The 55,856-nt window shown below is 43.7% G+C and overlaps 3 protein-coding genes across 3 annotated transcripts; 1 reads left to right on the forward strand and 2 right to left on the reverse strand.

Annotated features, from left to right (window-relative positions):
• The first annotated feature begins 6,972 nt into the window (after positions 1–6,972).
• On the forward strand, positions 6,973–31,327 carry LOC123447573 (protein ILITYHIA). The gene is made up of 60 exons (XM_045124183.1): positions 6,973–7,117; positions 8,438–8,811; positions 8,900–9,031; positions 9,204–9,585; positions 9,745–9,888; positions 9,968–10,152; positions 10,310–10,436; positions 10,517–10,590; positions 11,216–11,292; positions 11,381–11,417; positions 11,578–11,744; positions 11,849–12,032; positions 12,101–12,178; positions 12,791–12,910; positions 12,997–13,056; positions 13,599–13,721; positions 14,037–14,112; positions 14,188–14,366; positions 14,893–15,198; positions 15,305–15,421; positions 15,503–15,604; positions 15,675–15,815; positions 15,947–16,111; positions 16,229–16,405; positions 16,498–16,620; positions 16,865–16,945; positions 17,028–17,144; positions 17,232–17,404; positions 20,114–20,191; positions 20,264–20,411; positions 20,932–21,054; positions 21,142–21,198; positions 21,280–21,390; positions 21,512–21,703; positions 21,833–22,006; positions 22,426–22,536; positions 22,628–22,697; positions 22,771–22,849; positions 22,936–23,038; positions 23,122–23,292; positions 23,421–23,543; positions 23,623–23,736; positions 24,101–24,207; positions 24,278–24,329; positions 24,413–24,519; positions 24,608–24,667; positions 24,758–24,872; positions 25,061–25,171; positions 25,265–25,402; positions 25,478–25,600; positions 25,757–25,828; positions 26,022–26,134; positions 28,662–28,820; positions 28,894–28,990; positions 29,067–29,249; positions 29,727–29,921; positions 30,006–30,173; positions 30,259–30,391; positions 30,802–30,889; positions 31,033–31,327. The coding sequence occupies exons 1-60, from the start codon at positions 6,988–6,990 to the stop codon at positions 31,070–31,072; spliced, it is 7,866 nt and encodes a 2,621-aa protein (XP_044980118.1). The 5' UTR covers positions 6,973–6,987; the 3' UTR covers positions 31,073–31,327.
• Positions 31,328–32,949: 1,622 nt separating this feature from the next.
• Positions 32,950–35,313, reverse strand: LOC123447575. Its single transcript, XM_045124185.1, has 2 exons — positions 34,845–35,313; positions 32,950–34,731 (listed from the first exon to the last, which is right to left on the reverse strand). Exons 1-2 carry the CDS (start codon positions 34,939–34,941, stop codon positions 33,071–33,073), a joined length of 1,758 nt encoding a protein of 585 aa, XP_044980120.1. The 5' UTR covers positions 34,942–35,313; the 3' UTR covers positions 32,950–33,070.
• A 359-nt stretch (positions 35,314–35,672) lies between these two features.
• On the reverse strand, positions 35,673–40,302 carry LOC123447576 (calcium load-activated calcium channel-like). The gene is made up of 2 exons (XM_045124186.1): positions 39,567–40,302; positions 35,673–35,954 (listed from the first exon to the last, which is right to left on the reverse strand). Exon 1 carries the CDS (start codon positions 40,162–40,164, stop codon positions 39,568–39,570), a length of 597 nt encoding a protein of 198 aa, XP_044980121.1. The 5' UTR covers positions 40,165–40,302; the 3' UTR covers positions 35,673–35,954; position 39,567.
• Positions 40,303–55,856: the final 15,554 nt, after the last annotated feature.

Below are 55,856 nucleotides of genomic sequence, written 5' to 3' on the forward strand. Positions count from 1 at the left end.
GGTAAAAGAGGTTGTAACAAAGAAGACACGATCCTTGTATTTTGGGTATAATGGTATTGTTCTTCCATCCACCCAAAATAATGCTTCCACTACATTATTCTCCTTATTCACTTGTGTTTCATAGGATAATTGTGGGCTTTCAGCCTGTCGTCTCTTAAAATATTCAACTGTCATGGCCATGTCCTGAAATGACATGGTTTACTGCATCTGGATCGTGCATTCAAAATATCTCTCTTCACATAACCAAGGCGCCTCCAATCACCTCCATGACAATCTCCAGGAATAACCATGCAATGTGAGGTTGACAAGTTGCATTCATGCAAAAATCATTATCATTTGGTGGCCTTCTCGTGGAATCTTCGAGTGAGACCGGTAAAACCTAACTTTTTCTTCCTGCTGCACTAGAGGATGGGTATGCTCTTTTGTAAAACAAGTGCCAGTCCATCCGTTTTCTCGGAGCACAACAATCATGTGTGCCTTGCAATCATGATGTTGCAACATGTTCCTTTTTTGTGTGTCACTCATGTTTATCCAAAGTCCAGGGCATCTATTACCGTTGCTGGACTCTGTTGCAATACTATCTGTAGTGCTATTAGATTCAGTCCGGTCACCACCCTTTCGTGCATGGACACATGTGAAAGTCCTACCAATTAACTTTGGCGGTACTCTTGCCTGTTCGTTCTTCGAACCAAATGTTCTGATTCCAAACTCGTGGGTGAAAGCATATGTGTTGTAGTAAGTTCTTGCATTGTCAACTGTATCAAATGTCATGCCCACATATGGAACAAGCGGATGCGATGATATTGCATCATCATCTCCATCATCCTTATCCTGTTATACATCATAAGCATTAATCATCCCTTCCATAATCACTGCATTTCCACCAGAAATGTGGTCCCTGATGTAGCTTTCATCATCATCAACTCCAGCCCTAGCAACCTACATTTTGATTCGTTATTTTTGCAGGAAAAAATATGAGATTATCAGCAAATAAGGTAGAATGTAGTACTAGTGCTTCTAACATAAAATGTGTATAACTTTAGTAGCTTATCTTTTTCCCCACCTCATGATACTAAATAAAATGCTTCTACACTTGCTACCACAACTATGACAGTAGTTGATCATGTTTTTATAGTACAAATTAGCTTTTCCTAGTAAATGTAATATTTACTAGGAAATGACCATCATTTACCAATGTCTGTAACATGGCCGTTAGGACCAATTCAGGACATTGGAACATCCACTTCTGCCTAACTTTTCTAGTGCAGAAATAGACTAAGTGCACACACATAGTAACATGCCCAAAATTTTAATGATGCAATTCATACTACATTTTCATACAGTGATCAAAGGGACAGAAAATCATGATCATTTTTGGTGATTCTATTTCTAATCTTTCCTAGATGTTTGCAACATTTTGTTTGTTCAACTTTTTTAATACACATAAGTGTCCAAGATGGTGAGATGTCATTACCATGCAACATGTTCAACACATATACAACATAACCACATAGTCAATGGTTTTACATCATCACCACATACACAACATGACCAACATGCTCATTATTTTGAGGAATAGTTCTTAAACATTCTTAAATTGTATCCATTTATCCAACACTTCATATGTAGCTTCAGTAACACAGGTTCAGTGAAACAGAGGGCAAATGGCGATGAATTGCTCAATATGCTACATATATGATTAAACACTAAATGCAGGACACTAAATCATGAAGCATGCACTGACAAATTTGGTTGCATGATTGTGTGAACCTAGGGTTTTGATTGCAACTTACCCGAGCATGAGAGGAGCTAGCCCCGGAGCCATCAACAGAGAAAACAGGAGGATTGTGGAGCTGTATCCGCTCGCTGACAAGTATTGGGGCCGATTTGGCCTGTGTGTTGTTGCATGGAGCCCCGAAGCTTTGATTCATAGCGACTGATAACATAGAGCGCACAATATGGTGGCTTGCCATTGCGCGGGGAGGGGGTCAGCTTGCTGTAGACGGTGATGGAGTTGCTCCCGCACGGCGACGATGGTTGAGGAGGTTGATGCGGAGGAGTTGCCGCCGGGGAACCGCTCAGGAGGTGGAGGCAAAGGAGCTAGCGCCCGGGTGCTGCAGAGTAGGCGAATGGGAGGTCCTGCACAGGAGGTCCTACCACCGGGGAGGTGCTCCAGAGGAGGAGCTGCCGCCGGGATACCTCCTCGCCTCGTCGTGGGAGCTGTCGTGAGGGGACGTAGCGCGTGCGGGGGGAATTTGCTTCCAACACATTTTTCCCGACTGGAGGCAAAAACGGTTATAGCATCACGTTTTGCGGTGGCTGTTCGCGGGACACGTGTCGCATATCTATCAACCTTCCTTACCTCGCAAGTGACAGCTATTTTGGTGGATGCTAAATCGTGATTAGCAACCGCCTGCCGCCTAGCAGCAGTCAATGAGAAACTAGCTAAGATTACCTCTGTCTTCATTAACTCATTGCCACATAGGCGAATTTGCTAAGTTGGACCTACTGTTACTCTTTAAGTTACTCCCACCGCGGTCAGTCTTAGAGTGAGGGTGTATACCTTGCCGGGTAGTTTTACTGGGTCAGCTGGCACCATGATGTGCTCTTCTCCTTTTCAAGTTAACCCTTCGTTAAAACTTAAAAGACACTTATCACAAGTACACCTCTGACCAATTGGCCCTAGTCCATATGGGCCACCCTCGGGGCCATTTCTTTTCACACGGGATTCTACATAATCAAGATTCTGAAAAATTCTCCCAGAATCTGCTTCTCTCAGAAATTGTCATCGAGTTCTTTTCGGAGATTATAGTTTGGGATTCTAGAAAGTGGTGTGTGTTGAAATGTCTATACTACCCACGATGGGAAAGGTGTGCCTCACCATGGGCGTGGTCATCGTCGAGGGAGTTGGCACCCTCATCGGGTGCGAACAAAAACTGGTCCGGCGGCGACGACGTGAGGGCTTGGCCGACAGCTGCGGGAGGGCCTGGCCTGCGACAGGAGGGAGCTAAGGTCGACGACGAGAGGGCCTGGCGACGGCGGGAGGGAGAGTGGTCGGTCTAGCAGCTATAGTCGTCGGTGGCCTTTCGGGTGAAATTACTTCATATGATAGGGATATGCTTCTATTTTGAAACATTTTCTTCTAAGGGACTCTCCATAATCTCGAGAATTTGGAAAAAATCAGGTATTTTGGAGGTTTTGGATTGCACTAGGATTCTCAAGAATCCTGTCAATTTTGGAAGACTAGTTGAGTTCTTTTGGGTCAAGACTCTCGAGACTGAAATTCTCCATAACCTGGTAAAAAAACAGGGCCTGAGTCACCTAGCATGGCATGGTTGTTCCCACCTAAGACATGTTCAGTGTAAACATGCTGACTAGAAGCATTTGTTGTTGTTTCGTAGTAATGTATGTGCTGAAACATGCTGAGGTGAGACTTTGTTTGGTAGACTGCACCTGAACATACATGTTGGACTGAGACTGTGTTTGATAGCCTGTATGGCTGTATTTGAGGTATGATGCCAAATGTAGTTTTTATGGCATTACAATAACCGGACAACAATTCAACACTTCATCGATAATGCGAGTAATAAAACATCACCGTTCCAACACAATCTGAGCAATGATAAATTATTTCGATGATATATATTTATGAAAAAATTAACAATTAACACATAATGGAGCAATAATAAATCAACTTTGGGACATGGCTGGATAGTATAATAAGACATAAAACCATACTTTGTAGCAATTAGATTCATATTACATAGCCTCATTCAAAATTCAAGTTATAACATGCATTACAAAAGGGATAGTCCCAACAAGTAACATCTAACATCAACTCCTCAAAGAAGATCATGATTGGTTTTCAAGATACGATTGAATGTTGTTTGACGGGCCTCATCATTCATCTTCAAAAAGTTAAGGCCTTTTGCCTTATGTTCTGTGAGATAACCTAAAATAGCCAAGCGCTCATTCTGGTCAAACACAATAAGGTCCATGACAACCTTATACAAGTCAGGATGTGTTTCAGCATGATAGGTGTTGTTGATGGCACTTGCAATCTCACGCATAACATCAATCATGTTGCTACACTGGATTCGCCCACATCATTCAGCAAATTGATCTCTCTTATTAGCCCAAGAATTATTGTCGTGGACAACATCATTTGGATCTTCAGCGTTGGGCTTCGGATCCCATGTTTCCTCGGGTGGGAAATATTCATCTTCTCCATATTGAAGCACCCAATTATGAAGAATTGCACAAGCTAGCACAACTTTTACTTGGGTATTGTATGGATGGAATGGCTTACTGTAGACAAACTTACAATATATTTTGTACGCGGCAAAAGCCCTTTCAACCGTTGTCCTCGACGAAGAGTGTCTTAAGTTGAACAACTCTTTAGCATTTTGAAGATGGTCCCCTCGACCATACTCTTTCAAGTGGTATATTGTGACACGGTATGGTGGAAGAAACCCCGACCTCACATCATACCCTACATCAATAAGGAAGAATTTTCCTATGAAATAAGAACTACTACTAGCTACAGGTAGACATATTTATATATGTAGGTAGTAGGCTCTTATTTATTACCTGTAGGAACTTTCAACCCATCATCCCTCTCCAATGCATTTGCAAGCATAAGGGCATCATGGGCTGACCCTCCCACCCCACAAGTACATAGGTGAACTTTAAATCAAAGTCTACCGCGGCCATGACATTTTGGGTAGTCCCCACTTTTCTACCTCTAAAGGCAGTTGAGATCCTTTCTGGGACTCTAGCAAGCACATGAGTCCCATCAATTGCTCCAACACAATCCTAATTAATAAAGACAAATAGTTGTTATTCACAAGTCCCATTGATTGTTTGTCTATTTGAAAAAAATACCTTGAAATATGAATTGAAACAGCTGCTTTCTTGTATTTTAAGATGGCATTGGTTGGAGGGAGGCCGAATCATCTCATCTCTCAACTCCCCAACAACATAAAACATTGCCTTGAAATACCTACTAATGACTTCGATAGATCTTCTAAATATGGGTTGTAATGTCCTATACCTTTGGTTATGGCCCGCTAGTAGAAGAAACATGTCTACTTGTTCCTTAATAGAAGTGTGGATGATATCCAGCAACAATTCTCTCTCTCTAAACAAAGCACATAAACGGAAGAAAGGAGCTTTTCTCATTCTTAGCTGATTTGAGGAATTTATGTCGCTAGAGTGATATATATCTCAAGTTTGATTCTCTAGATATGACACGATCGGCCATGCCACCCACAGTTATCCCGGGTATTTGTTCCCTAGCTCTAAACATAAACATCATGTAAGCATACAATCCAGCTACTAGACTGGCTCATCTCACAATTAATTGCCTTCGCTTTCTTGCCAATTCATCCATCTATAACAATACAAACAAACCCTTACTCAGCATAACACGCAAAAAACAACATCCTCTAGCACCAAAGTAATGCAAAAAACAGGAAACTCAATACTAATTTTACAAAATCTAGCAAGAGAAGGATTGTGGGAGGAGAAACATGGCATAGATATCTATTGGTTGGTGAGTGAACGGAGGAGATGAGAGGGAGGGAGGCCGGAGGAAAGAGGAGGACCGTGGGAGGAGAAATATGCAGGAGCGAGGATGGCGGTGGAGCTACCTCGGGCTCGGTCGGGGCCGAGCAGGAATCGCGACGCGACCTGGGGCGAGCAGGGAGGCAGCACGACCAGGGTCGAGCATGGGAGGCGGCGGCCGGGGGCGAGCAGGGCGGCGACGCGTCGCGGGAGCATGAGGAGGGACGAGAGGTTGGGGTTAGGTCAGTTTTTTCGAGGGATTTGATAGGTCGAGAAGGAAGCATGTGGGATGAGCCTGAGGAGCCACGCTGAGCAGCGAACGACTAATCATTCGTTCGCTCGGAAACCATGCTACGGTCTCTTTTGGCACGAGATGAGCCATGCTGAATAAAGCTCATATAATCTACTCCCTCCGTCCGGTAATAAATGTACTTTTTCCTTTTCTGTCAGTCAAACTAGTTGAACTTTGACTAACTTTATTGAAAAAAGTGCTAGCATTTATGACATCAAATTAGTATCAATAGATTTGTCTTTACATGAAGTTTCCAAATATATCATTTTCATGTCATATATGTTGCTACTATTTTCTATAAAATTGGTCAAATTTTTAAATTTTTTGACTAAGTACAAATCTATATGGGAAAACCTTTTCCTCAGCCGGCTGATCCGTGCTAGACATCGGTCGGACGCGCTGTCGTTCGATCGAGTCGGTCGAATGGCTGCCTGGGCTATCTCTTTGTCCCACGTCATCCCTATGTTACACAAAGACGAAGGAAAAAAATTCTGCAACAAGCAATTTGTTTCTGAAACTCGACCGTTGTTTCAGGAATTAACGAGTGCAAAATTTATTTCTCGTAACAAAGCGAAAGTTTCTGCAACTCGGCCGTCGTTTCAGGAATGAAAGTTTCTGCAACTCGGCCGTTGTTTCAGGAATTATAGGATGCCTGGCTGGAGCGGATCGGACGGTTGCGCGCGCAGATCGGGACAACTGCGCGCACATCGGACGGACCTTCAGGTGACGGATGTTTACTAAACATCCGCCGGTAGATGGGTAGCAGCCCCCAATCTATATGCACACTTATTTATGGACGGAGGGAGTACGAAATAGAGAAAAATAGTTCGATGATAAGGGAACTGCTCACTTCCGGAGGCTACCAAACACACCCCTGCATACCGGCCCCACAGAACAAACCGAAAAGAAAGCCAATCACGCCCTGACGAGTGGGCTCCACACAGCAGCCAGTCCAAAACCCCTAACAACTGCGCCGTAGTCCTCCCCAAGTCCCAACCCTGCGCAGCGTTCCCCCATCCTCCCTCACCTCCCTCGGCCGCCGCAGGCCGCACCACACCACGCCACTCCGCTCCATCTCGGCCTCCCTCTCCGCCCCGCCGCCGCCACGCGAGCGCGCCGGCCCGCGCGAAATGGTCGCCCAGGACGCGGCGCCGGAGGAGGCACTGCGCGCCGCCGCGGCCGAGGTCTCCACCCCGTCCGCGACGCGCCGCCTCCGCCTCTTCCGCGACACCCTCCCGCCTCTCCTCGCGAAGGCCACAGGTACCGGCGCGCGCCGTCTCCCCCTCCCCTCCCCGCGCCTCTCCCTAGGGATCGCGCGCCCCTTCCCGCCCGTCCGCAGATTAGCCTCCCGTGCGCCTTCGCTCGCTCCCGTGCTCCCTCCCTGCTTTTGGCAGCGAGGCGGGCTCCGCGGTCGGAAATGTTCCGTACTGTTGACGGGAGGGTTCGCCCTGGATTCGTGAGAACCGGATCTCCCCTTCTCACGCGATGCGCTGCGCGTTCGTGTGTTTGCTAAATTCCGTTCAACTCGGGGCGGATTGTAGCTTGGTTGCTTCGTTCGTGTATGCAGATGTGCTCGTTACGCCATGACGAACTCCAGGTCGAGATTAGAGTGGATGCCTTTGCTGGTCGTGTTATCATCCGTGAGCAGACCCACTGAATAGGGGTCAGCTCCGCACCGCTACGGGCTTGGTTCTCGAAATCGGTAGTGATTTGTATTGTGTTGACTGAATTTTGTTGGGTTCACATGGACCCAAAGTTTGTATGGCGGTTCCGCCCCTGCCTGGGAGTTGCAATGTGACGTTAGCTGTTGAGATCACAAGTAGGCTGTAGGTAGGTAAATCGGCAGTCATGCGTAGCTTCTAGAATTGCTTGCTTGATATTGCATCGTTTACTCTTCTCCCTTGAAAGATTTTTTAACCAAGGGGACAGAGCTTGTAGGAACACGTGACTCTACATCTGCTTGATTTCAAATGGTTGCCCTAAAGCAACAATCTCCAGTTGGGCTTCAGATCCCCGTTGCTTTATATCTCGTTTTTTGCTTCATTTGCAACTGTAACCGAGTGCACCAGTGCTAACAATGATCCCATTGTTTTTCTTGTATTTGAGCTAGCTTTTACCAGAATATAATGTGTTCCTCCCCTAACATATACCTGGTTCTTTTGTGACTAAAGTACTATTCAGTTCATAGATGCATTACTTGTCAACAAGAACAGAGCACCCTGCTGAATGTATTATGTGAGATTATCAGATTAGAAGAGATTATTTGTCATAATGTATAATGCCTTTGTGACTCACTCACCAGATCTTTCATTCCAGTTATATGTTTCTTGTATTGCTAAGATATTTTTACTAGTAACATACCCGATGCATTGTGTCTGCACCTTTTTTCTGGTGGCTAGCCCATTAATTAGGTGGAACCGGTCTTTCTTACCTTTTAATCTTGTTTGTTTGGCTCTGCCAGGTCATTCTTATTGTGCATTTAAACTGATATGTCTGCCATTCATTGCATAATGTTGGTTGACTTCTTTACACAAAAAAACATAAATCCATTTCTAACAGGTTTTTCTGTTTCCCCTGCAGAGTCGCCGTCAGATACCACATTGTTAGTTGATCTCATTTTCCAGACATTGCCTTTATATGATGACCGTGCCTCAAGGAAAGCGGTAGATGATATGGTTATTCGGGCTCTCAGTGAATCCACTTTTATGAAGACGTTTGCTGCTACACTTGTTCAGTCTATGGAAAAGAATCTGAAGGTCACGAGCCCTCTTGCTTGCTTCAAGCTTCTGAGATGGTCATGCTATCTTCTGAAATGGACCCAGTTTGCCACACTCTCTAAAGGTGGTTTCTCTAGATTGGCCAATGCACAGGCAGTGTTATCTCAGGTCCTTATGAATGGTTCTTTTCGTCAGCGTCGGACATGCAAGCAACTATTCATCCGTCTTTTCTCTGAGGTATTTTTCAGAAATAACTGAATAATTGCAGCATATAGGCTTAGTGGAATTAGCTTCTGGCAGTTTCTTATTTGGTTCCATTTTCCAGTCTGTTGGAATATATAAGATGTACATTGAGGAGGTCAAAGATTCGAGGATTGCAACAAAGGATTCTCCTGCATTCATAAATCTAATACTGGATTTCACCGTTACTTCATCGTCATTGTTCTCTGAATATAAGGTAAACTTCCATCCTTGTTTGCCTACCAATTTATACTATCATTTATAATTTGTCAATTTATCTAACCATTCCAAAATTATGGTACCCTTTAACCTACTTCCCCACCCCCCCTCCCCTCTGAACCCCCTTCTAAGTTTACTTCCATTTTTGACAATTTGCTATCTCTTTTCAGCCAGTATTCCTTGATTTGTATGTCAAAACCATCTTGAGTTCAAAAGACCGTCCATCAGAAGCAGCCAGTGAAGCTTTTAAGCCTCTTTTCGTGGATATTGGGCATGAGGATTTTAAAAATGTTATTCTCCCATCATGCATAAAGATGCTGAAAAGAAATCCCGAGATCGTGCTAAAGTCTATTGGACATCTTCTATTGGCAGTTCATTTGGACCTAAGCAATTATGCCATGGAGTTCATGCCAGTTGTTCTGCATCAGGCACGTCATTCAGATGAAGAGAGGAGAAATAATGCTTTGAATATTGTAGGAACATTATGTGATAAGTCCAGCGATCCAGACACTCTACCTTCCATGTTCAATGCTATCAAAGCAATTTTAGGAGGTAGGGCATATATAAATTTCTGTTTTCTTAAACTGGTTAGCTTCTCATATTATCTTTCCCCTAGTTAATGTTCTAAAATTTGCAACCTTAGCTCGCCCTTAACACTGAAATTTGGTAGTATGTAATTCATATAGATCTTAACAAGCTTGATCTGGGCAGGCTCAGAGGGGAAACTATCACTACCATACCAGAGAATTGGAATGTTGAATGCTTTAGAGCAGTTGTCAAGATTTCCTCCTAAGCAAATAAGCAGACTCGCTCCCTCGGTATCCAGCTTTCTTCTAACGTGTTACAAGGGTGATGGTAAAGTTCAAATGTTCCATTTTGTGCTTCATACTCTCATCCGACTGCATAAATTCATGGTTTTGCTATCTTGTGACAGGCATCGAGGAAGTGAAATTGGCAACTCTCTTGACTCTGGGGTCATGGGCTTCAGTATCATCTGAAGCTGTACAACCAGATGTTGTTTCATTTATAGCTGCAGGATTGAAAGAGAAGGACACTTTAAGAAAGGGGCATCTAAAATTAATACGGGTCATATGCAGAAAGTCTGATTCCCTGACCAAGGTAACATAGTTACTTTGAGGTGTCTATAAAAAGAACCATCTTCCTGTTGAGTTATCATTTTTGTTCCAAAAGAGAGTGGTTTAAACATGAGACTCCGATGGAATGTGTGTACTATTATTTATCCATATTGATTATTATTAAAATTGTGGCTGCACAGGTTACATCTTTGCTGGATCATCTGATTCAGTTGTCAAAAACTGGATTCAGCAAGGCAACACAGAGGTTGGATGGAATCTATGCACTCTATGCAATATCGAGGCTTGCTGCTATTGATACCAAAGCAGGTATTCATATTATACCGATGATCATTTATTTATACTTTTAATTATCTTTTCTTATAAATATTATTTAAATGGATATGCAGATGGTTCTATTGTGAAGGAGAAGCTCTGGACATTGATTGCTCAAAGTGAACCCTCGCTGATCTCTGTTCAGTTGGTAACTCCGACGTCCTTTAAGTTTCCAACGAAAATAGTATATTATCTTGACTCCGTATTTATCACCCTTGCATGACTGGTTCATGACGTAAATCTTGAAGTAGTTTGCTCTATTTAAGAGCCTCTTTGGTTCAAAGGGACTAGATCCTTAGAAATTCTTCATATTGCGCTAGATTGGTTTGTAAGATTGAATTTTTTTCATATTTTTCACTTTGCATGCAATTCTGAAGGAAAATTTTCTGTCGAGTCCAACCTCATGGAAATTTTCCTTTGTTTCAACTCAACTAGGGCATACACCAAATCCTTCAGAAAAGTTCCTTTGTTTTTCCTGTGGTGCAATCAAACAACATCTATTACAGATTCCGGTGTTTTCATTTCATGTAGGATTCAACATGCCATGCCATTCAATTTATATGTTTCTCTTATTCCTACGTTTTTGAAATCCTGCAAGCCAAAGAGGCCCTAAGTATTTATTTACCAACTTCGCAAATTTTAGGGATGTGAACGGTTTGTGGTAATCATTGGCACATTCTTATAACAGTTTTAAGTTTTCAGATCTTTCGACACTACCTTGAAAATGAAGCTGTTGCAATTGATTCTTTTAACATTCCATCTCTTGTTTGCAGCTTTCCAAACTTGCGGACGAAGATTGCTTAACATGCGTGGATCTTCTACAATCACTGCTTGTGGATCATCTTTTTCGGTCTTGCTCTCGTGCTCTTAAATTGGATTTTATGTGTTAGGCCAGCACCCGTTTGCTTCCCTTGACTTATATTTTTTTTGAACTGCAGGATCCAGGAACATTTTTCAATCCAGTCATTGCTACAGGTATGTTAAACGGACGAAATGCTCCAAACTGTTTTGACTTTGCTTATGTAAAGTATTTTTTTTTAACTCCTGATATGCGCACCAGCTTTTGTAGATTTACCATGTGAATACCAGTTATGTGGCTGTAGGCTGTACTAATCTTTTTTTCTTCTTTCTGCAGGTGCTAATATATCTAGTTTGCCATCCAAGTTGGGTAGTTAGAAAGATAGCTTATGATGCTACTAAGAACGTCCTTTCAAGCTCCGGTGCCCTGGCTGAAGATCTTCTATTCTTGTTCACCAGTTGGTTATCATTAGTTGGAGAGAGAGTGTTGATACTGAAACAAAGGTAGTGCACTACTGCATTCTGCAAGACATCTTTTTAACTGCCGATATTTCTTCTTCATCTTGTCCCTCTAAATTTGCATCCCTGACACTATCTTTTTCAACCAGTGATATGGATAGCTCTGGAGATTCACAACTACCATTTATTCCATCTACTGAGGTCCTTGTGAAGTGCTTGTTCTTAATTGCACCTTATGCAGTTGACCATAGTCGGAGATCATATGCTCGACTTATATTGTGTTCCCACCACCCTTGTATTTCAAGCTCTGGTTCTCCTGCTGGTGTATGGAAGGTTTGATCCCGCTAGCTATCTTTTCCCCACATTTTGATCTGTCTAACTGTTGGTTTGTCTAATTTCAGAGGTTGCAGAGAAGGCTGAAACAACAAAATATCTCCTTTACTGACTTAATTTTCCCCAACGTTACAGTTATCTGCAAGGTAATTCCGAAATTTAAATTTTAGTTGAAACATGCTAGACAGGCTTGCCTTTATTTTCTGACAGCTACCATCTTAAACTTTCTATTAACATGCACTAGTTTTCTGGTACTGCAAAGGCAGATACTAAGCCTTGATTTGATGCCTTCTGAAATTAATATCATATGTATAGAAGTGCAACAGGCTAATAAGAACAGTTGATTTTCTTCATATGTATAGAAGTGCAACATGCTACTTTCTACGGTTTGTGGTTTTAAGCATCAGTGAGTAACCTAGTTGCATTTGTTAATTCGCGAGTAACAAAATAGGTTCAGTTGCTCTGGTTTCCTTTACTTAATTTTCATGTGAATTATTAAGTTTGTTTAGAATTTGCTTGAGAAACATATTAAACCGAACAACGTTAAAAAATGGGAATGTCCTTGGCTGGTTCATGTGGAAAATTCACCATTTTTGGGTGGTCCCTAGCGGCCTATCAAACACATAGCTTTCTTGCAAGGTACTTAGGTTGCCATATTCATTTATTTGAAGGCCAGCTATAGTATCTTTTATTACCCACGATTTTCCTCTGCACCATCAGCTTGTTTTGGGTCGATGACCAGTACAGTTTCTTTTCAGGAATTGCTTTCACAGGATGGTCTATTTAGTTCCAACAAGCAAGAACAGTGCGCAGCACTACGTTCATTAGCAACACTGATGTCAATATCACCCAATGATACATTTGTAGAGTTTGAGAAGGTCTATTATTTTTCTACTAGTCAATGTTTGAAATGAAACTTGTAATATCTTCTTCTAACAGTGTCTTCTTACTGTTGATTTTCCAGCACTTCATAGAGCTTCCAGACCGCACTTTGCACAATGGCTTCTCTGAAAATGATATCAAGGTGAACTTTGTGAGCTTAATTATAATTATATTTGAATAGAGAAGATATCAGAAGTCTTATGGTGATGACTTGGCCCATGTACTAGATCATGATAGTTCCATATTTCTAATGCCACACCTACTTATTGTATGCCATTTTGAATATGGATGAAACTATCATCTTTTTTCTGTTTTCATCTTCTCATATAATTACCTGTCTTGATTTATTGGTTCTGCAAGCCATAGTCAGCTTATGTATTACCACGCAAAACAATGGACGAGGTTAAAAATGGGTTTATGTAATTTTGTAATGCTAACCCTGACCTGTCTTGATGACTTAAATGCTGGTTTCTGTATAATTACTTGTCATGACACACAGCTCTACTCTTTTGATATATTTCATGCTTGAAAGGTTCTGTTGAGCCTTATTTATGCAATGCGAGGTCACTGTACTTGTTATGTTCGTGCCTTCATCAACTCTTATTATTCCGAACGGGCTCTTCTTTCAGGGTGGATAACCCTACTGTAAGAATGTGCTGAAAGGTTACTCTTACTCCATTGTAGATATTCTTTACTCCGGAGGGACAGCTGTCAACTGAGCAAGGAGTTTATGTTGCTGAGGCCGTTACTTCCAAAAATACAAAGCTTGCAAAGGGACGTTTTCGTGCATATGATGGTCAAGATGCGGTAATTCTTGTTCTTTACTTCCTGAAGATAAAAAATATCCTGTAGGGCAAGATTAATTAAGTTTGTATTTCAGTACATCCTGTTGTTTTTCTCTGTTAGTTGTTTTGACATGATTTTTTGTATCATTTTATTTTGAATATTTAACCATGGTGAAGCTGTGGAAAAATCATACGTATAACGGATAAAATATAGCTTAACCATATCAAGTTGGCACCTTATTACGTCTTTAAAAATGCTGTGGAGCTAGAACCATCTGGCTCATAATATAGTGATATTGTAAAGTAATCTTGATTTTAGCTTTGCAATACTTTATAGGACCCTGCAAAAAGTGATAAGAGAGAATCCTCTAGCATTGGAAAGAGAGAAACCGGGAAATCTACAAAAAGGACAGGTATTTCATGCTCTTGTTTCTTGAACAGGTTGTTTAGTTCTCTGTTTGGTAAAACTCATGTTTACAATCTTCCAGCTCCTGTTGACAAATCCAAGACAGCAAAAGAGGAGGCCAGGGAGTTGCAATTGAAGGAGGAAGCATCTGTACGTGAGAAGGTTGGACATGTGCAGGAAAATCTTGCGCTAATGTTGGATGCCCTTGGTGAATTGGCTATTGCTAATCCTGTATTCACTCACGGTCAACTTCCTCATCTGGTTAGCAATCCTATCTGCATTGTCCAGTTTTTTTTTCTTTCTGTTACCGTTCATACACCATGTTTTTATTGTGTTTCATCACGGTATCAAATGTGGCTGATAAAATCTCCCAAACAGTACCTTCTGTAGTGCCTATGTGTCTAAGCCCAAAAGCTGCCAAAAAATGTTGAGTAGCTTGTATATAAGTTATCAATGTAGGTGAATTGGACAAAAATTCTTCCCTTTATTTCTAATGACACGAGGGATATTAAAAATGTTCAATTTGAAAGGGTTTAGCCTTGATTGACGTCTGCCCTAGGCCTAGGGTTGTGTCTTGTTATAACAGTGGTACACATTTTGGACATCCAGACAGAGGTGAACATGGGATAACTGGCTAATGAACTGGCTGTTAGATATGCAACTAAAAATTACATTAATATCTATTTGGTCACTCATTGTCTAATAAAGCATATATTTAATAGTATTGTTTTGGTTTTTATTTGATAATTTTCAAGATATGACCCTGTTGTGATGGTTTTCCTTGCAGGTTAATTATATTGAACCATTGCTAAGTTCTCCAATAGTAAGTGATGCTGCATTTTGTGCCATGTTGAGGCTAGCTCGCTGCACAGCTCCTCCACTTTGCAATTGGGCGACTGAGATTGCTGCTGCTATCCATGTAATGTCTGTTGAAGATTTTGAAACAGTTTTGGACCTTATGCCTGTGATTATTATGGAAGAAGATAGCAAAAAGAGGCCGCCATCTGGCCTCTTTGAAAAAATTGTAACTGGGCTGACAGCTGCATGCAGAATGGGACCTCTTCCAGCAGATTCATTTACTTTTATCTTTCCGGTATTTCTTCAATTTCATCAGTAGTTCTATGATAAGTTAACTTCTGTTCCTCTTGGCTTTTCGCTTGCCCCATTTTCTTGTCATTAATTTACTCATTTCTGGTCAGATAATGGAGAGGATCCTTCTTTCTTCGAAAAAGACATCTCTACATGATGATGTGCTTCAGATACTATCTATGCATATGGATCCAATATTACCTCTACCTCGACCTAGAATGTTATCAGTTAAACATTCTTAACTCTTCTTTGAAATATCTGTTTGCATTTTTTTCTGTTATTTCACTAACACTTTTGGGTGGTACTAGGTTCTTTATCATGTGTTAAGTACTGTTCCTGCTTATCATCCTTCAGTTGGACCTATGCTGAATGAGTTGTGCCTGGGTCTTAAACGTGATGATTTAGCACAGGTTATTTCTTAATTCATTTAACGGCTTAGTACTTTGTTTCTCAATTCTTACACTGTTCTTCTTTATTCAGGCTCTTATTGGGGTATATGCAAAAGAAATGCATGTTAGGCTTGCCTGCTTAACTGCTATAAAGTGTGTTCCTAGCCACTCTGTACAACGGGATTTGCAGGTTTCAACTAGCCTCTGGATTGCTGTTCATGATCCGGAGAAGGTTGGTAACACCTTCCTACTAAATGCCATGGAACTTGACCAGTAGACCTTCTCACATAATTGATTTTTTTTAACTTACAATTTTTTCGCAAAATCCTTACTTTTTTGCACTCTATGACACGCTTTTTCTAGGCGGTAGCTGAATTAGCAGAGGAGTTATGGGACCGCTTTGGTTTTGATGTTTGTGCTGATTATTCTGGCATTTTTGATGCACTTTCCCATAAAAATTACAATGTCAGAGCTGCAGCAGCTGAGGCTCTGACGGCCGCATTGGATGAAAATCCAGACAAAATACAAGTAAGTCTCAAGTATTGCAAATTTTGCTGCATTATCTGTGTACTAGGATCATTGCAGAGACACCAGAATAACTATCGGCACTGGCTAAATATTTTTTTGTTAATATGGTCATGGCAGGATACACTCTCTACTCTTTTTTCGTTGTACATTCGGGATCTTGGTCCTGGAGTTGAATTTGGAGATACAAACTGGCTTGGAAGACAGGGTATTGCATTAGCCCTCCACTCGGTTGCAGATGTTTTAGGCTCTAAAGATCTTCCTGTTGTCATGACATTCCTCATATCACGTGCCTTGGTAAGTTTCCCCCCACTTGTACATGTACATCTTATAATTTATATGCCTATAAGTACATTGGATGTTTGGTGCCTCTTACATTTAATTTACAGGCTGATCCTAATCTGGATGTTCGCGGTAGAATGATTAATGCCGGCATCCTTATTATTGACAAACATGGAAAGGAAAATGTTCCTCTGCTGTTTCCTATTTTTGAGAGCTACTTGAATAAAAGGGTAAGTTTCTGTGGTACAACATTGCAATTTAGTTGATACTCTCTCCGTCCCAAATTAGTTGTCTTAGATTTGTCATACAGATGTATCTAGACACAATTTAAGTGTTAGATACATCTGTAGATACATCTGTATCTGGACAAATCCAAGACAACTAATTTCGGACGGAGGTAATACTATATATCATGTATTTTTAGTGTGCAATATCCATAATCTACCATTCTCTATTTTTTCTCATATTTTACAGGCATCAAATGAGGAAACATATGATCTTGTCAGGGAAGGTGTTGTTATATTTACTGGTGCTCTAGCAAAACATCTATCGAAGGTTAAATACTATGAGACCGCGTGGTCTGTTTATTTAATTCAAAAGACAACGATATATGGTACTAATATAGACCTTGTAACAGGATGATCCCAAAGTTCACAGTGTTGTTGAGAAGTTGCTAGATGTACTTAACACCCCATCAGAGGCAGTTCAGAGAGCAGTATCAGACTGTCTGTCCCCACTTATGGTTTCAAAGCAGGTGAGTTGTGTTGTTCACATTCAGCAATCATTCACGATTTCTTGTTTGTCTGCTTTATGTTGCAATGTGTACTTGTCTAAAAATTAGGAAGAAGCCCAATCTCTTGTATCTAGACTACTAGATCGGATGATGAAATGTGAAAAGTATGGTGAGCGGCGTGGTGCAGCCTTTGGTCTTGCTGGGGTGGTTAAAGGATTTGGAATTACTTCCTTGAAGAAGTATGGTATTGCTGCAACATTACAACAGGGTTTGGAAGACAGGTATGTGCCCTTCTTACCTCTTCCACGCATAGCATAATATGGTGATAAGTACATATTCCCCCCCTGAACTACTGCATGGTTTAGTTTTTAACCCTCAGGCTCAATATTGGTTGAATTACACTTTAATTTCCAATGGAGTTTAAATATTTCCCTTCCCTGTTTCCGCCTGCTTTTGTCCCGCATTGACGCATTCTCAGCTTGTGACTTGGCGCCAGCTACCTTGTGCCACGTGTGCTAGTCACCCTTTTTATCTCCCTCGCTTCTCTCCATCCCTTCCAGCCATAATTTGCTGGACATCCAACAGTTCCCAAGCTTGCTGATGAAACAGTTCCCAAGGGGAGCCCATAATGCCAAATAAGTCCAGGAGGCCATACTGAACCTGCTATGGCATAGCAGTGGTGGGACGACACTGTAGTTGGTTGATGCCATGGTGGAGCATAATTGGGGAGGGGCACAAAGAGGTGGAGCCTGGTCACACAAGCCTGTAATTAATTGAGGCGAAAAGTTGTATAGACTTATTAGAGCGTGCACTCGAAACTAATTGCATAGGAACCCACTCAGCCTTTTTTTCCACATGTGGACATCCAACCTGGCCATCAAGCATGGATGAAACCACTAACATCCACCAGGGTGGGTTCTCACTGTTGAGTCCTTCCTGTCCCATGCTGCTGTTGAGCCACCCAGTCTCCTGCAGGTGGCTTGCTGCTGCTAGTGCCCGACAGTGAAGCCAATCGTCATGATGCTTAATTGCAAGCGGACGTGAGGGGAACATGGTAGGCTGAGACAACAGTACAAGTTGTGTGATGCCATGGAAAAGGGAAAAATGGAAATTAAAAAAAGGGGAAAGTATACAGACTCACCCACCACTTAGCAATACTGTGAGGGTTAAATAGACGTAGTTGACAAATTCAAAGGCAGCGTTTAGATGGTTTTAAAGTCCAGGGGGGAACGTAGTGACATGTGGGCCTCTCCTTTTCAGGCAGTTGAAAAGCGAATGTAATTATAACTTCCACTCAATAGTTGAGTGCATGTTTTTTTTCCTAGAACATGCAGGAGAGCTGTGTATCATACCATTAAGACAGGGGGGAGACTCCTGCACGAAAGACAGACGGCACACCCACACGCACTGACGAAACTAGCAAAGAAACGCGACATGAACAGAAGCACACGACCGGCATGCCGGGGGGGGGGGGGAGTAGGCTGCTGTGGGTGACCTGACCTTAAGAATAGCTCGCACCAGTCAAACATCATAGCGCGCTCTCATTTGCCAGTCTGTAAAATCAAGGAGACTCATGGTCTAGCACCATTAGACACACAATTGTTCCTATGTTTCCAAATCTCCCAAGCGCCTAAGATGATGAGATAATTATGCCCTTTCTGGAATTCCTTGGGGACTCTTTTGCATGCGCTGAATCACCAGCTTGAGAAGCGAACTGCAGTAAGCTGGGGCGCAATGGCAGCCAAACCAAGCCTTTGGAGAATCAACACCCAAACCTGCCGAGCGAAAACGCATGACACAAGGATGTGTTGGATTGATGACTCTGTTTTTGAATCGCTCGACTAGTCGCGATTAGTCGATGACTCGCACTTCCAAGGTCGACTCAACCTCTTGATTCCACTCTTGGGATGAGTCGAGCGACTAGTCCCGAGTAGTCGTGGTTTCTGGGTCGAATGACTCATTTTTTTTAGCCTCACCTGTCATATGTTTTTTTACTGTATTTGCTTGCCCATCCCCCTTGGAAACCTAGATCGAACCAGTCCCCCCCTGACCCAAGCCTCTCCTTGGCAGCCACCGCCACCCCTGTTTGCTGCTGGTGCTGCTCGTCCCCTCCCCTGGTTGCTGGTGCTGCTCATCCCCTCCTCCCCTGGTTGCTGCTGGTGCTGCTCGTCCCCTTTCCTGGTTGCTGCTGGTGCTGCTCGTCCCCTTCCCTGGTTGCTGCTGCTGCTTGTCCCCTCCTCCCCTGGTTGCTGCTGCTGCTGGTCTGCTCCTCCCCTCCTCTCCTGGTTGCTGCTGCTGCTGGTCTGCTCCTCCCCTGGTTGCTGCTGCTGGTCTGCTCCTCCCCTGGTTGCTGCTGCTTAACTCATGCCGACTCGTCGACTATGAGTCTAGACTAGTCGCGACTAATCTAGAGTCGCTTCCCCTGAGCGACTCATTGACTAAAAAACATAGATTGATGATTCCGCCTGATCACAAAGAGGACAGGGTGCAGTAGTCATCCTCTCTTGGCTAGGCGATCAGCGGTCCAACGACGGTTATTAATAGCAAGCCAAATAAAAACTTAAAAGGCAAGGAGCCAAGCTTTTCCAAATTCTTTGCCAAGGCGCAAATCTGATAGATCATACGAAGAAAGCATTGCGAGCAGACTTGCTGGATTATGAGCCCGACTGTGTGAGCCGTCATCGATGCTGGTCAGGAATTTCTTGTTGAAGGATCAGACCATCCACCAAGTCCCAAATATGCAAGTATTCATTTCGGACTTGTACAGTCCAGTGGTGTTTTCAACCCTACTTGAATTATTTTCATCATCAATTTGGCATTTTGAAGGCATAGTGCCTCACTCATGTATTACAACCAATAGGATTAGTCATCGCTTCAATTTTTCTTGTCACTTCTATTCTCATCAGAAGGCCTGTCTTTCTTTGAAAAGATAGTATTAGATATATCAATTGTTTTGTGAATGTTTACCATTCTGAATCTTCTATGTCCAGAGCGTCTGCAAAATCCCGTGAAGGAGCATTACTTGGATTTGAGTGCCTGTGTGAAAAGCTTGGCAAACTATTTGAGCCGTAAGTGTAGATTTGTTTACTTCGTAAATATTTTCTGGATGAAAATGGTTCATTATGATTCTTGTCTTGCAGTTATGTCATCAAGATGCTACCCTTGCTACTTGTGTCTTTCTCTGATCAAGTTCTGGCAGTGCGTGAGGCTGCTGAATGTGCTGCTCGCGCAATGATGGCTCAGCTCACCGGTCATGGTGTGAAGCTTGTCCTTCCTTCACTTCTGAAGGTGCACATTGTCTCTTTCTTTTAATGCTACCAAACTGTATAATTTCTGCATTATACGGAGCAACTGCCCACGGTCATGTGCTCTTGCCACACAATTGAAGTAAAATGCATTTGCGGAATATTCGATTTGTTTCATCTATTAATTTGCTGCACTGCTCTAAGATTTTAGCTTGTATATGTAGACAACCTGGCCCAGAAACTACCAGCTGGATGCATTTGCACATTATCTACATGTGCCTTTTCAGTTAATCAACCAGAGAGAACCCAGCGTCCCAATGACTACCTGTTATTTCTGTTTTGTCCACATTCTGATGATGCTACTTCCTTGTTTGTAATTAGGATTTACACTTCTTGTTTTGTTCTTCTATAACTGTGTTTGTTAGTATTTCAAAGTACAAGATGAGTAGAACATGTTACCATATCCTTGTTGGAATGCCTATGCATCGGTACAAAAAAAGTCCTTGTAATATGTGTTTTCTTAAAATGAACATATCTGGATGAGTCTCATGTACTTCTTCCAGGGCCTAGAGGATAAAGCATGGCGAACTAAGCAAAGCAGTGTTCAACTTCTTGGCGCTATGGCATATTGTGCTCCTCAACAGCTATCTCAGTGTCTTCCAAAGATCGTCCCAAAGCTAACAGAGGTATATGATCGAATTTGCATTTGGAGCTTATAATCTGCATATACCTTAGTATGCCTTTTCATATGTCATGTATCATATATTCTCCAGGTACTAACAGACACGCATCCTAAAGTGCAAGCAGGGGGACATACAGCCCTCCAACAGGTAATGCTTGCTTGCTTATTTCTCATAGATATTGGGATGCTCTTGTACCTGATCTCTGATGGATACTGTCTTATTTTCCAGGTTGGAAGTGTCATAAAAAATCCTGAAATATCCGCGCTTGTCCCGATTCTTCTGTCTGCTCTGACAGATCCGAATGACCACACAAAACATTCTCTTGACATCCTTCTTCAGGTAAACTTAGATTTGAGATATTGTCCATTCTGGTTTTGCATTTCAATTACTTGCATCACCTTGTTGATAAGGAGGGAGTATCATAACTATCGTTATTTCGTTTGACTTTTGTTCTTGGCAGACGACTTTCATTAACTCCATAGACGCCCCATCACTTGCGTTGTTGGTGCCTATTGTGCACAGAGGACTGAGGGAGAGAGGTGTTGATACTAAGAAGAAAGCTGCTCAGATTGTTGGAAACATGTCTTCTTTAGTTACAGAACCAATGGATATGATCCCATACATAGGATTGCTCTTGCCTGAAGTCAAGAAGGTGATTTTAACGCCAATCCTGTGTACCTAGCATTTTGAAGTGATTTCTTACTTTCACTTATACTAAGATTTTGGTTTTGTCAAGTCAGCCATATTTGGTTCTAATACTCTGCTTAATGATATTTTGTAGGTTCTAGTGGATCCCATACCTGAAGTCAGGGCAGTTGCTGCTCGGGCTCTTGGGTCTCTTATAGTAGGAATGGGTGAACAAATATTCCCAGATCTTGTGCCATGGTTGTTAGAGACACTAAAATCTGATAATAGTAATGTTGAACGATCTGGAGCTGCCCAGGGACTAAGTGAGGTTGTTTCCTTTTCCATGGCTTGCTTCAAGCACTTTTTTTTGTAGTATCAGTATGATCTTTTTTACATTTAGCAGTGTATTATCATGGGATGGTTTGTTCCGTAACTCTTCTGGGAGCATCAACTGCAATAGACATTTGTAGCCAAGATAACCCACACATGTAAATTTTACGCAGTGCTTGTCAGTTCTCACTTGTCTGACACTTCATTTGATTAGGGTATTCTTCATTTGATTAGGGGTATTAATCACTTCTTAAAAATATTTTTTATTCCTGAAGTTTGTTAATAACTGCCCAAGTGTAGTACAGTTCGAGTTCGAAGGAAGGCCAATGTTTCCAAGTTTCCTTCCACAGTTAATAGTTGGTGTGGTTTGATTCTTTCTCTTAGTTTATAATTATGACGTATGCTGTCAACTTCCAGGTTTTAGCTGCTCTTGGCAAAGATTACTTTGATCAGATTCTTCCTGACATCATCCGGAACTGTTCCCATCAGAAGGCTTCTGTTCGCGATGGACATCTGACACTTTTCCGAGTAAATTTACCCTCAATTCCCTATCCATTTTTCATACGACTGTATTGCTTGTAATGTTCTAGCTTGTTCCTTACGTTTATTTCTTCTATAGTATCTGCCGAGGTCCATGGGTGCAATTTTTCAGAATCATCTGCAGGCCGTTCTTCCTGCTATATTAGATGGTAAGTTAGTTGAACTTCTATGCCTGATGACCTGTTCCTATGACATTGATTCTCTAATTACTACTCTTGGCAGGCCTTGCTGATGAGAATGAATCTGTTCGTGATGCCGCACTTTCTGCGGGTCACATCTTTGTGGAGTACTATGCAACAACGTATGCCCGCACATTTTAATTGTTGGATGGTCATTTTGTCAGTCATGCTCTTGATATATGATGCCATTTTTCTTTATGTTAAATAGGTCTTTACCTCTATTGCTTCCTGCCATTGAGGATGGGATATTCAGTGATAATTGGCGTATCCGACAAAGTTCTGTTGAACTTTTGGGAGATCTTTTGTTCAAGGTCAATACCTTCTTTATGTACCACTGTATTTACATGTTATGTTTTCGGTATGCTCTACAATCTATTAATGTTGCTATCTATAGGTGGCTGGAACTTCTGGGAAGGCAATCCTTGAGGGTGGAAGCGATGATGAAGGTGCTAGCACAGAGGCTCAGGGACGTGCAATTGTTGAAGTTCTTGGAAGGGCGAAACGCAATGAGGTTCTTGCTGCTGTTTATATGGTCCGTTCTGATGTCAGCTTGACCGTCCGGCAGGTATATGTTATATTTTACCATTTTGTGGAAATTGGTGAATTCGGTTGTTTTGTTTTATGCTGTTTGAATATGCAACTGTTCCGCATTCCAGAGTACCCTTTTTCTAAAGCTTCTATTTTTCATGTTAGGCTGCGGTACATGTCTGGAAGACAATTGTAGCAAATACTCCAAGAACTCTGAAGGAGATCATGCCAGTACTTATGGACACCCTTATTTCATCTCTTGCGTCATCATCCTCGGAACGGCGGCAGGTTCGATCTGTTTCATGTATGGTTTGATCTTTCTGGAGAACTGTCTGATTTTGATTTTGCTATAATACTATATGCTCAGGTTGCCGGGAGAGCACTTGGTGAGCTTGTTAGGAAGCTTGGGGAGAGAGTTTTGCCCTCTATTATTCCTATTTTGTCACAAGGACTCAAGGATCCAAATGCTAGCAGAAGACAAGTAAGTTTCTTAGCTTGATATTCTTACAGAGTGGCTTAAATTTTCAATTTAGGAATTAGGACTTACATGGAACTATTACAGAGGTTTATGTTGATCTCTCTACTTCTTAGTAGTTATTGAATAGATATCTTCATATGGTTTTGTTGAATTCTGTTTTCCTATTAAAGTTTCTGAGATTGAATAGGAGGTCTTCATATGGTTTTGTTGATTTCTGTTATCTCATTTAAACTTCTCTCCAGCCAGCGGTTTCATTTGGAACTGTGCATTGATGTTCTTTCTTAATATATTTTGGATACACCTTTCATTGTTTTGTAAATACTTATTCTGGGAATGATCAGTGCACTTTTAACCTTTTGCTCTTCAGGGAGTTTGCATCGGCTTGAGTGAGGTTATGGGAAGTGCCGGAAAACATCAACTCTTAAGTTTTATGGGTGAACTTATTCCTACCATCAGAACTGCTCTGTGTGACAGGTTTGATTTTTGGCTGTATAATTGTGTTATTTTATAGTGAAGTCTCACTAACAGCATGTTTATGTAACAGCACGCAGGAGGTTCGTGAATCTGCTGGATTAGCATTTAGTACCCTATACAAGGTAACACAACATACTGCAATCTTATCATGGATAATTTGTTAGACTACATATTTTTTTTGTTAACTTTCTTACCTTCTGTTTAGAGCGCTGGATTGCAAGCAATTGATGAGATTGTCCCCACACTGCTACGGGCCATGGAAGATGATGAGACATCTGCAACAGCCCTTGATGGTCTAAAGCAGATTCTAAGGTCTTTTTTAGTCACCATTCATTTAGTGAAATCTAATGTTTTCACTTGAGCTGCTGAGATATGCTGATCTTTTGACATTGGTTTACAGCGTCCGAACTGCAGCTATTTTGCCCCACATATTGCCCAAATTAGTCCAGCCCCCTCTCTCGTGAGTGAACCGCTCATGCTACATTTTATATGTTTGGAGTTATTTTTATCAACTTACGTTTCTTACACATTACCTTTGTTGGGGGTGTAGTTCATTCAATGCACATGCATTGGGAGCTCTAGCTGAGGTTGCTGGGCCAGGTTTGAGTTCACACATCGGAACTATCCTCCCGACATTGATACTTGCTATGGATGATGAAGATGTGGTGAGTGGCATATACTAAAAACACACTTCAGAACTAGCTTAGCTATTAGTAGTTATTTGATTGTTATTTGTACTCTTTAGTTTCAATGCATCAAGCCATAATTCAATTTGTCCATTTTACAAGTAGAAGTGCTATATGCAGTATATTTTATTACTGCTCACAGTGAATATTTCTCTTCGGAATTATAGGATGTACAAAGCACAGCCAAAAAGGCTGCTGAAACCGTTGTGTTGGTTATTGATGATGAAGGAGTTGAAACATTAATACCTGAACTTCTAAGAGGAGTCAATGACAATCAGGTTGGTTCACCTGAGAATTCTGTTTGAGCATGAAACAATATTATGCCTGTTGTTCATTTGAATGATTTCACAGTTTATTTTTTGTCTTACCAGGCATCTATGAGACGGGGCTCAGCCTACCTTATTGGTTTCCTCTTTAAAAATAGTAAATTGTATTTGGCTGATGAAGCTCCAGATATGATGTCTATCCTAATTACTTTGTTGAGCGATACTGATAACGCTACTGTACTGGTGAGCACTCACCATCCTGCACTCTCCTGTTTCAGTTTTTTTCTACTTTCGAGACTTACTTACAATGGTCAACAGGCTGCTTGGGAAGCATTTTCAAGAGTTGTTGGCTCTGTTCCAAAGGAACAGCTCCCTACACATATAAAATTAGTGCGTGACGCTGTCTCTACAGCCAGAGATAAAGAACGTAGGAGGAGAAAGGTGCTACTTTGAACTTCTACATTTATGATGTTGCATATGTGGCGATACTTCTCATTTGCTTGCTCGGAAAATGTGTTGCTACAATTTTCTTTTCAGAGGTTCTCCATGGTTAAATATGTTCTGCGTGATATTTTAACACTACAAATTCAATTTCAGGGTGTGCCTGTTCTCATACCTGGCTTATGTCTTCCTAAAGCACTGCAGCCATTTCTTCCTATATTTCAGCAGGTATCTAATCGTGGAGAACTATTAGTTGTATTATAATTATATCCTTTTACGCCAAGCATCGAGTTGCAGGCATGGTGAACTTCCCGAGTGAGAAATATAAAGTGCATTACAAAGTCAAACTGGTCTTGTTTTCATCCTTCCACAAATTTAGATGTTCAGCACATTTTATACCACATCTTCTGTTGAACTCCAGGGTTTAATTAGTGGGTCAGCCGAGACAAAGGAGCAGGCAGCAGAAGGTCTGGGAGAGTTAATTGATGTTACAAGCGAGAAAACACTTAGGGAAGTTGTCGTGCCAATTACAGGGTATGGCTTTCTTATATTTGTCAAAATAATTATTGTGTTCTGGTTTCATTCTTTTCTTTAAGGAGCCCTTGCTTTACAGTAAAAAAAACAGGTATAACAGAAATATTGCAACCATCAGCCATGTTTACTACTCCCTCCGTTTCTAAATATAAGTCTTTCTAGAGATTTCACTAGGGGACTACATACGGAGCAAAATGAATGAATCTACACTCTAAAGTATGTCTACATACATCCCTATGTAGTCCCCTAGTGAAATCTCTAAAAAGACTTATATTTATTTTCGAGAAAACGCAAAAAACCTTTGCGTTTCATTGTATTGAAAATAGAGGGGGGGGGGGGGGGTTGGGTTACATCCTCCTAAGAGGCTAGTTCTGCAGCATAACATGAAGATCAGTGGACGTCCCAGGATGGTGGGTTACATCCTCCTAAGAGGCTAGTTCTGCAGCATAACATGAAGATCAGTGGACGTCCCAGGATGGTGGCAAGGCTACCCTGAGCCCTTTGGCCCCGGCCCTTGCCCAACATCTGGACTCATCCTTGATCCTGTCAACAAGCTCATCAAGCGATGGGGTTACATGATAAAAAAACACACGCGTTTCTATGCTTCCATATCATCCAAGGCACCAAGAGCGCTACAGAGATCAGCGCCTTGCGAAGCGTGTGTGGCATGGCATCCCTCGCCCGAAGCCACCAGTCCTGGAGCGAGGCGTCATGCTCTGGCGCCGGGGCCGGCAGGCGCAGCCAAGAGAGGGTCTCATGCCAGGTCTGCCTCGTGAAAGGACACGTAAGCAGCAGGTGCCGGATCGTTTCCGGCTCTTGGTCGCATAAAAGGCATCGAGGGTGGTGATGAAGGCCATGGCGAGCGAGCTGCTCTGCGGTCCTGGTTTGCAAGCCAGTGAAGGAATTTCACTTTCGGCGGCACCCAGCCCTTCCATATAAGCTTCCACGAGCGGCATGTCGTCGATCCGTGGAAGGTGGCCCGGTAGCAGGACCGCGCCGAGTATACGCCATTGGCCATCCAGTTCCAGACGAGCCTGTCTGGCTCGGTGGACAGGGCGGTGTGCATCACAAGGTGCCATATCCGCAGGTACTGCTCAATCTCTTGCAGGCCTAGGACTCCGTGGATGTCACGCGCCCAAGGGTTGCCGCCGATGCCCTCCGCCACCGTCCGCGATTTCCTCGGTTTTTGGGATGCATGGGTAGAGCAAGGGCGCGTGCTCGCGAATGGACTGGCCGTGGAGCTAGCGGTCTTCCCAAAATAGGGCCGTCGATCCGTCCCTGATCGCCATGGTTGTGGAGGCGTAGAAGAGGCTGCGTTCCGCAGGGGTGAACTGCAGATCGAGACCCTGCCAGGCACGGTCGGTGTCTGTCCTCGAGAGCCATAGCCATCTGACTCTGAGGGCGAGCCCCGTGCGCTCAAGGTCGCAAACACCTAGTCCGCCGTATTCGACCGGCCGACAGACCCTGCGCCAATTCACGTGACAATGCCCTCCATGTGCGGCCTCGCGGCCAGCCCAAAGAAAACCTCGCTGAATCTTCTTGAGTTGCTTCAGGGTTTTCTTTGGAGGCGCAACGGCGAGCAGCTGGTGTATGAGAATCGCACCGAGCACCGACTTAACAAACGCCAGCCGCCCGGCCTTGTTCATTAGCCAAGCTTTCCACGACGGTAGGCGACCAGCCACCGCATCAACAAGCGGCTGCATCTGGGCCGCAGAGGGTCGGGTGGTGAGCGGAATGCCCAGGTAGATGACTGGCAGGTAAAAAAAAAGACTTATATTTAGGAACGGAGGAAGTAGTTGCAACGTTGAACCGTGTCTTCTATAGCATATTATTCTTGTGAAATGAACAAGCACCTCGTAAGTGCTCCCTCCATCCCAAAATTCTTGTCTTAGATTTGTTTAGATATGAATGTACCTAGTCAAGTTTTAGTATTTAGATACATCCATTTCTAAACAAAGGTAAGACAAGAATTTTGGGACGGAGGGAGTATATTGTTAACGCCCCACAAATTCAATGGTAGTAGGTAGATGAAATATTTACCCTAAACTAATCCTTGTTGATAGGAAACAGAAATATTGTTTTATTTTTTCTTTTGTACAAAAATGTCAGCTCCAAATTTCTGCACAAATCTGCTGTGTGGCCATAAGCTTGAACTTGAATGCGGAGCCTGATCCTGGAATGCATTATTGAATTTTATAGTTAAATGCATACATGACTTTATAGGAAAAAAAATCTATAAGCCTTTTGCACTTCAGTTCACACAGCCTATGTAGCCGAATTAGAATCTTACACTTTAAGCATATTCGGCACAAAACAAGTCATACTACTTTATATTGTAGTTGCACCTTGTAACTTACACTTCGTTTGATTTACCACTACATGGAACAAACCAAGAACATGCAGAGACAGGCTCCGTGACACTGATACAAATCCGGCCTCTAAACATTGTGAAATTGCATGGTTTCTTGTTTACTCCTGCATGCTGGGCTTATTGCTCTGACGCTGTTTTGTTTTGTTTTGAATGTAGGCCTCTTATACGCATCCTGGGAGACCGATTTCCATGGCAAGTTAAGTCAGCTATCCTATCAACCCTGACTATTATCATCGCAAAAGGTGGTCTTGCGCTTAAGCCCTTCCTTCCACAACTTCAGACAACGTTTGTTAAATGTCTACAAGACAGCAACAGGTTTGTATGGTCTTCTCTTTCTGTATTTCTTTTGATTATTTCGTCTTTTTTCACATGAATGTATGGTTTGCAGATCTGTCCGCACAAGGGCCGCATCAGCTCTTGGAAAGCTTAGCGCATTAAGCACAAGGATTGATCCTTTAGTTAGCGATCTTTTGTCCATGTTGCAGGTATTTTTGATAGTAACCCTTTATTTTGGGAAGCGATGTAACTATCTGTGCAAAAGTAATTTTATTCTTTTTTCAGTCAGGAGATGACGCTGTTAAGGAAAGTGTGCTTTCTGCACTTAAAGGTGTTGTTAGGCATGCTGGCAAAAGTGTTAGCTCTGCAATCAGATCACGTGGGTGTACTCTTCTCAAAGATTTGCTGCAGGCTGATGCTGATGATGTCCGCACTTCTGCTGCGAAAGCAATTGGTACACTATCTCAGGTATGGTAAATGTGGCACCTTTTCAATCTTTACAGATATTATCAGATAAACTTGGTGTATGCCTAGTGGTTGTGGCGTTCAGCTGAAATTAATTGCCATTGTGCTCATTGAAAGTGAACCATAACTATAGGTCATGTTGTAAAACAACCCTGAAAGAGAATTGAAATATATGTATGTCGAGTAATCAGGCAAAGAAAATGCATGTTCTAACGTGTCATGATGTACTTCAATATACTTTGAGTAAGGTATCAATGCATCAGCACATTACGTGATAAGGTGCAACAAGTTGAGCATGGTATTGTCTGTTAAGCAACTCCCCTAGGGAATTTAATGTTCTCTGTTGCAATTGCATACAACTATTCAGTCATCGTCTTGCCATTGTTTATCTGTGAAAGAACCATTGCTCCTGTCACAGTTGTTGAATTTTTCTTTCTGGTGAAGCTTTCTGTGTACTGAATATGCTTATGCTTTCTTTAGTACATGGATGAGACCGAGACCACCGATCTGGTGCAGACCCTGTTGAGCATGAGCACGTTACCAGACTGGTGTACCAGACATGGTGCTTTGTTAACATTCTCATCCATATCAAGGCACTGTCCAACAAAACTGTGCCATTCAACTTCATTTCCATCTATTGTTGATCTTCTGAAAGATTCGCTAAAAGATGACAAGGTATTGTCTCAACTTGCACTCCTTTGTTACTTCAAGTATCACTGTGTTTCCATGTGTAGTAACACTTGTCTGTTTGTGGAGAAGTTCCCTGTTCGTGAAGCCTCTACGAAAACTCTGGGGAGGCTACTCTGTTACCAGTTACAATTCGGGGGCAGCACCTTGCAACTTGTTCAATTGCTCATCTTGGCCTTGCGTGATAGCTCAACCGAAGTTAGGAGAAGATCATTGTCCTGTATCAAAGCTGCTGCGAAGGTTTATAATTAGATCTATTTGAATATGTGCACTCGTACCTCTGTTCAAGGTATTATGATGGCAATCTTATGGTTCTTCGCTGCAGATAAATCATTCCGCTCTTGCTACACATATCTCGATATTGGGCCCTGCAATTGGTGATACTTTGAAGGATAGTAGTTCACCAGTACGTATAGCTGCAGAGCGCTGTGCCGTCCATGTTTTCCAGTTGACCAAAGGTACATGCATGTCTTCTACTCTAGTTCTCCCCAGCTACAAGTATTTAGGTACAGAGGGAGTAGGTCCCTCTTTTTTTCAATTGTTTCTTCATTCACACCGTACCTGTTTAATGCTGGAGACTACTGCAAATAAACTTTATGGCAAACTTTAGTTGGGCTTATTATTGTAAAGCTTGTACTCCCTCCGATCCTAAATATAAGTCTTTTTAGACATTTCATTAGGAGACTACATACGGAGCAAAATGAGTGAATATACACTCTAAAATATGTCTATATACATCCGTATGTAGTCCCTTAGTGGAATCTCTAAAAAGACTTATATTTAGGAACGGAGGAAGTATTTGTCTGAACTCTCAGCCTGTTACTTGTTTAATACTAATGCTCAAAACCAATTTACTACCACTTTCCAGGGGCAGATTATGTTGCCACTGCGCAAAAGCATCTCACCAACATGACAGGCTTAGAAGTAAGAAGACTCGCAAAGCTTCCTGTGGAGAGGTAAGGGAAATCGACCAGTCTAGTACCTTCACCATGTGGATGCCTGTGATGGCTTGCATGTTTTTTATTTTCATCTTAGCTAGTGCATCTGGATAGAACTTAATAGGGAACTTGAACTTCTTTTCCATGGCTTTCCACTGCAGTGACGACAGTGAAAGCAGTGACGATGACAGGAAGACATAGACACTGCCCAGCCACAGCGGCCTCGAAGGACGTTTTTTGTGCCTGTCCATTCATACATCTTATAGGTAAACCGTAAATGGAACAGTGTGGCCGATTTTTGCCCTCTGACCCTTGATGTAAAACACCGTTTTTTGACAACATACAGTACTAGAGCAAGGGCTCGGTGTTGTTTATATTTCTTGCTACAAATGAACAATGTTGATGTAAATCAGCAATATTTTAAACATTTACATGAGGTTGAGCACTTGCATGAAATCCAACTTCTTTGTTTCTTAACCATGAAGGAGGCTGCAGCATTGCTGTTTGTTATAGAAGCAAGAATCTCGTCCTGGCTCATTGAACAAATATAATAAAATTTGCCAATCATTGTTGCAATCTGAAAATATGGATCACTTACCATTCTCTTTGTTTATCTCCCTTACACCTTCTCTCCTTGTCTCACCAGACGCCTCTCGTCCCTCTTTTCTCTGTTGGCTTAGGTGACTTCAACGGACCGACCCAAACAGATGGTGATTTTGTTTGTATTTTGTCCATTTGGTTTGACCAGGCAGACGTTTGCGTCGGCGCATGCGTCCAATGCTGGTTCAACCCATTTTTTTTGCCGGCGTGCACCAAACATGAATAATAATATTAAATAAGTCGGTGATCCGTGCACTAAACATGCATAATAATATTTAAAAAGTTGGTCACGAAGGCTGACGAGAGTTCATGCGTCACATTATTAATGAAAAATAAGAAGAAAAAAACTAGGCAGCGGTGTCAAGGTCGGGCTATGCCGGAGCGGGGGCGGGTTGTGTCGACGCGGGGTGAGGTCGGGCTGTGTCGGAGCGGGATCGGGCTCTGCCGGCGCGGGTAGTGCTGGTGTCGGCGGTGGCGCAGCACGGGCACGCTCGCGCGCCTGGTGCATCGCCATCTGAGCTTCAAGGTAGGCGGCCTCCTATAAAAGAAGCGCGCGGGGGTGAACGACGAGGGTGTTCTGGAAGAAGCCGGACGTAGCTCGGGCGCGCTGGTGCGCCTGGTACATCGCCCTCTTAGTCTGCAGGTAGGCGACCTCCTCTCGCAGCATCGCACGGGCATAGACGACGAGGTTGTCGCCGTTGTTCATGGCTGCTGGGTCGTCGACGAGGAAATAAAGGGGTGGCGAGATGTGGACGGACGGACTTCTGGAAGCAGATGGCGGAGCCCACCGCACGCTCGGATTAAAAAAGGCCGACCGCGGTCGCCGACGTGTGGGCCCGAGGATGACGGCCGTCATAAATTATATTGACCGCCGTGGTTGGGAACGGACACCGAGGGGACGCGCGTCCGCGCCTACGCATTTCAGTCCCAAATTTGGGCCGGAAATGAATTGGCGCGGACGCGTTTTGGTAATTTTTGTCCACGCCGACCCGAACGAATGACGAGGAACGAAATGGGTCGTCCCATTAAAGTTGCTCTTAGGGCTAGAAGCTAAGTTCTTGATCGGGCTTTTAGAATAAATTAAGCAGGGACCAAAAAAAGGCACCAAAAGAATTGATCCTCGGACCTCTCAGAATTTGCCGAATGAGTATTGGATTTTGTTATTCTTGTTTCTTTACTCCTTTAATTTTTAAAAATAAGTTTTTTTTAGGTTTTACTAGTGGATTATATACGGATGTATATAGATATATTTTAAAATATAAATTCATTCATTTTTTTCATATGTTGTCGTTAGTGGAATCTCTAAAAGAAATTATATTTAGGAACGGAGGGAGTATCTGTTCAATTTTCAACCAAGCGCAGAAGTTATTTCTTAAAAAAGAGTAGGCGCTATGTGTGCGTGTGGTAGGTATGTCTACGACTATTTGCTGTTTTGAAAAAGGTCGTCCACTTTGGTTGGAACATTTTGCGACTTCCACTGGAGGATACAAACGCTCACAATTCGTGTTACAAGCAAGAATCCTGTAGTTCTGTTTATGTTACAATACAATACAAATCGTCGCAACAATCAGGATACCAAGCCACCATTTCATCCTACGCCTACCATCTTTCGTCTCCCTCCCACATATTCTTCTCCTTGGGCCCGGTCGGCCCTTCCTCCTTGGAGAGCTCGTTGGGCATCTTGTTCAGCATGTTCTCCGCCGGACAGCTGAGCCGCTGGGGCATGCTCTTGACCATCCGCTCCGTCCCCGTCCTCGACCTGTAGATCACCGTCGGCCCCCACTCCCGCATGAACTGCAGCCACTGGGGCTCGACCACGACGCCGTCCCCGAGGTACTCCGCCGCCACCACGCGGTACTTGACGCTGGAGTCGACGGACAGCTTGCTCCGGGCGGCCTCATTCAGGATCCCGACCCCGAGCGCCGCCGAGCCCTGCAGGTACACGCCGGCGCGCGGGTAGCTCGCGTGCCCGTTCCGGGACGAGTACACCGCCGGCCTGTTCCCCGCCGCGTACTCCAGCTTGGCCGCGTCCACCCACCTGCCCCCGCTGTGCTGCGAGTAGTAGACGGCCATGAGCTCGCCGGTGAAGTTGCTGACCCGGAGCGTGAAGTGCTCCCAGTCGCCGACGTGCTGCCCGGTCGTCCCGAGCGGGAGGTTGATCGGGCCGAGCTTCAGCCTGGCCGGACCGTTGAACGGGCAGAACACCCACATGGCCACGTCGGTGCACGTCCCGCCCATCGCCGGCTTCACGTGCGCGTACAGCTCCGCGCTCTCGATGTCGCCGCGGAGGATCGCCTGCCTCCTCTTGCTGTCCGCCGGTATGTCCATCCAGTACTCCCCGTCGTTCCAGCCGCCGCCCGGGAGGTTGGACCCTTCGGCGTCGATCTCCTCGCCGACGGCGCCCCCTCCTTTCTTGAACAGCGCGGCCCCGTTCTTGAAGTACCAGGCGACGGACGACGGCAGGTAGACCTCTTTCGGGTGGAAGTAGAGCGTGGGGCCGTAGTGCTGGATCACGGCGTGCACCTGCTCCAGTGTCGGCATGGCCGACAGGTCGAGGTCGACGTTCTTGAGGCACGCCAGGCCCTGCTCGCTCGGGGTCGGGGACGAGCACCCGTCCGTGGCGGCGCACCAGAAAGTGCCGGCGCCGATGCCCTTCTCCCGCATCCCCCGGCAGAGCGGCCTCACGCCGCGCACGGCGAAGACCTTGCCGGGCGACGCCGACGTCGGCCGCGTGAGCTGCAGGCGGAGCAGCGAGCCGTGCGGCTCGCACTCGTCGGCGAGGTCGGCGCGGACGCAGCCCACCTCGTCGAGCGCCGGCTTGCCGGGGGCCGTCGTGACGAGGATCCCGAGCGCCCGGTACCCCTCCGGCGGCACGGGGAGCCAGAAGTAGGCGTCGCTGCGGCCGTAGCCGGAGCAGGGGCCGGCGTTCCCGCTCGTGCCGGCGCCGCCGGTGGCGTGGAAGGCCCAGACGAGCTCATAGTCCCGCGGCGCGCGGAGAGGCGGCTCCGTGGTGGAGCGGGGCGGGTCGGCGGCCCTGGCGACGAGGAGGTGGCCGTGGAGCCGGCGGCTGTTGGGCTGGCAGTAGTGGCCGAGCACGGTGAAGCCCTCGGGCACGCCCCGCGGCCTGTAGAAGGTGGCGCCGTCGCAGCGCTGCAGCCGCGCCGACGGCGACAGGGTGCAGATTTTGTCGAAGGCCGTGGCTGCCGCGAGCTCCAGCTCCCCTCCGGCCACGCGGATCCTGCCCTCCGCGAACCCGCCACCTACACATCAATCAATCAACGGATCAATGGAAACCAGAGCCAACTAGGAACCAATAATGCAGCAGGAGGCGAAAGCCAAATCGAAGATGGGGACGGAGGGTCGCCACACGTACCATGTGGCCACGCCGGGAGGGGCTCGGGGAAGGAGAAGGGCTCCGGCGCCGGGTCCTCGGCGGCGGCGGCGTCGGCGCGGCTAAAGAAGCGCCGCATCGTTTTCCTCTCGATTGGTGTCTGGAGTGGGAGCGGGAGAGCGGAGCGTGTCAGCCACCCAACCCGGATCAGCCAACTAACCAACGGCTCCTGCTGCCTCTACCTGGGATCTGGTGGAGACGAGTGACAAGATCCAGACCCGGGTTGGAGGGGTGGACAATGAACATGAACTAGTATGACAAAGCCATCCGGATGGGATGAAAGAACTTTGAGAAGCGAACACGCTAGGTTTTGGATGTGGGTTTGGTCCGGCTACGGTGCCAAGATAGGTATGATATGATGCCGGGGCCCGGCCGTCCCTCTGTGTGTCCGTCTGCCCCGCGCCAAAAGGCAAATGAAGATGCCCTGCCTGTCCTCCGCGCGCTCTGGTTGGTGAGAAATACGAGTGCTGAATAGACGCTGCCGTGCTCTTTTCCCTCCCCCATTGGACGACGCATCCCAAGCTTCTGCGTCGGGGGAGAGCGCGGGGCCCTTGTCCGTGCTTTTGCCCGTCGGCGAGTGCGGCACACGACGGACGGCGGACAGATATTATTATCATCACCTACTACGCGCAACTTTTGTGCACGGCGGAGCGGCTAGCATGTCGAACATCGACCTGGTAGGCAGACAAGACGGCGCTTGAACGGGCAGTCATGGGGTATCAACAGGTTGCCAGTTTGGGTTCGTGCAGGAAGCAAGCGTTGCACGGGCAACGGCAACTTCGTCCGTGGCAACGACACAAGAGGAAGAAATTTTGCTACAACGGCTGATGATGATAAAACACAACCCTACAAAGGAAAGAGTCCCAAAACCCGACAACAGATTGCTTGGCAGGCGACCTCAAGAATGTTCATGATACAGCCAGCCTACGGTTCATGTCTGCTTATCATGGGTGGAAAAATGAATCGTATCATTACAGTATCTTCTGGCGTTTCTCCCCGGCAGCGACTAGGCAGGTTATTTAGCAACTCTTTCTGGGAGGGAGACCAACTCGTGCTTGCTTGAGATCAGCTGCACCGCATGCGTGTATCAAGCTGCAAAAGGAGAGGGAATGTAACCGGTTAGAGAATTGCGTATAAAGTTATGTTGCTGTCCTAACTGCCAAAGTCTGGTGCTGCAACTGCAACACCTGTAATTGCTGCTGGAGATGCAAAATCGAAGTATCTAATGATGCATGATTCAAGGCAAAACATCATATGTAACCGGACCCCCTACTTCATAGTACAAATAAGAGCATCTCCAATCGGACCCCTTACTTTGCTCGTAAATGTCCGGGCGGACATCCTGGACCAAATTTAGATACCCGAGCGGATCCCTCAAACCCAGCTCAAACGCCTGGATGAGCCATCTGCGGGTCGTGCACATCTACACCTGTTGCCCTGCCCTCTAAATCGGAGGACGAGCTCGTCCACGGTATCAACCGCCGCTCCTTGACGACAGCGGAGACAACCGTCCGCTGCCGTCGTCGTGGCAAAAATGCCAAGGCATATCAGCTCGACCTCGGCTCGCCAAGGAGAACGCGGCGAAAGCAGACCCACACCGCCTGACGTGTGGTCGGGCTCCCCCCATGCTCCAGCGACGACAACGTCCCTCCGGCCACCAACGCTTATGCCAAGGACTACTAATGCCGCCCGAAGACGCTAAGGGGAAGCACCTGGCAAGGAAGTGGTGAACTATGCCTACTATCTATACTAGGCCTAGTTTGGCAGCAAAGTTTTTAAAAAACCGTAGTAATTGAAAACCAAAGTATTTTTATGGGTGGGCAATGAATACTGTAGTTTCTTAAAACCATTGTTTTTTTCAGTTTTACATGTGTTTGGCTGGTGCTATTTACCAAAGTTTTGACCAAGTATTTAGCGTCGATAGCTGAGTAATTAGCGGCTCCTAACGGCGGTTGGCTGCATGCAGCCGCCATGTACACGTCCGCCGGACCTAGATGATAGGATTGGTAGAATATGTTTATCCCTGCTGCATCTACATGCACATCAGCTAACCTAGAATCTGTCTCATTGCCGAGAAAAGAGACGTGAGATTCGCAACTGAGGCTGGCTAGAAGAAGAAGCACCCCGAGAGACCAGGAGACATATTATAATTATTTTACGAGATAACAGATTGAGGAAAGTAGGAGGCGATATAATCTGATATAGTTATCTCGACATAGACAGCGACGTGAAGTGCCCTTTGTTCTGTTTAAAAAAAAGAGGCCGGGACCTTTTTTTCGATACAGCAAAAATACCATGGTTTCTAGGATACTATGGTTTACAAAACTTCAGTTTCTGCTGAAGCCAAACACATCTAAGGGCCTGTTTGGGACTACTCTGCTTCTTAAAATTCAGCTCCGCTCTAGAAAACACAAGCCAAACGGAGTAGCTCCACAACATGCCGCTTCGCAAAAAAAAAAGAATCTGGGGTACAACTTCATGTTTTTTGTGAAGCTCTTTAGGAGGTGCTTCAAGAAAATGTAGAAGCTGGAGTTGGAAGAAAATTACCCACCACTGCCACCAGTAAGTGGATACCCCTTCATTTATCCCCACTCATCCAATCAGATATATCCTTTTCACCAAATTTCTCATTTTTGAAGCTGGACTACATAGAAGCCAAACACTATCCTAAAAGAGTTACAACTTCTGTATGAAACTGCTTTAAAGTGGATTTGATGGAGTGAAACTGAATTTTATGAAGTAGAGCAGTCTCAAACATGCCCTAAGTATTCAAAACCATGGTTTGTTTCAGAAACCGCGGTATTCTCAGAAAACTTTGGAAATACCTTGCTACCAAACGCAGCCTAGTCATATCTGTTGTAGAGTGTGGCTAGCTGATCAATATTTTGTGAACTTTATGCCCGGTTGTAAGATGAACTTGCTATGTCCGATGCTATGCTATGTGTTTTAGCTACGTTGTGTTGATCTACGGTGCATGTGATTCTATGGATTCAGGGGTTTGGATACGAGGGGGACAGCTGCGTCCATGGATAAATGAGACGCGTCCATGGACATATAGGGGCCCAAGTTTGCCAAGTCCAGCTGTAGATGCTGTAACAATGAACTAGCATATGCATACCCAAGTTCAGGTGCCTACATACCAAAAGAAGAATTTGAGAAAACGACAAACATCTTAAGAAACAGTTGATCAGGAATGCCATGCCCCAAGAGCACGTAACCAACGGCAACTGAAGATGGCTCCTCTCTAAGAAAATTGTGATCCATAAACAAATTACCATCTTCAGCACATTCTGGCAATGCAAAGAATGTGCCTCTAGAAACTCAAGGGCTCAAACACACCCAGGTGAGTAAAATCAAGCAAGTCGATTGGGGTGGGGGTGTTTCAGAGAATATGATAGCATATCTTCTGAACTAAATATACTGGCTGAGCAGTAATTGGTGTAATAGTATGCAGAATCTACTGCATTGATTTAGCAGTGATCAGGCAATAAGTCGAGCAGTGATTGGTATAGTACAATCTACAATGTATCTACTGATTACTACATTAATATGTATTGCCAAATGCCTATATACCGACATTCTTCTCAAGTCTCAATAAGCAATCATTACTCATACGGTGCTATATTCTGGTGAATCACTAAGTTAAGACACATTGAACCACATGATGTGGTCAGCTATCGAAGTTTTTCCTGGAAAAAAGTTAGGGTGCATCCGTGCATGTCGACCATCTATTAAGAACCCTTATTAATGACTCCTTTGGCTAAATTAATTGGTGTCCAGAGCCTAGACTAAAACATATAAATCTTGAAGATCTACGCACAGAGTGATAGGAATCAGGACAACTGCCTGGTTTAAAGGGTGTTTAACTATATAGAAATCAGGACACTTCTTGGACATGGAAGCTAGGAAATCCTTATGCACATCAACAGACTAACATGAACTAGTTCAGACGGAACTCAGCTGATATCCTTATCCAAGGTATCAACAGAAAAAAAAAGAGAATTTCCAGAAGCTGATATATTCTCTGTTCCCCTGATACCAACATAAAACACATTCTCAGAACTACAAGGAGAAGTTAATGGAGCCCTGCTTCCGCAACTTCAAACTCAGACAAGACAAGGAGAAAAACTAGCTAAATTGTTGTATTCTTGGCCTCTAAAATTTAGACCAAAACCATTTCAATATATAGGCACATATTTAATGGCATTGAAGCAAACTTATGTATTCCAAAGTTCATGACAGTTAGAGATCAGGTGACAGTTTCACCGAGTGTCCCACACACCTTAGAACCACACCCAAATCTGCAGATAGTTATTCTAGCCAATAATCAGAGTCATAAATCTCTACATTCTAGATTAACACACGTGAACAAACAAAAGGATCAAACGCAAGGATACCGCATTTAACAACCTAAATGCAGTTTTAAGCCGATAATCATAGTCATAAATCTCTATGTGCTCACAGGATCCCGATAAGATAGGATACTGAAAGTTCCTTAATACAATGAAATCATCACATGCATCAATAGGTCTGATGATAACAAAAGTCAAGCTCTAACTGTATCAGTAGATCCAGGATGCAAATTTAACAGAATCCATCATGCTAATCTATTTTCACTTCTATAAGATTCCAGAGGTGCGAAATCTAGCACGCGTGACAGAAGCGGAATAGAAATAAAAACTGAGCAAAGGATCGATTTGGTACCTCAGTTGACTTTGGGATCGGGCATGGCAAAGAGGCCACCGCCGGCCCCGGCGGCCGCGCGGGGCGGAGTGAAGCCGAGCAGCTTCTGGAGGTTGGTCCGTATGCTCATGGAGCAGAGGAAGTAGAGGAAGACCATGGCGCAGTCGGTGGGGTCGTTCCCGGGCAGGCCGCGGTGGCTCATGCGCTGCACGAGCGGGACGGGCGCGAAGGGCAGCTTGGCGACGGCGCGGCCCTCGAAGAGCGAGTTGAGGAGGCCGAAGACGACGAAGAGGACGGCGGCGACGACGGCGCCGGACTTGAGCTTGGCGAGGGAGAGCTCCCGCGAGGCGTCCTTGAGGCTGGACTCGACGCGGTCCATCTTCTTGGCCCGCGAGGAGGCGGGCTGCGAGGAGGGGGCGGCGCCGGAGGCCGAGGAGGTGGACTTCATGGAGTCGAGCTTGCGGGAGTGGCGCTCGATGGAGGCGCGGAGGGAGTTGTAGGTGGCGGTGCGGTAGATGAGGAGCCAGGAGATGGCCTCGCAGAGCACTGCCGTGGCGCCCGAGATGGCCACCACCGAGAGGCTGTCGCCGTAGCGGAGGGAGGAGAGCGCCGAGGCCATGTTTCTTCTGGTGGGCTGGTTGCCGCGGCCGGCCGGCCGGCGTGTGGTGGCGGGGGCGGGGTGGGGGTGGGGTGAGGGAGGGGGTGGGGTGAGAGATCTCGATTTGGCTGCGGGGAGGGAGGAAGCACCGCGTTCGGGGCTGCCGCGATGTACTTTGGGCAGTTGGTTGTTGTGCGCGTGCGGTTCGGCCGTGTGGGCTACGGACACTCGAAGAGGGCGGCGTGGGCGGCTGACATGCGGGCCATGTGGGGAATTGGGACGAGGTTTCTTTTGACGATTATTATGATTGAAATTCAATTCGGCTCTCGAAAGGGCAGTGATTTTTTAAAAATGTTAAAATCTTCCCCTAATCTTTATCTCTATCTTCGAATAATAATCTCTATCTTCGAATAATAAAGAGGTTATCGTTTCTGTCCGAAAACCCGTCGCCGTCGTTTTTGCAAAAAGGCCCCTCCTATTTTCTATATTTAACCCGCAGTCACTGTGTCTCCCTCCTCCGGTCCTCCCGCACCAGCCCGCCTCGGCCCAGATCCGGCTCGCCTTGCCCTGCCCCGTCCTGCCCCGCCCCCGCCCCCGCCCCGCCCAACCCCGGCGAAGGTCGATCCGGTGCTGCGCCGACTGCCGACACCACTACCAATGAGCCGCCACCCCTGCCCCGCCCCCGCCCTGCCCGACCCCGACGAAGGTCGATCCGGTGCTGCGCCGGCCGCTGACACCAATAGCGTCGCCCAACTACGTTTCCCACCTCCGCCGCCGCCGCCCCACCTTGCCCACTGTCACCCACGGAGGTGACCTTCTCATCCACCATAGGGCGCAGCGCCGCCTCCCACCTGTGTCGCTGCCACATAGACGTAGGCGACTGCAGCCACCCGCCTGCGTCCACGGAGGTGACCACCACCGCCCTCGCTCCCCGTCATCTTATTTCTCTGATTTGTCCTTGTCTATATGTGCACATGTTTGAAGTAGGAGCAGTGACTATCATCGAGTAGGAGCAGGAAGAATTAGCGACAACTACAATTGCCAGCTGAGCTACCTACTAGCCATACCCCCCTTCTTTTCTCTCTATCTGTCATATACATGGATGTGCAACGGCCAGCCCACATTCTATTTGATGTTATGCTATGACTGATTGAGATTTTTTTGGTAAAACCATTACCTTTGTTTAGATAATCAGAACAAAGAAATGAGTGTATGTGATGTTGGATCTGCACCTAAAGCAAGTGTACCTGATGTTCCAAGCTGCTGGCATTGAGGGTCGATGAGTCAAGAAGGGTCCGCGGTTCATTTGATTTCGTGGGCATTATTCAGTAAAATTCAACTAAACTGAAGCCAATCTGATCCAAGTGAAATGAAAATGGATAGAGATAGATTATTCTGACGACCAGGCTTCAATAATGGAGCATGTGTCAATCAAAGGTCTGCTTTGTGTGGCTGTACGTGTATGTTTACATGTTGCAAATAGCCTGGTTTTATCAGTTGTTGCTTGATGAAAGACCAACCAATTTATGCCTCACATCTGTGTCTCAACATTTATTCAGTACATTTCCAGAGCTCAAGGCATCAGGTACGTCTTAGATAAAAACTCTCGCTCGGTTTAATTCTCATGTAGTGTTAAATTCCGGTTATCTATATTCGTTACAAATGATAAGCTGAAGCAGATCAAAAAAGACAATAAAATTCTCAAACCACATTCAGTTGCAAAACTCACCAGGAGCTGCACTTCAATGGCATGCCGACCCTCTCTTTTCAAGCATCAACTTTTTTGTTGCCATTTTGTGGGGTAAATATGATGTAAAATCATTGAGTAATAAAAGTGTTTTTCTATAAAAAAAAACTTATTTGTACTCGCATAGTGATTTTATGAATTGATGGTTGAACTGAATCATTTGATTTTTCATTTTGGTCTTTTCCTACATGTGTTGTTCGCCTAGAAGATACTATTTTACTTCATCATTTGTTGAAATCAAGAAATGAGTTCAAATATTGATGCAACGAGACACTTGACTGAAGAAAGAGGAGGAGGAGGAGGTCAGGGGAGGCACGAGCCGACGATGGAGCCGTCACGTCGCATCACTGGGAGGCTCTGGGCGGGGGCATGAGATGTGTGAGGCGAGTGAGGAGGCGAATCAGAGAGGATGAGTAGATTGAGATGGACATGAGCAAGGATGAAAGGTATGTTATAGAGTCGACGGTGCTAATTTCTTGTGTGTTCTTTGAGCTTGGTTGCCATCGAGTAAATCAAGAGTGTGAGTATGTTTGTATGATCCTTCATTTTCATATTTAGAGTCCATATGGGCTGGTGGCCGAGGTGAAGAAGTGAATGATTTTGTTTCCATTTTATTTGGCCGGAGTAGGTGTCTTGTGAGGACTCATTTCCCTCCTTGATGATGGTGGTGAGATGGTGGAACATAAAAATCATTTTTTGTGGGATGGTGTAATATAAAAACTTGCTCAACTTCTATTTTGCACCTGATGATTCATAATTCTATATAAGCATCACGGGTTTGGTCGTTGCATGCAAAATATGATCATATTCATATCTTTTCTAGAACATCTGTTTCATTGTTTCACTTTTCAAACAAATGGATGGATAATGTAAATGTTTCAAGTAAAAAAGAAAGACGGCGAGCACCTACCTACCAACTTTTTTTAAACAACTAGAGTTTTTATCACAGCGAAATGTGAATGTGTTTGGCTTGCATAATATCAATTTTTCTTCCGATGCAACACACGGGCAAATGTCCTAGTCTTACCTACTAATAAAGCAAATAGTGCTTCTTCCGTACGTCATCCAAATTGCCCTTAAAGTTGACCAAAATTACCCACCAATGCCACCTATAAGTCATAAAAAATGTTTCAAATAGAAAAATCTCCGGACTGGGCCAGCCCACGTAGGCACCTACTATATTATGCTCCGGGCGTTGCAAAAAGATGCAGCACACCTGTTTGGGCCGGCCCATGCGTGGGCGCCTGTATTTTTAGTTTAATTTTTTTATTTTTCTTTCCAGTTCCATTTTGTTTTTCTACTTTAAATAATTTAGAACTTCAAACAACTTTTCTCAATTTTAAGAAACCAAGAATTTCGAAATAAAATATTCAAAAAATATATTTTTTGAGATTTAAAAAACTACTCAGGAGTTTAAAAAAATGTTTGCATATAAAAAATGTTTAAACTTTGAGAAAATGTCCATAAAATAAAAAAAGTCAACGATTTTAAACAAAAGTTCGTGTAAAAATCTTAAAAACAGTTTGTGCCTCTGTTTTTAGTCTCATTTTTTATTTTTCTGTTCCATTTTTTAGTTTAAATAATTTAGAACTTTGAAAAACTTCTGCAATTTATAAAACTGGGAATTTTGAAATAAAAGTTTGAAGAAAATATAAATGTTTGTGAATTCAAAAAATGCTCAGAATTTTTGTAAAAATATTCGCATATTCAGAAAAATGTTTATAATTTTGAGAACAATGTTGGTGAAAACAATAAAAGTCCATGATTTTGAAAAAAAATTGTGTTATTTTTTGAGTGCAATTGAAAAAAATGGTTGCTAATTCAAAAATGTTCATGCATTTCAAGAAATGTCCTAAAAATTTAAAGACATAATATGATCAGCCCCATTGGAGATTATAATTGTTTTTCTTCCATTGCAACGCACGGGTTCTTTTGCTAGTAATAATAAAGCGCCAACCGCTTCTGTCGGCTGTCGTGCCACTTTAAAAAAAATTGATGTTTTCTGAAATCAACCTACAGTCCGGATTTAAGTCATAAAACGAATCGTTTTTTACATTTTACATAAAGCCCCCAAAATTTAATCGAAACAAACCCGTAGTCCCGGTCCGATGCAGTTCAAAATATAAGTTGGTTTCAAATTGCCCCTAAAGTCGACTAAAATTATTCACCAATACCACCTATAAGTCATAGAAAACGTTTCAAACAGGAAAATCTCCGGAGTGGGCCGACCCATGTAGGCACCTGCTATATTACGCTTTGGGCGTTGAAAGAAGATGCAACACACCTGTTTGGGCCGGCCCATGCGTGGACGCCTGTTTTTTTTTGTTTAGTTTTTTTATTTTTATTTTCAGTTTCATTTTGTTTTTGTACTTTAAATAATTTAGAACTTTAAATAACTTTTCTTAATTTTAAGAAACTCAGATTTTCGAACTAAAATATTTTAAAAAACATATTTTTTTGAGAATTCGAAAACTACTTAGGAGTTTTGAGAAATGTTTGCATATACAAAAAAATGTTTCTATTTTGAGAAAATGTCCTTAAAATAAAAATATTCAATGATTGTAAACAAAAGTCCGTGTAAAAATCTTAAAAAACAGTTCGTGCCTCTATTTTTAGTCTCGTTTTTTATTTAGATTTTTCTATTCCATTCTTTAATTCAAATAATTTAGAACTTTGAAAAACTTTTGCAATCTATCAAACTGAGAATTTTGAAATAAAAGTTTGAAGAAAACATAACATGTTAAAAATGTTCACAATTTTGAGAACAATGTTGGTGAAAACAATAAATGTCCATGATTTTCGAAAAAAAGTTTGTGTATTATTTTTTGAGTGCAATTGAAAAAATGTTTGCTAATTCAAAAAATGTTCATGCATTTTAAGAAATGTTCTAAAATTTTAAAGAAATAATATGATCAGCATCATTGGAGATTTTAATTATTTTTCTCCCGTTGCAACGAACTGATTCTTTTCCTAGTAATAATAAAGCAACTACTGCTTGTGTCGTCCGTTGTGGCATTTTACAAAAAAAAACTATAGTTTCTCAAAATCAACCTGCCAGATTTGAAGTGAGAAAACGAATCGCTTTTTGTAATTTACAGAAAACCCACTATGCTTTCCCGAAATCAACCCGCGGCCAGGATTCCAGGGCGGATGCACGCCGTCGCCGCTCGCCCGCAGCCTCCCGAGCCGCGTGCCCCGCAGTCCCGTGCTCGAGTAGAGGGGCTCGAGCCAGCCCCGCGCTGCCGTCGCCCGTGACCGCCAGAGCCCCCTCGGCTCGCCGCCTTCGCCCCGCGCTGCCCTAACCTCGCCGGCTGAACCTCCTACACCCGTCGGAGCCACAACCACCGAAGCATCCACCGGTTTCCTCGCCCGTCGGATTTTTCGAGCCGCCGCCGCCCGATCTCCTCAATCTCCAGCGTTGCCCCAACCCTCCATGCTCCGCCGTCGTCCTTCGGCCAGATCCGGCGAGCCTCGGTCCGGTCGCGTGTAACATCCCAAATTTTGTTATGTTATAATAATTACTAGATTGACTGATTGTTTGTTTGAGTGATTGAAACTTGAGTGAAATTTGAAACTATTTTAAAACTTTTGAATGAGAGGGAATAAAATGACTTTCCCATTTTTTTTAATTCCAATTTCATCAAATACAAATCACTAAGAGAAGATAACATGACTTCTTCAAAATAAAGGACTTGAAAAAAGGTGGTATGTGAAAATAATTCCTTTTGCAATCTCTTTCATATTTGGTCCTATTTGAAAGTTTAAATGAATTCAAATCCCCTTGCTCACATTCAAAATATTGAGAGGACCAATATGACACTCCAAACTAGGGGCCATTTGAATATATATTTGAACTTATGAAACTCACAAGACTATTTTAAAAATGTTTTATATTATGTTTTAAAAACAATTTTTGAAGTGGTTTTCAAATTTATTTGTCTCCAAAAATACAATACATGCAAAATAGGGTAAAATTATTTCCTTTATTATAAAAATGGAGAGAAATTAATTTGAATCCATTTTAGTATTTTCAAAATGTTTCTTTGCCTTTTATTTAAAACAGTAGCACTGTTTGAATTATTAAAATTTGTGAGATTTTTGTTTGGCCTTTAAAATATGTTCATCTCGTAGAAAATCTTTTTATGCAAATTTTGATATATAATATGTCTATATAAAAGTATTATAGATTTTCTTTTATTTAGTTTTTCTTTCCGGTTTTTGTATAATAGAAATTAAATCGCTTTTAATAAGAAAAATCTGATTTGGGCCCGTATAGAATCTGGCCCGTATCCCCTTTCTTTTTTTCTGACGCTCGTTCTTTCCTTCGTGTAGCGCGAGGAACCTTCCTCGCCGGAGCACTTGGATCCGAGGGGATTCCTTCCATTCCAGCCCCTCCCGAGCCCCTATATAAGATCCCCTCCTCCCCCTCTCTCCGTTCCGCCCCAGAACCGCTCGAATCCCTCGCCGCAGTTTCCCCGCCACCTCGCCGGAATCCGCCCCAGCCGAAGCTCGGAAAGCTTGTGGTGTTGCCTCCTCTCGCCGCCCCCGCACCCCTCCGACATCACCTCGACGCGCCGGAACCCCTACGCCGCCTCGGCCGGCCACCGGAGCCACCTCCTTGTCGTCTTCTCTAACTCCGACAACTATCTCCTGTGAGCTTCAGAAATCCCGTAACAATTTTTTTCGAGAAAAAGAGCAAATTTAGAAAATTCATATCTATTAGTCTACAACTCCAAATCCAGTGATTCTTTTTGCTACCGGTTCATAGAAATCCCATCTATGCCGTGGACCAACCAAAAATATTTTTAAATTTTTAAATTTTGAATTTAAACAGATTTGGTTTAAACCTTGTTTTGTGAATATCAGGAGTTTAAAAATAGATTTCGAGTTGTTGTTTTTTGCTACTGATCACTAGTGATATTATTTATCAGTGAGTTTAATTTCAGAATTTTTAGGATATTTGAAATTAGGATTTTAAGAAAAACAGATTATGTTTAGTTATTTTAGGATTTTTGCTACTTCTTTTGCTATAATTGTTTTTAATTTTTTTTTTGTACTTGTGAAAAGTTATATTTTTGTTTTATATTAGTTAACAATAGGTTTTCCACAACAACAAAATTTTAGTTTTATTTGATAGCATGAATTCAATTCTAGTTCGGTAATAATTTGCAAATTGATTTCGTTGCTAGTTGATTTTTCTATTTGAAAGTACTTTCAAAATAATATTGTTTTATGGAAAATATTTTTTGTTATCTTAGTTAATTATATAATTGATTTTCTGTTATTTTACTATTTTAGTGTTTTATTTTCTGTTAAGTTTAATTGGGACAAAAACTATTTTGTGTTGTTGAAGTAGAAGACTCCATAGTTTTCTTTGGATTCGTGTTTGATTTGATTTACTGGATAATTTTAATTGTTATTGTGTTATTGATTTTTAGAATGATTGCTAGTAAGATTGCTTATAATAATACTATGTTTGATTATATAGATTTCATCGGAGAGTGACGTATAGTTCTATCAAGTGATTTTCTGTGAGCGATAATCATTTTCATCAACCTTACCAGGCAAGTTCACTTTAATCATATTTTTTCCTATGGTTTTATTGCATTAGATCAACCTTCTTCACCCATTGCATGCAAGTAGGTACTTGGAAATTTTGGTTCTTGATGTAGTATCATGTGCTAGGCACTCATAAACTCTTGGTACTTGGTCGGGACGTTAATTTGCTATGCTCCTAGTAGACGGGGTCTGGTTGAGTGTTTACCATGAATGTTGTGAGAATTTAATAATCAAGACCTGAAGATTTCAAGACTTTCAAGACCTCATGATGCAATATACCTCTGGGTGAAGGATGGTTTTGATGGGCTCCCTAGGGAAACTAGTGGATGACCCGGGATGCATGGGGAAGCGCCATGACATCTTGCGAAAAAAATTCACCCAGGCACGAAGAGATGGATGGATAATTCAAGACCCGAGGCTTACCTGCACAGCCACAAGTCATTACGGGCTCTGGCTTGGTTGGACATCGTGGTGACTCTGGACGGGCGGTGCTGCGAGATGTAGAATAATGGTAGGATTGGATGGGCACCGATAGTGTCTCAGAGGAACCCGTTGGAAGACCATGTTTTGATCATCCGGTTCTCAAACATCCTAAAGTGCGAGGACTCCAACGGAGGCGATCAAATCTTGTGGGGAACGTGTGCAGAACTCTACAGAGTACTCAAACCTAATCGGTTAGCCGTGTCCACAGTCATGGACAACTTGAGCCTAAGGAACTGGAGCTATCGGGAATTGTCAACACCATTAATCTATTTGTTGTGGGTAATATTGATAACTTGGGTATGAGAAATGGTTGGTGGAACCTTCTCATTGAACAACCAACAATGTAGTATATTTTTCTTTTACCCTCTCTCTTGTTGTAGGAAAAAATTGCTTTACGCAAAACTTAAACTACAACCCCACCTGACATATATGCATGTAGTATAGATGATATTTCCACCCCTCTCTTTTGTGACTTGCCGGCATATTCAATATGCTGACCTACACGGCTGCAACGTCTTATATTGCAGATAATTTCTATGACGAGTAAGAGTACGATTCAGGGTTACGGTCTGCACTCAACGTGCCGTTGGTGTTTATTGGGACTCCACTTCCTTTGACTGTTTCCGCTGAGATTTTGAGATATATATCAATTTTACGATATTTACATGCGATTGCACTTTGATATATACATTGATGTACTGTGTGTGCCAGCATACTGATCTAGGGATGGCACAGATACACAGAGGCTTGACTCTTTTTGAGTCGGGTCGCTACATTGCGCCTCGCCTCCAGCCGCCCGACGAGATGGCCGCCTCGCTCGCCTGCCTCGCCCAATCTGATCGGGAGGGAAGGAGTTGCTGGGCCGCCCCGTGCCACGTGGCCCGCCTCACGTCTCCCGTCGACCGAAGCCTCGGCCCAGGAACCCCCCCAGGCCCAGCTGCAGCACCCCAGCCTGCCCCAGCCCATCACTGAGCCGACCCATGTGGCCCTTTGTTGCGCACCCCCGTGGCGCTATCCAGCGCCCCCGAGCATGATTTCACTATCTGTCGCCATGTGTTTCGACACGACATTCTTGGAAGCGTACCGAGCAAGCCATATATTCAACAAATCATTGTTCACCTAGATGGTCACATTTTCTTCTTAGAAGAATGTAAAATGCTAGAATTAGTGTATGCGTTAGAATTATAATCGTTAGTGACGAATTACCTTATAAAAGTGTTAACGTGTTTATCTAACAATCGTATATCAACTACACATGAGACGGTTAAAATCTTCACGTACTCAACACTCATTGTAATAATAAGTGTCCAATAGTAGTTTTCTTACTCCCGTTGCAACGTACGAACCCTTTTGCTAGTAAAATAATAAATAGTACTCCCTCCGTCTCAGAATATAAGAATGTTTTTTTACACCGTTCTTATATTATGAGACGAAGGGAGTACATGTGTTCATTTTCACACCCAAGTGCTAATTGCTATTTTTTAGGAGAAAAGTATAAGCATTTTGATATGTGCAAAAAAGAAAAGTTAAATGTCAAATGTTACTTTTATATTTGTTTTTTTTCACCGACGAAGCACCGCTATTCCAATTCACATAAAAATTATCAAGCATGCTAGTTACACTAACAAGAACCCACAATTTTAATTAGTATTTTTATTTATTTATTTTAGTTGCACAAACTAGAACATCACGGAACATATGAACCTGGAGCCGGAAGACTATTTTTCTTCACAAACAACTCCAACTTTATCAATTTGAAATAGCAGTTACATTGTTTATGAGAAGGGATACAATGTCATTCATAGGATCCTCAAACCAATTTAAAATAAATCTTACATTTTTAATAAGCTGGCCCCAATTCTCTTAACATACAAAATGTCCACCTCAACGTCTCATTAAGCAATGCATTTAAGTCTTCTCTTCTATTAAGCCATGCAAAATTTGTCACATAAACGAGTGATGCATTTAACTTATAAATTATAATTACTTTTGCATTAATGTGTGCATGTATCGTTGTGTAAGGGCATATTCCTATCCTAATGGTTTTAGTGATTGATGACAATGCGTTTGCGGACTAATCGTGTGCACTAAGCCTTTCAGGTATTTCATCATTTGGCACAACATAATTCATGCCCCTCGGTGTATTTATATAAAGACAGTTTCTCTCTTACGTTCGTTGTGAGTGGACTTGAGTCGTAGAAAGAGACGTACTATTAAGAGAGGGTCCGCTTCAGAAAGGTTTAGGTGGAATCATCACATACACATTCCTTTGCACCCTATTTCCCGCCTCAATGGAGTATCATTCCTTGCCCTATCTTGCCTAGAAAGATCCAAGCAGTAGTACCGAGCGGTACTACCTCTTATCAATGGTAGTACCGTCCTGGCCGGTGGTAGTACCGCTCCACGACGGAAGTGGTCTAGCTAGTTCCGTTGGCTAGTACTGCTGCTTGTGGGTATCGACACTTTCCGTGACAGACTAAGCGGTTTCTGGAGCGGTAGTGCATGGCGGTACAGCGAGCGGTAGTACCGGCTGTTACTACAATGCCAGAATCCCTTGGTACTTCTGGGCTAGGTCCTTAGCATATACTAAGCGGATATAGCAGGTGCTACTACCTCCTATGAGCGGTAGTACCGCTCCTGGCAGAAGAAGTACGACTCTGGTTGTATTACCGGCCTCTGCCTCCCTCTGTGGCTGCATTCCTCTGCCCCAGCGGTAGTATCGCTCCTCACTGGAGCGGTACTACCTCTTATCATCGGTAGTACCGCTCCCTGGAATAGTAGTACCGTTGTGATGCGGGTTGAGCAAGTGGGTAACGATTATATTCGTTCCCCCATTATATAAAGATGTTCTTCTTCCCTCAAAAGACCACCTTTTCCCAACCCTAAGCTCCATTGTTGCTCCAAGCTCCTTTTTCGTCCGATCTCTCTCCGTAGCCAACAAAACTTGTTGATACTCTAGGGTTTGCTTGAGAGAACATTGATCTACACTTCCACCAAGAGAAATTTGATTCCCCCCACTAATCCCTCGTGGATCTTGTTACTCTTGGGTGTTTGAGCATCCTAGACGGTTAATGTCACCTCGAAGCCATATTCCATTGTGGTGAAGCTTCGTGGTTACGTTGGGAGCCTCCAATTCAGTTGTGGAGATTGCTCCAACCTTGTTTGTAAAGGTTCGGTCGCCGCCTTCAAGGGCACCACTAGTGGAATCACGGCAGCTCGCATTGTGTGAGGGCGTGAGGAGAATACGATGGCCTTATTGGCATCTTGGGGAGCATTGTGCCTCCACACCGCTCCAACGGAGGCGTACTTCACATCAAAGGGAAGGAACTTCGGAAACACATCCTCATTTTCATCGGTTCAACTTGTCGTTACTTTCTACCTTTACTTGCATTAACTATTATTATTGTTGTTAGCATCATATAGGTTGTTCACTTAGTTGCATATCTAGACAACCTATTCATTAAAAAAACTTAAAAATTGTTACCTGCCTATTCACCCCCCTCTAGTCAACCATATCGATCCTTTCAATTGGTATGAGAGACAAGTTTCTTCATTAAGGGTTTCACCACCCAAAGAGTATGGCTCGTGATACGTCTCAAACGTATCTATAATTTTTGATGGTTTCACGCTGTTATCTTGCCTTCTTTGTATGTTTTATGTACCTTTTTATACCTTTTTCGGACTAACTTATTAATTCAGTGCCAAGTGACAGTTCCTGTTTTTTCCGTGTTTTTGACTCTTTTCAGATCTGATTTTAGAACGGAGTCCAAACGTAATAAAAACCCCGAAATGATTTTTTCCCGAACGAAAGAAGACCAGGGAGCCTTTGGGCCAAGCCAGGTGGGCCCTGTTGGGAACGTCGCATGGGAAACAAAAAATTTCCTACGCGCACGAAGACCTATCATGGTGATGTCCATCTATGAGAGGGGATGGTTGATCTACGTACCCTTGTAGACCGTACAGCAGAAGCGTTAGTGAACGCGGTTGATGTAGTGGAACGTCCTCACGTCCCTCGATCCGCCCAGCGAACCGTCCCGCGATCAGTCCCACGATCTAGTGCCGAACGGACGGCACCTCCGCGTTCAGCACACGTACAACTCGACGATGATCTCGGCCTTCTTGATCCACCAAGAGAGACGGAGAGGTAGAAGAGTTCTCCGGCAGCGTGACGGCGCTCCGGAGGTTGGTGATGATCTCGTCTCAGCAGGGCTCCACCCGAGCTCCGTAGAAACGCGATCTAGAGGTAAAACCGTGGAGATATGTGGTCGGGCTGCCGTGGCAAAGTTATCTCAAATCAGCCCTAAAACCTCCGTATATATAAGGGGAGGAGAGGGGAGCCTTGCCTTGGGGTCCAAGGACTCCCAAGGGGGTCGGTCGAACCTAAGGGGGGAACCCTCCCCTTCCAAACCGAGTCCAACTAGGTTTGGAAGGAGGAGTCCTTCCCCCTTTTCCCACCTCCTTTTTTCTTCTTCTTTCTCTTTGATTTTTCTTCCTATGGCGCATAGGGCTCTACTGGGCTGTCCCACCAGCCCACTAAGGGCTGGTGCGCCACCCCCAATGCCTATGGGCTTCCCCGGGGTGGGTTCCCCCCCCGGTGAACTCCCGGAACCCATTCGTCATTCCCGGTAAATCCGAAAACCTTCCGGCAATCAAATGAGGTCATCCTATATATCAATCTTCGTTTCCGGACCATTCCGGAAACCCTCGTAACGTCCTGATCTCATCCGGGACTCCGAACAACATTCGGTAACCAACCATATAACTCAAATGCGCATAAAACAACGTCGAACCTTAAGTGTGCAGACCCTGCGGGTTCGAGAACTATGTAGACATGACCCGAGAGACTCCTCGGTCAATATCCAATAGCGGGACCTGGATGCCCATATTGTATCCTACATATTCTACGAAGATCTTATCGTTTGAACCTCAGTGCCAAGGATTCATATAATCCCGTATGTCATTCCCTTTGTCCTTCGGTATGTTACTTGCCCGAGATTCGATCGTCAGTATCCGCATACCTATTTCAATCTCGTTTATCGGCAAGTCTCTTTACTCGTTCCGTAATACAAGATCCCACAACTTACACTAAGTCACATTGCTTGCAAGGCTTGTGTGTGATGTTGTATTACCGAGTGGGCCCCGAGATACCTCTCCGTCACACGGAGTGACAAATCCCAGTATTGATCCATACTAACTCAACGAACACCTTCGGAGATACCTGTAGAGCATCTTTATAGTCACCCAGTTACGTTGCAACGTTTGATACACACAAAGCATTCCTCCGGTGTCCGTGAGTTATATGATCTCATGGTCATAGGAACAAATACTTGACACGCAGAAAACTGTAGCAACAAAATGACACGATCAACATGCTACGTCTATTAGTTTGGGTCTAGTCCATCACATGATTCTCCTAATGATGTGATCCCGTTATCAAGTGACAACACTTGCCTATGGCCAGGAAACCTTGACCATCTTTGATCAACGAGCTAGTCAACTAGAGGCTTACTAGGGACAGTGTTTTGTCTATGTATCCACACAAGTATTGTGTTTCCAACCAATACAATTATAGCATGGATACTAAACGATTATCATGAACTAAGAAATATAATAATAACTAATTTATTATTGCCTCTAGGGCATATTTCCAACAGTCTCCCACTTGCACTAGAGTCAATAATCTAGTTCACATCACCATGTGATTCCAACGAATCCAACACCCATATAGTTCTGGGGTCTGATCACGTCTTGCTCGTGAGAGAGGTTTTAGTCAACGGTTCTGAAACTTTCAGATCCGTGTGTTCTTTACAAATCTTTATGTCATCTTATAGATGCTGCTACTATGTGCTATTCAGAAATACTCCAAATATCTACTCTACTATACGAATCCGTTTCACTACTCATAGTTATTCGGATTAGTGTCAAAGCTTGCATCGACGTAACCCTTTACGACGAACTCTTTAACCACCTCCATAATCGAGAACAAATTCCTTAGTCCATCAGTTACTAAGGATAAATTTTGACCGCTGCTAGTGATTCAATCATGGATCACTCTTTGCACCTCTCAATAGACTTTGAGTCAAGGCACACATCAGGTGCGGTACACAGCATGGCATACTTTAGATTCTACGGCTAAGGCATAGAAGACGACCTTCGTCTATTCTCTTTATTCTGCCGTTGTCGGGTTTTGAGTCTTACTCAAATTTACACCTTACAACGCAACCAAGAACTCCTTCTTTGCTGATCTATTTTGAACTCCTTCAAAAACTTGTCAAGGCATGCATCTTATTGCAACTTTCATTAAGCGCTTTTGATCTATCTCCATAGATCTTTGATGCTCAACGTTCAAGTAGCGCAATCCAGGTATTCCTTTGAAAACTCCTTTCAAACAACCTTATATGCTTTACAGAAATTCTACATTACTTCTGATCAACAATATGTCTACCACATACACTTATCAGAAATTCTATAGTGCTCCCACTCACTTCTTTGGAAATACAAGTTTCTCATAAACCCTGTACAAACCCAAAATCTTTGATCATCTCATCAAAGTGTATATTCCAACTCCGAGATGCTTGCACCAGTCCATTCAAGGATCGCTGGAGCTTGCATACTTGCTAGTATCTTTAGGATCGACAAAACCTCCTGGTTGTATCACATACAATGTTTGCTCGAGGAAACCGTCGAGGAAACAATGTTTTGACATCCTATGTGCAATATTTCATAAATAACTCACCAACTACTAACATAATTCTAACAGACTTTTAGCATCGCTACGAGTGAGAAAGTCTCATCATAGTCAACTGTTTGATTTTGTCGGAAACATCTTTGCGACAAGTCGAGCTTTTCTTAATAGTGACTTATCACCATCACCGTCTGTCTTCTTTTAAAGATCCATTTTTACTCAATAGTCCTATGACCATCAAGTAGTTCTTCCAAAGTCTACACTTTGTTTTCATACATGGATCCTCTCTCGGATTTCATGGCTTCCAGCCATTTGTTGGAATCTGGGCCCACCATCGCTTTCTCCATAACTCGTAGGTTCAATGTTGCTCAACAACATGACCTCCAAGACAGGGTTACCGTACCACTCTGTAGTAGTATGCGACCTTGTCAACCTACGAGGCTTGTAGTAACTTGATCCGATGCTTGATGATCACCATCATCAGCTTCCACTTCAATTGGTGTAGGCGCCACAGGAACAACTTCCTGCGCCCTGCTACACACTGGTTGAAGTGATGGTTCAATAACCTCATCAAGTTCTACTACCCTCCCACTCAACTCTTTCGAGAGAAACCTTTCCTCGAGAAAGGATCCGTTTCTAGAAACAAACACTTTGCTTTCGGATCTGAGATAGGAGATGTACCCAACTGTTTTGGATATCCTATGAAGATGCATTTATCCGCTTTGGGTTCGAGCTTATCAGACTGAAACTTTTTCACATAAGTGTCGAAGCCCCAAACTTTCAAGAAACGACAGTTTAGATTTCTCTAAACCTCAGTCTATACTGTGTCATCTCAACGGAAATACGCGGTGCCCTATTTAAAGTGAATGCGGTTGTCTCTAATGCATAACCCATAAACGATAGTGGTAATTCGATAAGAGACATCATAGCATGCACCATACCAAATAGTGCGTGGCTATGACGTTCAGACACATCATCACACTATGATGTTCCAGGTGGCATGAACTGCGAAACAATTTCCACATTGTATTAACTGCGTACCAAAACTCGTAACTCAGATATTCATTTCTATGATCATATCGTAGACCGTTTATCCTCTTGTTACGATGAACTTCACTCTGAAACATAACTGAATTTTTCAATATTTCAGACTCGTGATTCATTAAGTAAATACTCTTGTATCTACTCAAATCGTCATTGAAGTAAGAACATAATGATATCCACTGCGTGCCTCAGCAC

Source organism: Hordeum vulgare, chromosome 4H, assembly GCF_904849725.1.
Source record: "Hordeum vulgare subsp. vulgare chromosome 4H, MorexV3_pseudomolecules_assembly, whole genome shotgun sequence".
NCBI lineage: Eukaryota > Viridiplantae > Streptophyta > Magnoliopsida > Poales > Poaceae > Hordeum > Hordeum vulgare.

Coding starts and splice junctions, on each gene's coding strand:
- LOC123447575 (XM_045124185.1), bottom strand. CDS start 34,941: ATGCGGCGCTTCTTTAGCCGCGCCGACGCCGCCGCCGCCGAGGACCCG. Junction 34,732..34,844: donor CCTCCCGGCGTGGCCACATG/GTACGTGTGGCG, acceptor ATTGATGTGTAG/GTGGCGGGTTCGCGGAGGGC.
- LOC123447576 (XM_045124186.1), bottom strand. CDS start 40,164: ATGGCCTCGGCGCTCTCCTCCCTCCGCTACGGCGACAGCCTCTCGGTG.
- LOC123447573 (XM_045124183.1), top strand. CDS start 6,988: ATGGTCGCCCAGGACGCGGCGCCGGAGGAGGCACTGCGCGCCGCCGCG. Junction 9,586..9,744: donor TATCAAAGCAATTTTAGGAG/GTAGGGCATATA, acceptor TGATCTGGGCAG/GCTCAGAGGGGAAACTATCA. Junction 15,199..15,304: donor CATTTACTTTTATCTTTCCG/GTATTTCTTCAA, acceptor ATTTCTGGTCAG/ATAATGGAGAGGATCCTTCT.